The following is a 72,089-nucleotide window of genomic DNA, read 5'->3' as shown; positions in this document are numbered from 1 at the left end:
TAATATTTCTGTTTTCCCCTAGAAAACTCAGAAGAGAACCTCTTTGTCATTCACAAGGCCATCAAAGATCTTTCTCTCCAAGAAGCAAGTGCTGAGGACATGGCATTCAGAGAAGGTAACAGGAATCCTAGTTTCCTAACACTGTTCAGTTGGATATGATGATAACATTGTGTGCAGTGTTTTGTGTGGGTGCTGTTGAGAAGCAGTTCCAAGCAATGACTTCAAAATCTTTCAACTGCTTTGGGCAAATACAACAGTCTTGATCTCTGTGGGTTCCACCTTACCCAGCTTTCCAGATGGCTCAAGCCCCAAATTGTATGAATTGGTCTGACTGGTTGGCATGGCAATGTGATAGCCATGTCTTGATAGATTAGCCCCCTAAATCAAGCTTTCTTTTCAATTTGGTGCTCCAGTGGGTATCAGGCAGCCTCTGGGATGATTCAGAAACAGGTTTAGCATAAAGTCTCTCTTTGACATTCCGTATAAAGTAACTTTATAAAATGAGTTAGTCTATGGGGAAATTTTGTCTGAAAGAATTGTTAACCATTTCTTGTCAAAGAACTGTGCCCCAGAGTGATGAAATTAATTTTGTGCTCTTTACTCAAAATCACAACTATGAGACAAAAGGTACATGGAAGAGGCTATGTTACCTGTCTAGTAAAGTCAGTAGACAAGGTTACAAAATCTTCTAAATATTTTCTCTAAGAAGATATTTCCGTTCAAATAGTTCCTGAGTGCAATGCAGAATGGAATCTGTTAATTTATCACTCTTTCCCTCTCTTGAAGCTACAAACAGCTTATCTCCAAATTGAAGTCAGCATGTAGCACCCAATCAATTTAATTTAGGACCGTGCCAGGGAAAACACAGGGCAACCACCAAAGGGACATTTTAGAACACCATGTAAATAGCAGATTCCAAGGAGAAGAGGGAGGTGCTTGGGGGTTTCTGAATTTCTCCCTCTGCCTAGATTACTCCCACAATATATAAACAGTCATAGGAAAGTGCTACCAGCAGTGGCTGTTATTACTGGGATACCACAGGAGACTATCTCACCGGATAGTAGTCTGTAAAAGTTAAGACTCTGCAAAATGAATTATGTAACTTTTTGCCCCAATCCTTCTGTTTTTAATGTGATGAGTCTATCAAGGCAGGGCTCACCATTGTCCACCTACAGCTTCTTTATCAGTCAGGGGACCCACTGCAAAAAACAGTTTACTAGGATCTTGGCTTTCAATCAAGTGGAGAGTGAGGGAACCACTGAATTTGCCTCTGCTTAAATCCTTCCTTTTTTCTTTTTTCTTTATTTATTTTACATCCTGGCTGCAGTTCCGCCCCCCCCTTCTCTCCTTCCTGTCTCTTCTCCCCTGCCCCGACTCTGTTCCCATCCCCCCAATGGGAAGAATTCTTTCCACTCCTTCTTTTCTGTTCAGGAAAAGGCAGTCCTCTCATGGATATCAACAAAACATGGCATATCAAGTTACAGTAAGACTAAGCACCTCACCTTGTATTAAGCCTGGGCAAGGTGACCCAGTATGAGGAGTAGTGTCCCAAAAGCCAGCAAAAAGAGTCAGAGACAGTCCCTGTTACCGCTGTTAGGAATCCCACAAGAGGACCATGCTACATAACTGTCACATATATGCAGAGGGCCTAGTTCAGTCCCATGCAGGTTCCCTGGTTTTCAGTTCAGTCTCTGTGAACCTCTATAGACCCAGGTTAGTTGATTATGTGAATTTTCTTGTGGTGCCCTTGACTCCTCTGGCTCCTACAGTCTTTTCTCTCCCTCTTCTGCAGGATTCCCTGAGCTCTGCCTAATATTTGGCTGTGGGTCTGCATCTGTTTCTATCACTGCTGGATGAAGCCTCTCTGATGACTATTGGGCTAGGCACCAATCTATGAATATAGCATAATATCATTAGGCATCATTACATTTACATTTCCCCCCCTCCAGTCATGGTTGGTTCTATCCTAGGTCTTTGGGTCATCCAGCCTGTGGGTCTTTTCACAGTGTGCTTCTACTCTGTGACAGAGGCGCTGGTTTTGGTGCCTTTTATTTTCAAGATGGCAAACAGCTGTAAGTCTCCTAAGAGAATATGCCTGGTAAGAGTATAAAGATGCTAAAAATATTGAGGAAAAACACTAATCAATTTAAATTGAAGGATGAATTTTATTCTTGACAGTCTTAGGCCTGAGTCATGTATATGAACAAAAGGATCATTTGTGTGTGTGTGTGTGTGTGTGTGTGTGTGTGTGTGTGTGTGTGTGATTTTATTTTATTTTTTGGTGTGTGGGGGGAGACACAACAAAACAAAGCCTACGATCATAGCAAATATCCAATGTCCACTTTTTTGCAATGTAACGAATATCGAGGGGAGGATTGACAGCAGTTGTTTAGGACTAGTGTGGGTGGTAATTCATGCCTACTTGTCTTTTTCACAGTACATGGAGACGTGGACTCTGAGAAAAAATAAAAGCCTTTGATGAAAACAGACTTACAGGGAGAACTGTGAAGGGAGAACAAAGTTAACAACTGCTTTTTACTTTGTTTATAGGCTGTTGTTGCTTAGAAAGAGAATGGGGAAGCCACACACGCTAGCCCTGTTCCCTGTGGATAGATGATCTTCCACAGAAGCGCACCACGTGTGCCTGTTCAGGAAACTTCTGTTCCCTTATAATTCTTATACATCAAGAAATACTAGGGAAGTGTGCTAAGATGTTCTAACTGTTTGGAAACCAATGATTTTCATGCTTTAAGCCTTCTAAAAGCCAGAACATGGCACCAAATAATCTGTTACTGTCATTTGGAACATCAGGAGAATCTAGCATTATGTACATACAAGACCAACATAATTATTATCCCTATAGGTCAGCAGAAGATCCTAAGCCATGGGTGTGACTCAGTTGCCAGCATATGAGTTCTGAACATCTAGAGACTTTTGATCATCTTTCTTAAAAAGCTTTATTCTACGTACATGAGTGTTTTGTCTGTCTGTATGTAAGTGTCTTTATCTCCTACCTGGTATCTGGAGGCCAGAAGAAAGCATTGACCCTTTAGAACTAGAGTGAGACAGAGTTATAGGCCGCCATGTGGGTGTTGGAACCAAACCTGTTGCTCTGCAAGAGCAAATACCTGTAACCACTAAGCCATCTCTCCAGCCTACCTTTGCTCTTTTTTATACTTTTTCATTTTTGTGTTATTTTATGTGTATGAATGTTTTGCTTGCATGTATGTCTGTGCACCATGTGCATGCCTAGTGCCTATAGAGGCCAGAAGAGGGTATTGGAACTGGAGTTAGGAATGGTTGTGAGCCACCATGTGGGTGCTTGGACTGGAACCTGGATTCTCTGGAAGAGCAGCTAGTGTGCTGTGGATATCGCTCTGTATGCTGTGAATATGTGTTGCTCTGATTGTTTAATAAATAAAATGCTGATTGGCCAGTAGCCAGACAGGAAGTATAGGCGGGACAAGCAGAGAAGAGAATTCTGGCAACAGGAAAGCTGAGTCATGAGACACCAGCCTGCTGTCCATGGAGCAGCATGTAACAGCACACAGGTAAAGCCATGTAACATGTAGCAACACATAGATTAACAGAAATGGGCTGAGTTTAAATGTAAGAGCTAGTCAGTGGTAAGCCTGAGCTAATGGCTGAACAGTTTTAATTAATATAAGCCTCTGTGTGTTTATTTGGGTCTCAGTGGCTGCGAGACTGTGAGACTTCAGGAGCCGGGACAAGGAAAACTTCAGCTACACTAGTGCTCTGAACAACTGAGCCATTTTTCCAGTCCAAGCCTTTGCTCTTCTTTACCATTCAAGGGGCAGTGTCAAATGTCAAAGCTATTACTCTGAGTGTGACTAGACACAAGTAGTCATCATTTTCACATTGTAGTAAAGCTTTCCCCTCTGTGGTATTTTTTGCATTGTCCTTGAAGGATGTGTTTGGGGATGTAAAATAATTCCAAACATGTACTGAGTGTGTACATATACATACATATAAATTACATACATGTACATGCATGATACAAATACATATATACATACATATACACACACTCAACATATATATGCATATCTAGTTTTGACAAGGGAAAAATTTTAAGTGTGCCTCAGAGAACAGTAATCTTACTAAATGCACCAGTCTATGACAATAGAATTCCAACTGAATGAGGTTGGGTTGTAGACATTACTGAAGACATACAATATCCATCAGCATTTAAAAAACATAAATTCTGAGATATTTCTTTAACTATATGAAATGCAGTGTTCTCCAAACTATTTTGACTGTGAAGCCTGTTTGATTGTCTAGACTTATCAGGCAACCCAGAGTCACAGTCCATAAGGCACAAGTTGAAATCTGACTGTCTGGAAGAATGAGTTAGAGGATTACAGGATAGCAGTGAGGTGCTCTGAAACCCCAGCACATCTGACCCACAAATCCATTTTGCTACAGGGCATCCGTGGAAGAAGATTCCTCTGAGCAGCAGTGACCTAGAGATGAATACACAGAAGGAAAGGATTGCCCACCAACCTCTAGAGCACCGAGAAGATGACAGTACAACCTACCGGGCAACAGAAATAGAGTGGTTGGGGTTCCAGAAATCTACTCCAGTTGACATATTGCATTCTAAGTGTGATGAGGAACCAGAAGTTTGGAATGAAGAAATTAATGAGGAAGACGTCGACGACTGCAATGATGATGAAGATGAAGTTCGAGTAATAGAATTTAAGAGAAATCACAGCGACGGTTCTCAATTAAAAGGAGAAAACCATGCAAGGGAAGACTCCCCGCTAAGCAGTCCCAGCTCCCAGCCAGGGACCCCCGACGAGCAGCCCGTGTTGGGAAAGAAGGGAGATATCTCCAGGAATGCTTATTCCAGATACAATACGATATCCTATCGGAAAATCAGGAAAGGGAACACCAAACAGAGAATCGATGAATTTGAGTCGATGATGCACTTATAAACTAAGAGGGACTGAGAAGCGGCATGAGAGCTAAAGAAAGGTTAACTCCGTTGTGCCTAGAGGTGCCATGTTGGAGAGATGTGCGAGCTTAATGTCTTTTTCACCCTAAAGCAACGTGGAAATAACCATAGACAAAATTCCTTCTGGCAACCTCAAATCAAAAGGCTTTAGACTAATTCCTGGGTGTTTGCTTTTTAAAAGTCAACTAATATAGCATTATGTGGCAAGCATTGCCCCAAAGGCAAGTCTGGCATGATTTGGCATTAAAAGTAGTAATAGTAAGAGAGTGAGTCAAAGGAAAGGAGAACTGTTTATGTGACTCCCATAATTCTTTTGGTGTCTTTCTTTCTTCAGGCCAATGGGAAGCCTGGGATTAAACCCCTCCTTCATTAAACATGGTTATTTTTTATAGATTCTGCCAGTAACTTTTTTTTCCCTTTCTGTTTATCTTCAAAAAATACCGTGTCTTAAGTGGTTTTCCTTGGCATCTACTGAGTGAAAATTCAACAGATCGCCTTGCTAGGTGTCACCATTCAGTGAATTTCCTCACTAAAATCCTGAGCAATTGTCAGTCAGAATTCTGTGTGCTAAAGTGCTAGCTTTATGCTTTCAAAATGAATGAAATCCATTGTGAAGTTGCTCCAGGGAGGGGCTAGATGACTGGTGAGCAATATACTAGAGAATTGTATTGGACAGCTTTATTTTTGTTACTGAAAACAAAATCTTGTCTAGCACAACGGAAATAATTAAAAATAAAAATGGCAATTTTAGCACAATTTTAAGAAAATGCCTTACTCCATTACCACCCGTTCTTGTATTAACAGTATTTCAAAACCATTTTCTTTGCTTAGAAATGAGAGACAATGGCAGTCATAACTGTACTAGATACTATGAAAATGCAAATAATTATCTTAGACTATTTTAGAAGTAGGGTGTGAGCATACATATTTTTAGTGAAAAAGCTGATAGTGGTGGGGAATATATACTTTATTGGACCAAAGCCCAAACCAAGAAGCTTAAAATTGTACTTGTGGAGCTTCACTCCAACCAACATGTCAAATAATGCATTGAATATTTATGAAAAGAGTATATTTATACTCTTGGAGAGTTTATTCCACAAATTTTCATTTTGTGCTTCTGTATGTATTGCTCTGAACTTTCTGTTACCACAGATAAAAATATCTTTTGGATCCAAATAAAAGACAATTCCTTATTGTCTGAATGTAATACAGTCTTCATTGTGCTATTCAACCCTTTGTTTGTTTCTTTCTCATTGGGTGCAAAAGGCTGGGTTAGTCCTACTTAGACGATTGCTTATTTATGTGTAACAAATCCCACGCATTCTCATAGCAGGTTTCTTAATTCTTCCTGGTCATATAATATATTTCCATAGTATCACATACTACTATGGAGTACTTAAAAGATTCAATTTTGAATTTGATTGAAGTACTTCTTTATTCTTCACCCTGCCTATGTAAGATTTGTTACCCTTAAAATGTTGAGCCTGCTAATTTTTTTGGAACAAATGTAAGCTTTCCAAATAAAATGGGAAAAATTCAGTCTTTTTTCGATAAAGTTGGGTGGGAGATTGATAGACTGGGACAACCTCCTGTTCTAATTTAGATCCTTTGATCATTCCAGAGACAACCTGTTTGCTTTCCTGGATTCCTGATGAGCCCTATCATTTTCTACTTAACTTCAAAGCACAGTTTTATGTAACGGGGCTACACTGTTAATCTACCCACATGACGGCTTGTTTGTTAGACGTAACTGACAAGTTCCCATGGAGTTTAAGTGGGAAGAGTAGTGTATGGCTAAGAAACATGATAAAGATATTAGCATATATGATACTCCATAAACTCGGACTTTTTAGCTGTGTTCTCTCACCACATAATTCAATTTTAAAACATTCTGTCCACAAAGACTCTTTTAAGGTATGTTCATCTGAGAAATCGTTCATGCTCGTGGACAAGGTAATGCAGTAACAGGAGCACATTTGGTAGCATTCTTTGGTATCATTGCACATCGCCATATTCTATCACATACAGCAGGGCCAGAGTTAACACCTGGGTAACATGGTAGTGGTAGGTGGATATTTAGGTCTTGGTAATCTGGAAATAGCAATGGTCTTGTTCCTATTGCATGAAGTATATATTAATATATTTTAAACTCATCTGGATAACTATTAATAGATAACCACTCATGAAGGTTTAGCTGAGATTTTATAATTCAAGTTCCAGGGTGGTAACAACTCTGGTACCTGATACCTGATGAGGATTATGTGAATGCTGGAATTTCTTGAATGATTTAATTCTCTTTTGTTGCCAGATGAATGGGAATTAAAGACAGCTTTACTTCTTTGTAAAAATTAGATTTACATGTCATTTAATACTATATTTAAAGACATGGAATTTGCCAGCTTCTGTCCCTATCAATCTATCTGTCTATCTATCTATCTATCTATCTATCTATCTATCTATCTATCTATCTATCATCTACCTACCTTCCTGCTGTTAAATAAAGAACTAACTACCTGGTCTTATTTGTTTTCAATAAAAGTTTATGTTCTTTGTTTCAGGTTTCCAAGCTTCTTTCTTAAGAATTTAATGAGAGTTTTTTCCATGTAAGCAGCTATTTAGTTGATCAAGAATGCCACTTCACAAAAAATAAGAGAACACCTAATTACAATTAATGTGCATTATTTATTTTTAAAAGATTTTAAATGATTATATACGAAACTGTGAGAACTTCTGGTGGTTAGATATATAATGTAAATGAAAAACTTCTATTACTTTAGAAGAAAGTGAGATTTTGTTTTAGATGCACATTGGCATCAACAATATGAAAAACACGTTTCTCTTTGTAGTCATTGAGGTTATGCACTTACGCTCTTCTGACACACTGGTAGTATTATTTCTGAATTTTTACATGACATACTACTTATGGCATATTTTTGATTGAAGAACAGACATTAAGCTTTTCAAAGTTACCAAGGAAAACATTTAAAATAAGTAATTCTAGAAAAGGATAAAATTCTAGAGTATAATAAATAAGAGATGTGTTTAATGATTTGAGAAAAGCATCCACTTCTCTTGAAGGCCAAACTTTCATTGTTTTATAATAACAAGAGGGTTATAAAATCCAAAATGTCAAACACACAAACACACACACACACAGAGAGAGAGAGAGAGAGAGAGAGAGAGAGAGAGAGAGAGAGAGAGAGAGAGAGAGAGAGAGACATGTGTAATGGGCACCAGAAGTCAATCACCCAGGTAACTGGGAAAACACAATACAAACAGGTGACACTGGTAACTAGCTTCTAGCTCAGGAGAATATTGAAAGTGAAGCTTGAAAGTATTTTTAATATTTTCCTAGAATTTTAAAGTTATTCATTTGATTCCTTCTGTATAAATTACCTCAGCTGATCAGAACAAAAGAGGTGACTATTTGGAAGTATTTAATTAACTCAAATATTTCTTCTATGAGTTTGTTCTCCCATTAACAAACTAGTTAAGGAAATCAGTAACAAAATCACTCCTTTGATCTTTGCCTTAACTGTCTGTCTGTCTGTCTCTCTTTAATGACCACTTCCTATAGTTAATTTGTATAAAACTAGATAAATCTTGTCATTTTTTTTAACAATTAAGGTGTGTATAGAATCCTACAGCCTTCCACAAATGTAATTTAATTTCGCTTTCATGTTAGAGAAACTGTGGACAGGGCGAGTCCACTTGAAACACTCTATAAGGTTCAGAGTAGAAAATGCTGTTGAACTCAGAGCTCCAACGGTCCCTTGCCATTGCTGTATTCCTTTATGTTGTCACAGGATACCTAGGGTTTTTATCCCCTCCCAGTTTAAAGAAACACATGCATACACACAATATATGTCGACACACAAGGGGTATATTTTCACAACTGATGTTTTTGAACAGTCAAGTAAATTTAAAATATATTTTATTATGTTATCAAAAGTTTTAATTGCAACATATAAAAAAAGGCTTTATCTATGTACTCATTTATAACCACTGTCTTTGAACTGGCAGGTAGAGGTCAATATAAACAAATTTGTTTTCACTCATTTTATGGTGGTTGTCATTATTAGGAATTCCACATATTTGGAATTGGTCTTCATGTTGGAAAATGCAAGTTTTCACATTGGTTTGTGTTTGTACAAGGGAGAACTCACATAAACTTGCAAAGGGACCAGATGGAGACAGTAACTGTCAGTTATCACCTTAGGTTAAAACAGACATTGAATCTGCACTATGGATTGTTTTTACTTTCTTTCATACATGGGCACACCAACATATGAAACACCATCCACCAAGCCTCACAGAGGAACACACACAGACATCCCAACATCTGAAACACCATCCACCAAGTCTCACAGAGGAACGTATGCAGACACCCCAATATCTGAAACACCATCCACCAATCTCACAGAGCAACATAACACTTTATATGGCTTAAGCAAAATGTCCATGGAGTGAGTATTTGTCAAAAATAAACATTCTGTACAATAGCTTTGCTTAGCAGTTCTCTTTTCCTAGGTAGTTGACTTGCAGCAATCATTGGATACCCCATGTGGCAGTTGTAAAATCTCTATGATACAATCTGTAAAGTGAGTTGAAGTTAAAGCCTGTGGCTTGTGTTTTAAATTGAAGGGGTTTCCAAAATTTTATTTCTTATCTCTGTTAAAAATGAATTATTTGTCAGTTTTGCTTGAAGGTTGGAAGGGAGAAAGGGTAGAAGGGAGTTGGGTACTGTGATTCATAGTGAAGCAGCTCTCTAGATCTCTGTTTCTCAGGTTGGTCCAGCAGGTTGGAGAAGTCTTCCATCACATCAAGGCTGTGAATCACCACAAGAGCTACGAGGGTTGTCACAGACATCTATACTTCAGCTGCTCAATAGAGAGGCCCAATCTTGATTTCCTGCTTATGAAACATTCAAGAGAGACCAAAAAGCTTTTACTCAACCTCATTTCCTTATCTTGAAACTAGTAATGTACAATCTGGGAGCCTTACCTGAGCTTGCCTACATTGATAACCCTATTGCTTTAAAAAAGAATGACCATGGCATGTGGTAGTGGACATACTTTTGGGAGCACCAGATAGAATGAATCTATTCTGGGTTTTATCTGTTGTTGATGGGATGATCACATCCTTCCTCAGTATAAGGAAGAGACAGACACCTCCCTTATTGTATGGAGGAAAGAAAGTTGTATACGTGCCAATAAGATGAGCACACACAAAATCTAGGAGGGTGTATGCACTCAATGATAATTAGTTTCTCTTTTCCCTTCATTTCTTGTAGTTTTGTGGTTTTTATATGAGCTATTGGGGTCTTTGCATAAGATCTGACAATTTGGCTGTGTTCTACACAAAAGTGAAAGTGTCTGAGCAAGAAGCAAGCTGGTGCTACCTAGTAGCCCTCAACCCCATTATCTTGCCCAAAAGTCCCTTGAAAATCATTGTAAGCCCATTCATGAAATTAGGACACGCTAGGAATGTTGAAGTCTTATCCATTCTAAGTGATGTCCATGACCCTTTGCAATCTTTAAGCCAACACTAGAAAGAAGGTTTTCTAATATCTAGAAGAATGCTTCCGAAGTAGTGCGGGGGAAGCTGATGATGCATTGCGATCATGGCACGGCTGGTTTTGCAGTCCTGTGAATGACAGATAATTGAATGTCAGCAAGCAGAACTGAGCAAATTTGATGCTCGTGATAAAACAGCACCGTAGCAACAACAGCTGTGTCATCCCACGGGAGGGGAGGGGGTGGGGTCTGCATAACTGTTGAAAAGAGAAAGCCAGTGTACACGCTGAAGGGTGAGGAAGCACTCCCAGCATTCAGGAAGTTAGTATTTTGATCCAATTAGTTCTATAACTTATTAGCAAGGCTATTCCATGTTCAAGCTGATAAGAGGCATAGGCATATTTCTAAGAAAAGGCAATAAGCTAAGCCAAGTCAAAGAAATGGGAAGCTCCTGATAACCCATCCTCCTGTCGAAGAATTCTCTTGGACCACAAAATGTTCCCTCAAAGGTTTGTCATTACATGTAAAAGATGCCGTAGTAGGATTTATACACTCATTCTTGTCTTCTAAAAACAAATTTGGGAGATAATGCTTCAAGAAACGTTGGCAGTAGATTTGAGAATCAGTCAGTACTTTCAAGGCAAGGCCCACACAGATTCCTAACTCATGACTAATTCCTTGCATCTTAGGGTAAGTGGAAAAATGTATGGTAGAGAGTTTGTTGAAATTTTACCACTAAATAAATACATGATGTTTCAAACAAAGCCTTTGTTCTACTGACAGTACTCAGAGGTAACTTTATATAATGAGTATTCAAGGTAAAGTTTGGTAGTACATTGAGCAGACTACACAGAAGGTTTTCTTGGGAAAAAAAAAACACAACAAAACATTTACTTTCTTCACTTACAAAGGTGGGTCTATCCAAAGCATGACTCATCTGTTGCTAAAAGGACTTGATTTTTCTTTGAAGAAACTGTCCTTGGATAAAAGAAACTCTATATACCAGTGGGCAGGGGGATGTTCAAGGTGTCTCAGTCACATGAAAATGACATGGATCACTCAGTGTACTGTTTAGTCACTGACTCAATTAGTTCATTAGCAAAGACTTGTGTGTTTTGTTTGTTTGTTTTTGTTTTTTTCTTCCCATATGGCTATTTTGGAAAGAATTATCTCATTTTCAAAATATTCTCTTATCTCATCTCTAATCATCAGTTACTGGAATGAAACATCTTAAATATACTTACTGTATATGCTGTAAATGTGTAAAGAAAAAATGTTTCCTTTCCCATTATTCATTGATAGTCACGCTTTTTTGTAACTAATTGGTAGACAAAATTAAGTGTCAAATAGGAAACCAGAACTAAAATGCTCAGTTTTACCATAATATCATGTGAACAAAGATTTAAATTCACCAGTAAGAATAAGCATGGCCAGTCTGAAGGGGTGAAGCTTCAGTAAGGAAGTTGGCTTCTCTCCTTTTGAAGGAGCAAACACCAGTGGGCAAACTCAGACCAAACTGGGGGTTGAAAGAATAGCATGAGTCACACCTAGAGATCTGAATTCTTACCCCGTTCACCCCAGTTGGTCTGTAGGAGTTTTCAGATGGGCAATTTTTCTCCTAACATCAACTTTCTTACCAAAAGGATTATAGTAGACCCTGGTCCCTAAGATTTCTTCTGCAGTGCTTAAGGACTGGAATATCTAATGTGAGAGCTCACTTTGGAGAAGGAAACGTTTAGCTTTCCATGGCTGGCCTGTGTTAGCCTCAGGTCCACGTGAGGGTTTTGCTCTGTCTTTCCCCCTCAGAAGCACCACATTCCATTCTTTATTCTGTCAAGTCTGGGACAAGACTTTACTCAACTCTCTCCTCAAATTGCTCATCTCCTTTTCTTCCTTTTAAATCCATGCCTGCTTTGGCATGTTGTATCATTTCTGCCTTAATTTTATCAACTCCTCTCACTCTGTGTTGAGATGTTCCATGATCAAGTGCAAGTTTAGTTAACACAGTGTGTTGTCACCCAAACTCCTGTCTTTCTTTAAATTAAAGAAACACAAAAACCTAAAAAATTACTGCTATGACCAGATTTTGTTTTTAAATGTAGCATTATTAAAAAGCACAGAATGAACCGAAAGAACACACAGAATTAATTACATGAAGGCTTCTTCCTTTTCACTTAATTTTTTCCCTTACTGCTTCAGATTTGGAAGAAAACTTTCTGGTCATCCAGATCAACACCCCCATTAGGAGGGGTCATGGAGAGTTATCAGTACTGCTATACACTGTCAGGTAAACATGGAAAGTGTCTCTGTGAAGCTGGCTGAGTCTTCCCAGTGTGAGAATCCATGTAGATGAATTTGATGAAAGCAGAATCCGGATGGTTTTACCTCCACTCATGGGCCAGAAGAACTGCTCAACAGCAGTCATGATCATGACATCATGATATGTCTTCAATTCTGGTTACCTGTGAAAGCACGTGAGGAAGACTTGCAGTATGCACCACAGCCCTGAGGATGGCATAGACACCTCCAAAGGCCACCCAGAGCTGAAGAATTCTAGTCCAGTGGTGGCCTGTTTCCCTGAGTTATCCTTCGGTGCTTAAAAAAAAAATCTTCCATTTAAATGCTATTAAAATGGAAAATTTAAACGACTAAGGAGAGAAATACAGTCACCAGCTTGGGTCTGATTTTCACAGAATCTGGTGGGTTAACCAGACAAAACATTCCTCTTCAGCCTTCATAGTATTTTTCAAATTTCCACTTTTGATATGGTTCCATTGGGTTACAAGTGGCCACTTTCAGGGTCTTCTGAGAAAAATTCCCTTCCATACATAACAACTGCTGATAGTTTTCAAAAACAATGTGATCCACCTGAAGAGAAAGAGGATATGGGAATGAACTACAAGACTAAACTTGACATACGAAGACAGAATAAGCAAATTGTATTTTTATTCTCCTAGGAACTCTCTTAAATTAAATTAGCGACATAAGCACAAGCTTTGGAAAACATCAAATTTGTCTCTGTCTCAAACTAATTGATCCAGCTTCTCTAGCTGAAAAAATTTAATTCTGCAGGAAGCAAACAGTCATTTTTTTTCCCTAGTGATATGGCTGATAACTGTATCATTTAAAGGAAGAAGTCTGGTTGGCACTTAATATACTGGATGACTACTTCATTGATGGTGGCAAAGCAAAAATCATATAGTATGACAGGAAGCAAGTTTATTAATTTATTAATCCAGCTCACATCTTAGAATGTTTATGTGTATTAGCAAACGCTAGACGCATTTTATTTGTGATCTCCCTGCCTAAGCTCTGACAATATAGAATGCCAAATATTCAGATTTAGTTAGAACAAGATGAGGGTATTTCAGATGACCTTAATGTTGTTCAATATTTATTAAAAGTGAGAGATAATTTACTTTATAATTTTTAACTCATAAATCTCAATTTTCCATAAATATGACCATGATTAGTTATTATGAGCTATTTTAATATACTTTTTTTTTAACCCAAACAGGGGAGACTTTCATGCTAAAGCAAATATTATGACTCTTACAGAACCTTGGAAATACGATGTTTGCATCTATTTAAGTTATGCAAAGTAGGTGGCCTTGAAGCAAATCATTCAGCATTGTCTGTGTTCTGTGGCGAAGACAGAGGTAACTAAATCACTTCCTCCCCATCTATAGACTCATAGGGACCAGCAATAGGGAAGCCTTACATGCTGTGCTCCAAATGTGACACTTTCAGTGGGTGGCAAAGTCCAGAGTATGGGGTAGGGGTATGGACCAACTTAGGGAGCACTTTACAATGCAAATTTAGCAGTCTATAATTTTAACAAGTCATTGTTATCTAGAATCAAACTCTAAAAAGAAAGAGGTTCCTGTTATTCACAGTCTCTCTCCATTTCTCTTGTTCTTTAAGACTTAAATATCTCAGGGACTGCTCCAGTTGTATCTTGAATGCCACCCCTCCCCCAAAGATGTGTTAAGAATTGGTCCCCAGGGTACAACTGTTGGGGGATAGTGAAATCTTTGAGAGATGTTTGAGGCTTAGATTCATAGGTCACCGGGCAGTGTCTGTGATAAGTACTGTGTGGTCTTTATACTCTGCTTTACTTTCCGGTCATGAATGGAGCCATGTTCTAACCTAGTCTTTTCCTGTGATGTATTGCCTTACCACAGGCCCCAAACAACAAGGCCAATCTAGGGTGGACTCAGACCTCTAAAATGGAGCTGACTCAATCTTTTCCTTTTTAATTGTCTAAGGCAGTGGTTCTCAAGCTTCCTAAAGCTCCGACCCTTTAATATAGTTCCCCATGTTATGGTGACCCCAAGCATAAAATGATGTTTGTTGCTACTTCATAACTCTAATTTTGCTACTGTTATGAATTATAATGTAAATACCTATGTTTTCTGATCGTCTTAGGTGATCCCTTTGAAAGGGTCATTTAAATCCTGGGGGTCATGACCCATAGATTGAGAACTGCTGATTTAAGGTCCTTTTTCTAAAGTGATAGTCAGTAAACCCAGGGACTTCAGCAGGTTTGTATGAGAACTGTTCATAGAAAAAAGAAAAAGGGGGAGATGGGGAGAGAGAGAGAGGGAGAGAGAGAGAGAGAGAGAGAGAGAGAGAGAGAGAGAGAGAGAGAAAGAGAGAAGGCTATCCACCTCTGTGACTATCTAGACACATCACAAGGGGACCAAATGGCAGAGGGCAGCTATGTGGTGCATCACAGACAGATTTCTAGTTTCTGCTATCTTAGTTAATTATCTCTTCCAAGTCAGCTTACTGGGGAAGAGCTACTCTTAAGTACTTGCTCACTGTGTATCCTTGCCAAGAGTCACTTCTTCAGAGAAGAAATGCTTTGGTTTTCATTGTCTTTCTTTCCCCCTCAGTGTAGTGTTAAAGAAGTAGGAGGTGTGATATAATTTAGTCGATAGATAATTGTGAAATTTCCCCCAAAGCGTAAGAAATGAAAAGAAAATTTTATACACTAATAATTCTCTATTTGGCAGTATCAACTGACAATAATAACCCTTATCAGTAAGAAGAGAGTGTCCCCCCATTAAAATATACAGCTGGGGGGTGATGGCGCATGCTTTTAATCCCAGCCAGCACTCAGAGGCAGAGGCAGGTGGATCTCTGTGAGTTCGAGGCCAACCTTATCTACAAGAGTGAGTTCTAGGGCAGCCAGGGCTACACAAAGAAACCCTGTCTCAAAACCCCTCCCCCCCAAAAAAAAATTTAAATATACTACTGGAGAATGAGTGTCTTGCTTTGATTTTGGCTCCGAGTAGGAAGAGAATGACTGAATGAGACAGCAAAAGAAGGACAACTTAACAGATAGGGACACCCCCAAAATAAAGTGGGTTTCCTTTGGAGCCATCTCTGGGCAGAATCATGATCTCTGTATTGCCTTGGGTCTTGTTTTTTTTCTGTTGCTGTGATAAAATCCTGAGGAGAACAACCTAAGGGATAGCAGTGGACTTTAGTCACAGTTCAAGGTTACACCCCACAACTGTGGGGGAACTCACACTGGCGGGAGCTGGGGAAATAGTCACATCTCCTACACAGTAAAGAAGCAGAGACTGAGGGACAAATGTTACATAGCTCTCACATTCTCTGCTTCACACAGCCCAGGATCCCCTTCTGAGGGAACAGTCCCCTTCAAAATTAAGATGGGGCTTCCCACAGTAATTAACGTAGTCAAGACAATCTCTGTTAGGCATGCTCAGAGGATACCTCTAACCACAACACCAATGCCCGCAAGGCATTTGATGACTGCATGCTAGTGAGATGGCAGAAACTTGAGAAGACAGTCGTGACCTGAGATTAGGCCTAGTACCTCAAGATTCTATGACAAAGCTGATGACCTTGAATCCTAAGCAAACACAACCAAGAGAAACTGGATGGACTTTGAGAATAAATACAGTCACACTGGGGTGTTTTGTTAGGATAACAGCTGTGTTGGAAACAGTCACCTCCGGCCTGTTTTCAACAGGTGGTGTGTTATCACCAAATGCAAAGTTGGCAACACACACACACACACACACACACACACACACACACACACACACACAGAGTCAGCCTCCTGTAATCAGTTGTCTTTTCTGTGGAGCCACACAGGGATGAGGAAAAGACCTTTCTCTTGGAGGAAGGGCACCAGGGGGGCTGGAACCATTCTAAGCAACAGCAGTTGCAGGAAGCAGGTAGCTTCTTGCTTTTTCCATGGCTTCCATCTCTAGGCTCTTCTGTTAACCAATTAGAATAGGTTTCAGTAATACACATGGCATTACTGATTGATTTAAATGAATTTTAGAATCTAAGATGGTGGTAGCAATATAATGGCAAGAAAAGAGTGCCTTCGATTTAAATCACTCATTTGAAATCCATTTTGAAAAAAAAAAGCAAACAAAACCAAAACTAAAAACAAAACATTAAAAATTTACAGAAATGCTCTCTGTGTCCTTGAGTGAACCTTTTACTGCCTCTATTATAATAAACAGCACTTAAGGCTTCTAGCTGAGGAGGCTGATATTCAGAGTTTTCTGTCCCCTTGGATTGCAAGTTGGCTTGGTGGGAAAGGGATGGCACAGGCATTCTGCTTACCAGCTCTGGACGAAAGCCCGAGGTTGACTTGTGCAGCCACTTGAGCTTGTTGTCTCTGTTATCACATGGCTGGAGTCTCAGGGATCCTTTATCAGTGACGGGCGCCATGCACCACTCTCCATGCTTAATAAGTCTTACCCAGCTATAGTTAAATTGTTGAAGCTGTAGAGAATGGGCACAGGAAAGGCCATTCAGATAGCAAGCAGGGGCAGGGGATGTTGCCAAAGACTTTCATCAGCAATAGGTGAGACCATGGGTAGATGCCCTGATCTGATGAGTATGTGTGTTATTTAACCTGCCCACTGTCATATTTCTCATTGTTATGTTGGGTAGCAAGACTATCTACCTCTTTTGGCTTCTGTAGTGATTTTCAGGTGTCTAGGTCTGTAGCCCAGGCAAGTGCTAAAATTGTGATTCTCTAACCTCAGCCTCCCTGACAGAATCACAGGTCTGTGTCACCATGACTGGCTTAAGTTGGGATTTAATTTAGACTGAAAGGTTATCTTAAAGACATGGTGGCAAATCCTGCCACTCAAAGTGTAGTCCCCGAACCAACATCGTGCTACCCAGAAATGTTGACTCTTGGCCCCATCATGGGCCCTGTGAGTCAGAGTCTACCCTACCAAACTCTCAAGGTGATTTGTGGGAGTATCCGTGTCTGAGAACAAAGGACAGACAACTGAATAGGAGGCCAGGTAGTGACTAAGGTAAGCTGGACATCACCTTAGAAAGGGTTTAAAGTAAAACCCTAAGAAAACTTCTAGTTAAGTAAGGGACAGAGATTGAGGGTGGAGCTGAGTATTTCATTTCTTCTGAGTGTTCTAGATGAATATAAGTCAGGTATTAAACCTCATCAGTTCTGCCTCAACCAAATTAACTTCCTCTACATCTTGTCCTTTTTGTTATTCAAACAAACCACTAGTAAGAGAAACTCAAAAGGAGCAACAGAGCTAAACTGTGATGGAACTTTCTGGAATGTAGTGGCTCTACTATGCATACTTTGGTCTTACCTTCCCAAGTCATTGGTATTCAAGAGCAAAAGCTGAATTTCTGGTGAAATATTGATTTTACAGGTATGCTAAGTTCCTATGGTGATAGTTTTAAAAGATTAGAGAACTGACTATTTTCATATATTTTCAACTAACTCTACAGTTGGTTTTTCTATAATTTATGACCATCTCCATTGTGAATTGTTAATAAGTGAAATTCATTTTTTCAGTTGATTCTTTAAACTTATCATTTTATCTCTTTCCTAATTATGAAAATGTTTCCTTGGCTTCAGGTTTACAATCCACAGCAGAATTATACTGACAGATATGTCTTCTATTCTCGGGGCAGCTTGGGACTAAGATGTAGAAATGGGGTGTGCTTCAAGGTACAAACCACAATGCTTATATCAGGACAAATAAGTAAGACAGTAAGATGAGGCCATCATCACAAAATGATCTGTCTATCAAAGCACGATCCACAATCTGGAGGCTGAATTGTACACATGAATCAGTGTTCCTGTGAATCCTATTTAGCATCCAAAGCAGATAGCATTCCCATGTGGGGTACAGATGCTGGAGGGGGAGGCATAATCATTTGGAGCTCACCTCCAGCATGGCAGGAGTAGTCCTTCTCTGTTTTTCCTGGCCCCACTCCACTCCCTCTTACTCACGTGCTCTGATTTTGTGATTACTTTGCTAAAAGGCTTCCCATCAAGGTTCATAGTTTAGGGCATGTCCATCACTCCCTTAAGATACTGGAGGAGAGGAATGTAATCAGAGAATAAAATGGGCTCCTTAAGATGGATGCTTAGAAACATGGTCTCTACCCATTGATAAACATTAAATTTTATTATTATTGTTGTGTGCATGTGCGTGTGTGATACTTATATGTAGGCATGTATGCCACAGACGGTCTGTGGAGGTCAGAGGAGTAGTGTAGAACTGCTTCTCTCTGTACACTTTCATGTGGGTTTCTGGGATTGAACTCACATTGGCAGGCTTGTTTAGCAAGCACCTTTACCCACTGAGCCATCCTGCCAGCCATGTCTTAGGCACTTTGTCTGTATCATGACAACCAATATTTATAGAGTCCCAAGCATTAGGTAGTCTTTACCAGCCCCCAGTGTGTTGCCAGTCCATTTCAGCTTTAAAGCTAGGCACTGTCTTCACGGCTACTTACAAAAGTTTAAGACTATGTACGCTAAGCCAGTTTCGCAAGAAAAAAAAGTCAAGACTAAATCCATCATGGAGCAATGTCTTCATTGCCAACAGTCCTCCCTCCCCCTTTACATTGCTTCTCTGTCGAGTGGCACTTCCTTATACCAGACGATTGATTACATTGACATTTAGACATCTATGGATTCCTCCTGGACAGAGGTCAATCGTCAAGTGAGCAACAAGCATGTCAGTCATGATTCCTGTCCACGACCGAGGGACAGAGAACCCAGGCTGAGCCTACCTGACTGCTCCCATCACAGTCTTCCAGTGTGGCTGTGGCATTTTCGATGGACACACACTTGCCCAGGGCCACATTCACCAGCTAAGAAGCAGAATACAAAATGCTCATTAAGAACAAACATATCTTAATGTATAACAAAGCATCCAGACACATATAGAAGGTAGAGGGTAGACTGCCATAAGGTTAATAGACAGTCAATAGATTAGCAAAAGTTTGCAGTAGATGACTGACTATCTTGGTCACAGCTCTAGTAGAGACACAACGGTGATCCTGTCAGAGCACAGCTTCCATCTGTCAGTGTCAGCCTGTGATTCAGCCAGAGTGGCAACAAACATCAGCTTCTCATTAACTCCTTCCTGGAATGCTGAATGAAAGTGAGCAAATATTGCTACAGGAATGAAGGAGACTTTTTTTTTGGGGGGGGGGGGGGCTTGAATGAATCCCAATGCCTATTTTAAAAGTCAGTGCACACACCTCTAATTTCATCAAGCCAAGAGTTAGGGGCTGTGGTTTCTTGGATGACCCCTCTAAGTGATCTGATTTCTTGGGCACTGAACCCTAGATAAATTGAGTCCTTCAGAGAACAGCAGATTCCGGTTGATTCCCTGTCAGACTCTTTCTAATGACTCAGTCAAGCTACGACTCATTACAGGGAAGTCATGGAAAGCAAAAGCAGAGCCAAACATACAGGCCCTTTCTGGCAGACTCAGGGTTTTAACGAATTTACAGGGCCAAATATGGAGGAAGCTTTCCATCAATCACCATCTAATGCAGAGAATGTTGATTCCCATGCCTTCTCTGACATTCCGGGCAGGACTAACAAGAAGGTAGGTTAATAATGCAGTTTAGGTTTTTCAGTTTGCTGGAGGTGCTCTGTAGAGGAGAAATTATGCATGTTCCAGGAAAGCCTGCTAAGCTTGGGAGGTTGTAACCATGTTTGTGTTTCTTCAGCTTTTATGGGCCCCAATACAGAGCTCTAATTCTGAGGTGCTGTAACAATGGAGGCCATGTTGGCCACAGGATCACCAGATTTTGTAGCAGGGTGTCTAGCAGGCTGGTGTCTACTTGTGAAAGCGAGGCTTAGCTTGAAGATAAGTAGGGAGTCCTTTGTGGGGTCAAAAAAATGCAAATGAAGCAATGAGAAGGATTACTGGAATCTGTAAGTAGGAAGAAATGTCCTCACAGAAACATGTGGGGAGTGTGAGATGTCGGCATGTACCAGTCAGAGAACTGGAACTGAGCTCGTCCTCAGAAAGACAAAACCTGAACTGACCTTTGGCCCATGGGTAGTAGGAAAAAGAGATCATCTACTAGAACAGAGAGGAAACAAAGATGCTAGATTCTCTCTGAGAATGTGAAGTCACACGCTGACCTTTATTTGGGTTTGAAATAAAAGTATGTCCTACCTGCTTGAGCTAGGAACCCTTGCTGGCCTTCAAGGAATATAAGGAAATATCAGCAGTTTTACTGATTCATAATTTCTAAGGTGTCCGACACAGGAGGACACAAAGCAATTCTAGAGGGACAGATCTCCATTAAAAGAAAATCTTCAAAATGTTCCATTCACAGCTTCAAATGGCAAATACAGGCACATCCGCCATCAGTAGGTCTGAGCAGTAGCAGCATGCAGAAAAGATGCAATGGTACTCTAAGTTCAGGGAGCATGAACAGATGTGCATGGGGTAGAGAACAGATGTGCATGGGGTAGAGAACAGATGTGCATGGGGTAGAGCAATTCTGGACTGCAAAGAAGGAAATGGAAACCCTCATTGTTCTTTGGGTCCTATCAGAGAAATGAGTCCCATGTCCTCATGGATCATTCAGAAATTATCCTACCATAAAATAAGTTTGGAAAACTCTGGCTCCAACACAGCTGAACAAGTTGCCTTCCCTCAGAACTTCTCAGAGCCTTCCAAGTGAGAACACACAGCGGGTGCTCAGGACACACAGTGTGTTCTTTCCCAGGTCTATTTGACTGTGGACTCCTGGTGGAACAACTAACATTGCCCAGAAAGTGTTTGGGAAGGTTTAGTTTAGATGGTTTTGTTGTTGTTGTTTTATTTTGTTTACATTGTTTTTTTGTTTGTTTGTTTGTTTCATTTCTAACAGTTCCATCCTGCAGGCCTTGGAAGGCACTGGAGCATAAACAAGAATTTCTCCTCGTGGGTCCTTCATGTAAACTATTTCAATGTAATAATAATAATAATAATAATAACAACAACAACAAGTATTGTGTAGATTTTATATTTTCTATGTTGAATTATTTAATTTTCCCAATGTCAAATGTAGAGAACTCCCATATTTAATTACATAATTGTTAAATCTTAGGCATAGGCTGTTTGTTAATAATGTTCTTCAAAGGACAAATACTGCTGTTGAGGCTGTTTATTGATTTCAATATTATTGACTATGAAAAATTACAATAAAAAATTTTCAATGGACTTAAATTTCTAGATGTGTAGGTTGAATGAGAAAATGTTAAGCAAGAAACAAAAAGTTAGATATTATTTTCTTGCCACTTTTCCTGATTGTCATGGTCTACCGAATTATATTTGATATTAATCGGGTGCAGGAGGGAATCTCAAATTTTTAAAATGGTAATGACACTCTTATCAGAAGAGAGCAGATGATGTCTTCATTTAATATTTATCTACATGTGACAGCAAAGAACAGAAATGGAAGAAAAGGGTCTGTTGAGGTTGCTTTGAAATGTATGTGCAGTCTTTGCCGGCGTGGTTTTTTGTTTTTTGTTTTTTTGTGAGGCGAGCTTTTCAAAGACAGTGGTAATTTACAGGGGACTCAAAAGGTAGTTTTATTTCGCCCTCTGGTGGCCAAAGTTCAGTAATGCTGTTGAGATTCTTCAGAGAAATTCATTGAGCCTTCTGTGGTCACCCTTGTTAGGAGGATGGAATTTAAACATCTAAGTGCTATGTCTGATGTGTCTAAGGCCAAGCTGTTCTTCCTATTTAGTTATCTAAAGTAGGTGATAGCTACTTTGACCCACCCCAATTCCTGCTATACTCTTGTGAACTGTGCACAACATTTTGTTAGAAATAAACCAGATCACGTGCATTATATTGGTTAAAATTTGTAAAATCAAAACAAATATTCAGACTACTTTTCTGTTTTTGATACCCTCCCTGGGTTTCCCTGGTGAGAACAACAACAGAGTTTTTCCTGAGTCTTTGTTATCCGGGGACTTGACAGGCTGGGAGAAAGGCTGGTTTATACATCTGTTTCCTAGGAAGAGCCAGAGATGGGTGTTCTGAGAAAGCAGACATACTGACAGGCAAGTTAGGGATCTTCCTGAACACAAGGGGGCAGGGCTATGACCGAAAACAACAACAACCACTGGGAATATTTGTAAATAAATATGAAAAGCAATATGAGACTAAACACAAATGTAAGTGTGAGCTCCAATCACAGGCCATCATAGGAAGCTGCACGCCCGAGTGGACTCAGGGCTTCACCCCAGGGTCTCAACTTCTTGAAGTTTTGTTTGCACTGGGCCCCGTTCAAACTATTTGCTTCACTTCACCCTTTGTGAAACCTCCCTTAGTGCCTTGATTTTTTTTTTATTTTATTTTTAACCTCTCAACAAAACTTTTCAAAAAAACCCAAATTAAAGCTTGTATTTCCATTGGGCCCTATTGATAAAGGGAGTACAGGAAGGAAATTACCCACAAGGACCCGCGTGAACCAATTCTCAATTCTCTACGCTACATTTCTCCATTCACACCCTGACAATCCCATTCACCCCTCTGTATCTGTTCTGCCTCCAGCCTGTCCTGAGTTGTGTAGGAGCTGAGCCTCCACCTCTCAGGGCTGGGTCAGCACCGTGTCTCAGGCCTGGCTTCAAACCTTCTGAAAGGATTTCTTGACAACATGCCTTTAAAAGGAGTCAGCCTCCCTGGCCTGTTCCTTTACAAGAGCCGTCATATTCTATATTCATACTTCACTTCTTATTTTCTGTGCCCTCCATTCAACATCAACTTCCAAAGGAAAAGATGAAGGCTATATCCTGAAGTGATATTTAGTGATCAGTTAGCATGACCACGTGACAGACTTCCTCAGTTCACCTCTAACAACTCCCATTTATACTTTGTCTCAGTGGCTTTTGTGCCTGTTGCTTAAAGTATATTACTTTGTTCTTTTCTAAGCATGTTTGAACGAGTTTCTGTGTTGTTTTTGCAAAGAAAGATTTTAAGTGGCCATAACTTACCACACCACTAGCTCTCACAACAGGAGCCTTCAAGTCAGGAAAGACATTGTCCAAGTACCACTTGAAACTTTTGCATTTCAACTTCTTGCGCAGCTCCCTTTGCTGGGTGAGGTTGCCCACATCCAACCCTTGGTCTATGAGGTGATCCCCATGGCCATAGAAGAGTTCCTTGTACTCATCAAGCCAGACCTCAGCCACCCGCACCAGATTCCGCTCCACTGTCTTCATGCGGTCTTTGGGGAAGGAATAGGGATTGTCATTTCGGAATATGTGGCCCACTCTGGAACAGGGAATGATCTCGATTTCACCACCGCACATCCAGACCTGGGAAGGAGCGAGTGAGAAGCACTGATTATCAAATGGTAGTTCAGAAATCATAGACAAGTAACAATGCCATGATACTACCTGGAGATACTCCTCTTCCTGCTAAAAGTGGAACTTCCAACTCAGAAACACTTTCACCATAGAAGAGGAAACTCAGTAGGTTTATGTAGCTCTGTGTAAGCTGGACCCCTTTCACTTCCCCTTCCTAACCATCTATGTAAAACTTCTCTTTATCTCTTTTCTAAAGAACTCTTTACAGAATGACAATATATAAAATATATAACACATGTTCCTGTTTGGGTTGAATCAGGGAGAGGTTATGGATGTCCATTTCATCACCTCCTTTGGGAGACCTGTAGGCTTGTGGTGCCCAACTCAAAACTATTCATTGCTAGGACCTCCAAACTTACACCCATGTGAACATAGAACAGCCAGCCGCATAGGGAAGCTGGTATTGGTGTTCTATTGTTCTTGTTAAGGCTTTCTTGGCCATGAGTCAATGCTGATCTAAGTCACTGCGTTGCAGGCTCCAAAGATGCTGCAGTGTGCCACACACCTGGCTTGCTGGTGGCCTTCACTGGAGGGACTCTTTGTCATTTGTGTTCTCAAGATCACCCCACTGCAGATATTTCGACTGCTCCCAGTGTATCAGAGAATGGTTCCAAGAAAGTCACTGTATGTCACAGATGAAGCCCAAAGTAATTTTTATTAAGTATGAATCCCATAGCTTTTGTGCAGAAAAAAAGAAAGTAACCACCCCATAATTAGACATAGAAACACTGTTGTGAAATATTAGTTCCAACAGTTTTATAACAGTGGTTGATTCTTCCAAATTAAGCCTGGGAAATGAAGCAGTCAATCCATAGAACCTGGGTCATGGTGAAATGTCTTCTCAGTCACAGTCACATATGTGGCTGTATTGGTAAAGTGAAGCCACTTGGGAATCATAAACACTCATGTGTGTGTTTGTGTCCATATGTTGTTGTGCTTGTTGTGAATGTTTACATGTATATGGAGGTCAGAGGTCAACAGAAAGGGTCTTCCTCAATTCCTCTCCACCTTAACTTTTGAGACAGTTTCTCTCACTGAAGGTGGAACTCATTGATTCAACAAGAGTACCTGAACTCACAGATACATGTCACTGTTCATGGCTTTCTACATGAGATCCGAACTCAGGTCCTCATGCTTGTGTGCCAATCTCTTTAGCAACTGAGCCATCTATCCTGCCCCCAGAATGATGAACATTTAACTGTAAGAAAGAAAGAAAGAAAGAAAGAAAGAAAGAAAGAAAGAAAGAAAGAAAGAAAGAAAGAAAGAAAGGCAGAAAGAAAGACAGACAGCAGACAGAAAGACAGACAGACAGGAAGGAAGAAAGGAAGGAAGGAAGGAAGGAACGAAGGAACAAAGGAACAAAGGAACGAAGGAACGAAGGAAGTCAGACTTAGTAGTGAATACCTTGAATGACAGTTCCATGTTTTCTCCTCCCCAAACATCAAGACCAGGGTCATAAGTTCCAAGTTCATAAAAGTAACTTTTATCAATGGAGAATAATCCACCTGCCATGACTGGGCACCTACAAAAAGAAAGGATTGTGTTACACTTTTGCCCCATGGCAGCTTAACTCCTAGAGTGGGTCCTCTGTGTCTGTGTGGGAGATTGGAGGCATTTCTGGGTAGGTAGGGGGAGGTCTTGGGATGGAGCCCACAGCTTCGCTTTAGTGAAAAGTTTCTGGTTCGCAGGGGCTGAGCTTAATCAGGGCGCACAAAGATGTGGGTGGGGCTGGGATTCTTCTCTGTCAGTGTGTTCTACACAAATCCCAGGGTTATTCTGGATTCTTCTGTGTCAGGGCTAAATCAGGTGCATTTAAAATTGAATTTGGAGGTAAGGGGGTAGCAAACTAACTTCTCACAAAGCTTTGCTAAGGATATACATATATATATATGTATATATATATGTATATATATATATATATATATATATATATATATAGAGAGAGAGAGAGAGAGAGAGAGAGAGAGAGAGAGAGAGAGAGAGAGGGAGACAGGCTTACTACTGTAGCCCAGGCTACCCTTAAACATGCTACCCTCCTGCTTCTGCCCCCTAAGTACTGAGATTACAGGTATGTACCATCATGTCTAGTTGATACCTATAATTCTTGCCAGTTTTCAGAAGATAGAGTATAACTGTTTTTTTTTTATCCTATTTTCTGTCTTTACAAAAGGACTTGGGACTACTGTCTAGTCTTCAGTTTTACACACTTACCTTATTACGTCAGTTTCTTTAATTCCATTTCTTGCAACAACATCTGGAGGAATTGTCCTCCAGCCAAAGTTCATGGGCCATGTGAAGACACCTCTTTGGAAGTTGTCCACTGTCATGTAACTAAGTCAGGACAAACAAAACAAATGAAATCTCAGATGCTAAGGTTATCTGTGTCTCTATGGACTTCACTAACACAGCTCCATGACTGGATGAGGTGTGGGATGGATGCTTACACACATGATTCTGCACCATCACCTCTTAATGTTCTCTCAGAAGATCTTATGGATCTGATTTGCTCCGGGGGTTAGCTGGCTTGATCACTTGTTTTCAACTTACACTCATCTTTCTGTCAATAGCGGCCATTTTAGAGGAAGAAATGACAACTTAGAAGAATGTATAGAGCTTCCAAAAAGGGTATGACTAGAAACCTGAGAAAAATAAATATTTGGGAGTTCAACTGACTATCAAAGGGGAAGAATTTGATAATGAGCAGCTAGATTGATTAACAGATAAAAAAATTGGTGTACTGGCCAAATAGAGATAGGTTCTGATCCCAAGATATCACTCATGTGTTCCCCCCATTTGTGTAAGTAGGTTTTAACACAGCACATGTGAGGCCCAGCACTCTCTGCTGCTTTCCAACGTCAGGATGTGGTAGTGTTACCTCATGTCCTTGTCGTTGATGACTTCGATTACTGGACAGGCCACTTTCTTTCTATTTAAATAAACTCTTTCCAGAAGTGGCTCCAACCAGCCCACATTGCATTCCACGTGAGAGTCTAGGAATGTCAGCACATCACCTGCAGAGAAAAAATAAAACCAAACCAAACCAAAACTCACAAACACTGGACAATACAGTATGATACACCAAATACATGTGCTTCATCCTCGAAAGTGTTGGGGACTGTTTGAGAAGCATGACTTTGAATTCGAGTGTCTTCTCTTCTCACTGAATTCCTGGTTCCTAGAACTTCATTTTGTAACAGTATGGAGAAATTTTAGGAATAGAGATTCTGTGGAGTAAGCACCGCTTACGTTTAGAAATAACTGATAAGCTACTGGAATTATTCTGCTTTGCTGCTGTGATAAAATCATGATTGAAGCGTCCTGGGGAGGAAAGGGTTGATTTGGCTTGAAAGATACAATCGTGGCCCGCCATTAATGAAAGCCAAGGCATGAACTCAATGGCAGAAGCTTGAAGCAGAAACCACAGAGGAACACCCTTACTGACATGCTCAGCTTGCTTCCCTGTACAACTCAGGACCTATGCCCTGGGGTGGTACCATTCACAGTGAGATGTATCCTCCCACACTGTGCTGGCTGGTCTTATGTCAACTTGATACACAAACTAGAGTTATCTGAAAGGAGGGAACTTTAATTGAGAAAATGTCTCCATAAGATCTGACTGTAAGGCATTTTCTTAATTAGTTACTGGTGAGGGATGGCCCAACCCATTGTGTGTTGGGGTGCTTCTCTGGGCTGGTGGTCCTGGGTTCTATAAGAAAGCAGGCTGAGGAAGTCCTGGGAAGTAGGCCAATAAATGGCTCCCCTCTGTGGCCTTTACATTAGCTCCTGCCTCCAAGTTCTAGCTCTGCTTGAATTCCTATTCTGACTTCCTCCAATGATGGACTGTGATCTGGGAGCATAAGCTAAATAAATCCTTTTCTTTCTAACGTGCTTTTTGTGTGATGGTGTTTCCTTGCTGTAAGAGAAACCCTAACTAAGACACACATTAATCATTAATCAAAAAAAAAAAAATGCTGTACAGATATGCCCCAAGGCCAGTCTTCTGATGAGGTCCCTTTATTCTGATTAGTGTTTTCCCTGACCATTCCAGTATAGGCCTGCACAGTTAGCATCAAGTCTTACCATGAAGTGCCTGTATTCTACCTGGTTGTCTTATCTGTTCTTTGTTATGAACCAGAAGCGTAGACTTATTCTCATTTCTACTTAAGAGAAAAAGATCAGAGGAACAAATAACTCAGGTAACTTCCCAAGGTAATTCACCTAGGGTGCCATGTAATAGTATAAAACAACTCATTCCATAGCTCATGACGGGAATCCAAATCTGCATTCACTCCCCACCTGGCCCAGATCTTACCTCATTAATATTCTCATTCATTTGTTGCCAGAACCTGAGGGAAGATGCACCTGCCGAAAACGTATTTTTGGAATTTTGTACTGCTTTATTTGGGGCATGAGGAGACTCTCCTACACCCGGATGCCATTGCTGCACTTTCAGATACTTTGTTTTAAAATAAAGTCTCAGGATTGTGTTAGATAAGGAATCAAGGAGTTCCCTACATAGCTGGCTCCTGGTAGTGTTTCTAATTGTGGTGGGATCATCGGTGCAAAGTGCGCAGCCATGCTGCTGCAGAGAGGCTGAGAGGCACGAGGAAACGGGGAGCGCCCTGAAGTTAGTCACACACAAACAACTTGGGTCCTTTGAGCTTTTCCCTACGGCAGATTTCTAAGATCCACCTAAAACTCAATCTTTTCACAAATGGGCCTTTTATTTTTGTGAATTGCTCAAACTCAAATTCAGAGTAACTTAACCCAATCTTTGTTGTAACCTGGCATAATTTCCTGGTTTCTAGGGCTGAGTACTAGTTGCTAGATTGTTTGGAGATGGGCTTTATTAACAACAGCATCAATAAAATAATGTAAAATTAAAAAGGCTAACCTCAAACCACTCAGTGGGCCAAATACCTTTAACTCCTTCATGACCACGGCACCCTGTCCCATGAGTGGACAGTGCTGCTTCATCAAGTAGTTAGTGCTAGAGCACTGTGCTTAGAGTTTCTTGAGGAACATGACACTGGCTTGCCATTTGATTTTACTTCATGGCTTTTAAGTGATATGGCAGAAACCTGCTTTAAACCTGCAGCAGAAACAAGCTGGTGGCATTTATTGAATGATGCCCTCTGGTACTTTTCAGGAAACCTTGGAGTAGGCCCAGAGTTTGATGTTACTTGAAGTTCGTTAGCTGAGCCTATGAATGCTCATTCCAATGTTAATAATTTTGCTAAGTGACTTGTCATGGAGTGATTGAGAATCCAACCCTTGATTCTCATGGGGGAGTTGCCCTGCAGTATGGCCTACCTTTCTTTGGTGACTAATTCTTAGTAATAATTTAATTGTCCCTTGCCTGCCCATGAAATGTTGACATCCTACTTGGGCCTTTCAAAGTCCTCATTTAGTGAGCAACTAATTGACTTAACCTTTTCATGTGAATTAAACTGTGGTGGTATTGTGTTCCCCAAAATATTGTGCACCCTAATAAACTTATCTGGGGTCAGAGAACAGAACAGCCACTAGATACAGAGGCTAGAAAATGGTGGCACTCACGCCTTTAATCCTAGCATTCCAGAGGCAGAAATCCGTCTGTATCTCTGTGAGTTCAAGGCCACATTGGAAACAGCCAGGCATGGTGACATACGCCTTTAATCCCAAGAAGTGAGCCTTTAATCCCAGGGAGTGGTGGTAGAAAGCAGAAAGGTATATAAGGCGTGAAGACCAGAAACTAGAAGCTTTTAGCTGGTTAAGCTTTCAGGCTTTCGAGAAGCAGTTCAGCTGAGATCCATTTGGATGAGGACTCAGAGGCTTCCAGTCTAAGGAAACAGGATCAGACGAGGAATTGGCGAGGTGAGGAAGCTGTGGCTTGTTCTGTTTCTCTGATCTTCCAGTATTCACCCAATAACTGGCCTTGGGTTTATTTTTATTAATAAGAACTTTTAAGATTCATGCTACATTAAACTCAGAGGTCCTGAGCTCTGAAGGCACCATGGGTATTGTTTTTTTGTTTTTGTTTTTGTTTTTGTTTGTTTGTTTGTTTTACAGTCCATGTCTTTTATTTCTTTTTGTACATTAGGCCATGAATTCATATGGAATGGGCTCCAGCAGCTCAGGCTCCTTCCCATTAGTCTTCACAAAGTGTGCTTCTCTGTGTGGGGCGGGCTGGTGCCTCAGCTGAACCCAGGTGCAAGTTAAGGGCAAGATTCTTGTCAAGAGAATTAACATGCAAATTGAGCACATCAAGCTCTCTAAGAGCTGAGACAGCTTCCTGAAATGGGTGAAGGAGAATGACCAGAAGAAAAAGAAAGCCAAAGAGAAGGGCACCATGGGCATTGTTAATGGCAAGAGGACTGTTAGCTACTGGTTATTTTGTAGATAATCCTTTCAGATTTCAAAAGCAGCTAATTAAACCTCCGGCGGGGGTGGGGGGTGGGGGGGGAGAGTCTGTGTCTTAGTTGAGGTTTCTATTGCTACAACAAAACACCATGACCAAAAAGTGAGTTGGGGAGGAAAGGGTTTATCTGGCTTACACTTCAGCATTGCTGTTCATCACTGAAGGAAGTCAGGACAGGAACCCAAACAAGACAGGATCCTGGGGGCAGGAGCTGAAGCAGAGGCTATGGTAGAGTGCTGCTTACTGGCTTGCTCCTCATAGCTTGCTCAGCCTGCTTTCTTTCTCTTTTTACATGTTTTTATTTTATAATTAATTTCATTTTACATATCAGCCATGGATTCCCTGCTTTCTTATAGAACCCAGGACCACCAGCACAGAGATGGTATAATCCACATGGGTGGGGGCGGGGCCCTCCCTCATTGATGACTAGTTGAGAAAATGCCTTACAGCTGGATCTCATGGGGGCATTTCCTCACCTGATGCTCCTTCCTGTCTGAAGACTCTAGCTGTGTCAAGCTGACACACACAAGCAGCCAGTGCAGTCTGTTATAATTTTATTACATTGTGTCTTTGACTGTCTAGCCTGATCCTTGTCAGCTGCATGATTTTCCTTGGAATCCCATTGGGCAAATAATTTGTGGACAGAGATGGTGTGGCCGGTCAGAAACTGAACTCATTTTCTCAATTCTTAGCTTTTTGGCTGAAGCATCTCTGGTTTTCGAGGAGTCTTCAGAACATGTGCAGTTTCTAACCTCTGACTGTTCACGGGGTTGGAAAATGCACAGGGGAATGAGAAGGATAAGCACAGTAGGCCAGAAAGCCCCGTCCAAAGGCACTCGCTGAAGTATATTCTTGGTAGAACTCAGGGCAGGTATCAGGCTCACTTCCAGAAGCCAGGGTTAATCCTTAGGATGCTACCAATCCTATCGTGGTGGCAAAACTTTCTGCTTTTCAAGCTCACAGACACAGGCCTCCCACATGCTGCCCAAAGTGTTGTTCTCACACCATGTCATCCACAAGGCATGAGAACATGGAGTGAAAATAAATGTCCTGAATCTTTGAAGCAATTTGATAAAGAATTTATTAGCTTATTACTTACTGTTTTATATATGCAGTCATCGTTAATATTCAGGCATTTACACTGGCCTGCCTTCATGGAAGGACCAGGGGACAGCAGGACACTTCATCACCAGCCTCCAAGATGCTATACTGTGGCCACAGTGGCCACTGGTCAGGCACTCTCCCTATGCGCATGCGCTATATTTCCTTGAGAAAAGCAAGTACCTTCTCTCCCAGTTTGTTTTCTCTTCTGGTCCTTTCACCCCTGCTTGGAGGCTTCCTTGGCACCCCCTCCCCCAATAAACCCTTCTTGTGAACTCTTGCATGGTGTGACTTTGTGCCACTCCTTGGCTTCAAACTGCCAAGGTCCCTTCCATTGTTAAATCATTACAGCCATCCCTTAGTATCCACGAGGCGTTGGTTCCAGGCGTCCTCATGATACTGTTCTCATGTGCTTATTTATATATAACAGTGTAGTATTTTCTGTATACTTTAAACCATCCTTGGATTACTTGTGATACCTAATCTTATGTAAATAGTTATGAGACTAAACTATTTGGGGAATAATGACAAGAAAAACCAGTCTGTATATGTTTAGTACAAATGAATTTTTTCACATATTTTTAATCCACAGTTGGTTGAATCCATGGATGCAACACTATACGTAAGGAGGGCTGGTTGTATATACATACACAACTATTTTAAGTGTTAAAATGGACCTGTGATTTTATATACCATTTACAAAATTGTATCTTAAATGTGTTTGTATTATGATTTACAATGGGGTAGTCCTTCAAAAGTTAGAGATGGCAAACTTGTCCTTTTTAGGTTCCTTGAGCAGAATTTCTTACTAGTAAGTAGTGAGCAATTAAAATGCACCTAGCTGGGGTTTCCCAGGTCGAGATCTATGACCCTTAGGGAAGCAGTCAGTCAGTTTCATGGTACTGTTCAGTAATGTAGGGAGGAAGACAGACCTCATTGCCCATGCTGTTTGATGAAATTTCTTCTGTGATTATATATGAATTTACATATGTAACTGGGTTGTGATATAAAGTTTATTTCTTAACAGAACCCATTGTCAAAAGAGTTCGACATTTACTATGTTAACACTGAGTCAATGTTCTCAGGGGTTCTGATGAATGTGAGACACAAGTTTAAATTTTTACATTTGGATTCACTAAACTCAAAGACAGAATTTTATGGAAAGAACTGTAACCAATTGCCATTGTTTTTAACCAAATTCTGCTGAAGAGAGCCCGACCTCCCACAGAACTGTCTAATAGTTGGGCTATTTGGGAGGCCATTGCCAGCATACTTTGTTCTCTGTGCAGGCTGGGAGAAATCTCATTGATAAGCAGCATGCTTTTCATGATATGTTCATTAGTTTTCTCCACATGAATGTCTAATTTTCATTTTAAAGTCAATGTGTGCTGTGTAAGAACTTACTGTAGTCCCTTTAGTTCTGGCCCCAATATCCACCTGATTGCAGTTCAAGGGTGTTTTATTTTTTTAATATTAATTTTTGATTCCTCTGATTCCCCCTCTCATTATGTCTTATTTGATGGTGTATCCTGTATCGTCCATGCCCAGTGTAAATTATGAGTCTGATTGTTCCTCCAACTGGCCTTGTTCCTCCCTGGTCCAGGACAACTGTAATAGCCTCCTAACTGAATCCTCCACTTCTCTTCTTTCATCTCTCTGACACGCGTTTTCTATATGGAGGTCATCCTGGGCTTTTAAAATGCAAATCAGACAATTTAGCTCTCTAGTCACTGACCTTCACTGATTTTCTAACATTTCTTACCTGGCACACAGAACTGTACAGAAGTTCCATTTTTGCTTTTCTTCCAAATGAACCTCTTAGCACTCTCTTTTCTGGTCAGATCTCATCAGCACCTACCTAGGAACTCCTCTTCTGCTTTGAAAGTGCCAAGCTCACATCTGCACTCAACGCTTGTACATGTGAATGTTCTTTAGCCACATACCAGCTGATAACTTCGTTTCCTAAACTACTTCTTAACTGTCATATTTTTGCATTATTCACAGATTTACTTTACTAAGGAAATTAAGCTTGGAAAGACATTTAATTTTTCAAATATAGTCTGCCAGGTGAGGATGATGGGGGACAAGCACAATCAATGTAAATGATATAGATGCATAAAGATTTCATAGTGAATGTGCGGCAAAAAGTAAAGTCACTGCTGGGCACACAGCTCAGTGGTAACACATGCACTTAGCATACACAAGGCCCTGGGTTTAATCCTTAATATTATAATTAGTATATAAGAATAAATACCAATTTTAAAAAACTTAGCAACCACCATAATGACAATTTTATCGTGATACATTTGTTGCTCACTTAAAATTTCTATTATAAAATGTGATGGTTAATCTTGGATGATGACTGGATCAGAAATCATCCAAATAGCCATCTGCTGGGTACCTTGTGAGGCAATTTCTTTGATAAGTTAATTGAAGTGGGAACACTGACCCTAATGTGGGCATCAGCTTCTAGTAGCAGTCCAGACAAAAGTAGTAAGAAGGGAGCTTTGCTTTTTGCCCGATCACTCCAATCTTGCTAGTAAGTTTATCGACTCTGCTGCAGCTGCTGCATTTCTTTGCTAGTATCAGAACCCAGTTTCTTTGGATTTCTAATGTGGACTGTCAGCCAGTCTTGTATAGTAGTTTCCTCTGAGATTAAAACCATCTATCTTGAAGGGAGATGTCTTAAGAGAGGATGTTTCCAGGGAGGTAAAATAACAGGGGTGTTCTAAGGGGAGGTGAAATACTGCAGGAAAGTTCCTTAAAACAGGAATTAAACAGTACAAATAGCTTCAGGAAGTTCCTGAAACTGATCAGATTCACTGCCCCCCCCCCATTACTAAAAGTATACAAATAGTGAAAATTGCTGAGAGGAGACTGACTGAGACATATCCAGTTGCCTGGAAGAAGCAGAGGCCAGGAGAACTGTCTAGAGACAAAGACCAACTGAACTGCCTTGAAGAGACTCAGACCAGTTGAGCTACCTTGAAAGGACACTCTAAACCTCTTAAGATGCCTGTAGGCTGTGCTGGGTAATACAAGCTCCTACCTTTTGTGATCTGTCACCCATGCTGGAGTGGGCTTTGGTGATGCAGCTGTCTTGGAGTCATTTCTGCTCCTTTAAGTAACCCTTCACCCCTAAACCTGTAAGTAAAACTGGTAAAACTCATTGGTTCACTAAATTGGATTTTGATGGTATGTTTCATGAGCTTCTTATCTGAGGTGAGTAGATTCTGTGTTTTATCTCCTCAGGAAAAGTCAGCAATACAACAAGTTATTCTCCAGGAATTCTCTAGGCCTTCAGTGACAGACTGGGACCACTGAAATGCTCAGCCTTATTGACTGAGCATCTACTGTGTCCTCAGCCTCTTCTGTGTGCATCAGCCATTGTTGGACTACCCAGACTGTGTTGTGTAAGGCCATCTAATAAATCTCCCTTTACCATATGTTCAGTACCAGATCTGTTCTTGTAAAGAATCCTGACTAATGCACAAAGAGGTCAAGTTTTATTTTAGCAAACCGTTGGGATGATAAGAACGTTTGGGATGTCTAGTAACAAGAAAATAAGACTGCAGTGAGCACCATCATGAGAATTTATTAAGTCTAAGCTGGTGGGCACTGGCACTGCCAGGGCTTTCAGAGGTTGAGTGGCACCTATAGGCAACAAAGAATAGTGGTAGATGAAAATACTGACTCTGGACTCAGGTGTCTGGGTACAGATGCATATATTACCCTCATCAGCTTGAGAGAATGACCGGACCTGTTTCACAGAGGCACTATAAGGATTAAGTCAGTGGGTATGGGAGGCTATAGAGTGACATCTGATTTACAAAATCTGTTATTACTGTGGGGCACAGATCCTTCCATAGAAAGATGTAAAATTGAAGCTGAATGTTTTATCATTTCTAGAACACTGGCTGACAGAAAGGATTCACCTTCCAGTCACCCCACAACAGTAAAAAGAGACAAGGAAATTAGTGTAGTGCTCTTTGGAACCACAGAAATAACTGTGGGAAAAAGAGAGGCAGCTTCAGGAAAGAGAGATGTGGGGACCTGAGAATTAAATGATTCTGAAGTCTTTGAATATTTAGGGATTCGGTTACAAAATCTCAGGTTTACATTTGCTTAGAGTAGTCAAATTCTGGACAGTTTGAGCACTTAAGAAGAATGGTGGTCAGATATTCACATGGAATTTCCAAAGAAACAGAGTCTCAAGGGAATTTGATGGAAGAGAAGGTTAGAAAGAGGGTAGAAGAAGAGAGGGGAGAAGAGAAGAAAGGAGAGGGAAAGACATGGGGTCTTGGAGGGATCTCTACTACATAAAGATGGTGGCTTAAAAAAGGAAGAAATATAGAAAAGTTGTTTTGTGAGCTCTCATTCTAATAACTGATTCTAGCAAGGGTCAGCAGTATATGCTCAATCACTGTGTAAAATTAGGTTAATCTTTGGAAGCAGAGGGTAAACCACAAGTTACTTTCAACCCTCAAAGTGGATATTTAGTTGTCAATATCTTAGTATAATGAAGAGTGAGACAGTCTGACAATATAGGAAGAAACAAGAAATAAGCAAATTCTGTGACCTGTAGTCACATTGCATGTATTGATGACACTTACATCATTTATCCTACAGGTAACATGGGGACTGAAAATTCATAACATGGTCAGTTGTGCAGGGAACCATGGAGTTGGCTTGGCCTAGTTGCCTCGAAAGGTTTTTCAGTCCATGGCTCCTGGGACACAATGTGCCTTCCAGTTCCTGAGAGACTGATGCACTCCCTCAGACAGTGATGTGTTCAGGCCACTTTGGTTTCTCCATATGCTTCCTTAGTAGTCAAGGAAGCATGAAGGCTTGACAGGACCATTGGTCTTAGACATTAGTTTTTGTGTACCCTGAATGACTTGCAAACTTCCTTGTATCCTGGCAACTACAACTGTATTGACCCTGGCAATTGCCATTATGCTCTGTTTCTGATAAAGGTATAAAAATTCTGATTGCTCTCAATAAAATTGTCGTAGTCTCAGTTGTACTGTGGCCCCTTCAACCAGTCTGATTTAACTCCTCAGGGCTATATCAGGTGACCTTGGCCTGGTAGTAAGTGCAGGCACTTATACAATTGTACAAATATATTGCCTGGAAGTTTAAAATAACACATTATGTCAACACAATGTGTGAGGTTGGCTAGACTGGGAGACTAAAAGGACAAAATAAAAAAGTCTATAAAATTTTAAAAAGATATTTGAATTGAAAAAATATTGGGAATAATGGGAAAAGCTGAAAGAATATTTATAGGTATTTGCTGTTTTTCAATATGAAAGTATGCTTATTTAAGAGAATGTCCCTATTTTTTTAGTAATGCCCAGTGAAAACTCAGGTGTTTAGTGTTATGGTGTCATAGTGTCTGTGAATTCCTTTTCAAAGGCCCAGATAATATGACTAGTGTATCCAGCATGTGCATGCATGTGTGTGTGTGTGTGTGTGTGTGTGTGTGTGTGTGTGTGTGTGTGTGTGTATGACCAAACAGGCATTTCACTAGGCTAAAAATCAATAGCCTTAAGAGATGTACATGTGGGTATCCCTGGTTCTATTCTTTCAAACTGCATTTTTTTTTTTTGCAAACATCATAAATTAAAGCAAACTTTTGCTGAAACAGAAGGGGAGCAGTTTCTTACCTGTTGCATTCTGTGCCCCCGCCAGCCTCGCTCTGATCAAGCCATGTCTCTCTTTGAGGCGAAGAATCCGAACTTTTGGAAACTGAGACATGTATTTATCCAAATTACCTTTTAGGTAGTCTATATCAGGGTCAGAATGAACAAGGAATACTTTAATTAACTAGGTTTATGAGCAGTGTCTTTGCAATGTCAAATCTAAAACTATGATGTCATTCCAGTTACCAAAGTTTATCTCATGGACCACAATTTTATTTGATGTCATCTTATTGAAAATATTTTATGTGGGTTCAATATTCTAAAATGACTGATTTTTTAAATCCAAGATGGGCACCTAAATCACGTGTACAAGTTTGAGAATTTGTAAGAAGCCAGCACTATTGTTGTTGGTTAAGAGCTATCATTCCCTCCCTTTTCTCTGATGAATGATTCATTGAGGATATTAAAGGGTCAGTGGGCAGAGCAACAAGTAGACTACCGTGTTTACATAAGACAACAGGCTGCTGAGGTCTCCACTTTTGGAGAAGGACTTGCTTGTTTGGAGTAAGTATATTTGTGGGCAGTTTCTTGGCATGTAATTCTCACCAAGGAAGGAATGCTGTGCTGATTGGTAGGTGTACAGCTTGAGGAATTCAGCCTGAGATGTTGTGTATGTGACTTCCAGTTACATAATCTCTGCCATGCAAACAAGGGCAGTCCTGGTTATTTCCAGTGTGGTTCTGGTAGACAGCTCTGGTACCAGGGCTCAGGGCTTCAGCTCCATGGTATCAGCTTAGAGCACCTTTGCTTTTTAGTTGGCTGTAGGGGGATCTAGCTAAGAGATCTTCAAGGATGTATTGACAGCCACTTTGGTAGCTATTGATAGCTTGACAGCTATCCTTGGTAGGAATGGCTTCCAGATTTATTTATTTATTTATTTATTTGTTTATTTATTTATTTATTTATTTATTTATTTAGAGACTGGCTTTCTCTATATAGCTCAGGCTGAGTTTGAACTCTTGATTCTCCTCCCCCTGCCCCCGGGTACTAGGATTACAGATATATGCCACTACATCTGATTTCCCCAGAGTATAGTTACAGCTCATTTCCTACTAATTTTGTGTAGGGGGGTTTCTCTTGTTTGTTTTGAGACAAGTTTTCTCTGTGTAGCCCTGGTTGTCATGGAACTCACTTTATAGGCCAGGCTGGCCTTGAACTCAGAGATTTGCCTGCCTTTGCCTCCCGAGTGCTGGGTTTAAAGGTATGTGTGCCACCACTAACCGGCTGTGTGTGTATGGGGTTCTTAAAGAGACTCTGAAACTGTACAAGATTCAGGGTCCACAAAAAAAACTCATCAAAAAAAGACCTCACAAAGGTCTCTTTTTGCTTGGTAGCTGGCTGCTATTTCTGTGCATGCTATCAAGATCACTTATTAGCGTTTTTGATTCTCTTCTGGCATCTTATTGCTGCTTGAGTTCACTGTAGTTATGGTAGCTGCGTGAGCTCACTGTAGTTATGGTAGCAAAAACAGACGCAAAGAAAGCACGCACATCACTCTGTTTACAGATCAAGGTTTGGCTGGTTTTGTTTGTTTGTTTGTTTGGGGTTTTTTGTTTTTGTTTTTTTAAATACCACCATCTATTTGCTGTTTATTCTAGTTTAAAAAAATGGGTGAAAATTTGGGAATTCACATTGTGGTATCACGGGGCCTGTGAGACTTTCTATATACAGAGATACTTTGGTAATGTGAAGAGCAAAATTCTTCAATGTAACTAATGAAAACAATGGCATTGTGGAGGCTTCTGCTTCCAGACTGCACTAGAACCATTGTCTTTCTGATCCTTTAAAAATGTGTCTTCTCCATGCTTAACTGCACATGGGATCTTCCTTGCTCTTTAGAAGAAGCCAGGAGACTTCCATTTCTTTGTTTTCCACAGATTTTCACTTTGGGTACTGACAGTAGAAAAATAATTCTATGAACAGGGTGGACTTTGCTCATTACAGTCCACGAAAAATGACCTGTTCATCATCTTCTGGACTCAAGTGACCATCTCAGGGAGTGGCAGCATTAAAATCACCCCTAGAAGGCAGAGGACATTCAGCACAGTAGACCTCTGGATGACCAATGATCGTCTTAAAGATGTGTTTGTGGTGTGTATGGGTGTTTTGCCTGCATGTGTGTCTGAGTACCACATGCACACAGTTCCTGTTAAGGCCAGAAGAGGGTGTTGGGTCCCCCTGAAACTGCATTTACAGATAGTTTTGTGCTGCCTAGTCAGTGCTGGGAATTGAACCCAGATCCTCTGGAAGAACAGCTGGTGCTCTTACCTGCTGAGCCATGTCTCTAGCATCAAATAGTAATACACGCTTAATGCTTAGATTTATGTTTTTATGGCTCCATATGAAACAATAATTTGGTATTTACAAATACTTAAGCTTCATTAAATTGTCCTCTAAACTCAAAACTACTGCTGCCTTCTATTAAACTTGAACTTTTCAGGAGGAGTCCAAGGCAGTTTTCTTACCTTTGGTGCTGAAGTCATCCACCAGAAGAATCTCCTTGATGAGGTGTGGAGGAGAGCGGTTGAGGACGCTGTGCACAGACCTCAGGAGAGCAGACCACACCTCATCTACGAAGCACATGATGATGCTGGTGGTTGGGAGGTCATTGTGAACTAGCTGCTCTGCACACCTGGGCCAGGATATAAGAGTAGCTAAGAGATATGCCACTGAGATCACAAAGGGCCCTAAATAATGCTCACACACACACCCCTATCTGCCATCAGCTTATATGTGTACCATAATCATCTTGTTGTATGCCTCAGCAACAGCATTTGTTGAAATGACTAACAATGGCAGACATGCTGCCTCCTCTGGAGGTATAAGACTGTAGTGACAAGGACAGGACTTTGTAGGTGCTTAGACCCCAATCCTACCACCAAGATACTAACCTCAATAATAACTTACTTATTCTTTCTGAGCCTCAGTTTTCACATCTGCCAAACAAGGTGATGATCTTCTAAGAGGTTTAGAGCCTAATGAACTGCATGGAAACCATGAAGCATACCTCCTGGCACAGGCATTCACTGAACAGTAGCTATTGCTACCATTATTAAATTATATACCAGAAGAGAGCATTCGGAGTTATTTAGTGTTACTAAGTAGTTTATGATCGCCTGTATAAATAGCCATCTGCCAAATGCCAAAAGAGATATCCTTCACTCCACTCAGCATATGAATGTATTTATGGTACAGTGTACATGTGCCAAATAATTGCACTCTTTCCCACTTCTCTATTTGGAAGTTCCTTGCTGTGACTACTGCAGAGTAGCCATACTTGAAGTCATTTTGCTGGCATAGAAACGAGAGCCAGGCTAAAAGGGAGCAGGTGCTCGGTGGGCTGCACCTGGTCATGGTTTCCTGCAGGTTCTGCAGCTCATGCTGCCTCACTGGCATTTTCTGTGTCTGGCCTGTGTTACCATTACAGGGCAGCTCGAAGTGGGACCTTCCAAATTATATTTGCCATTAAGTACTCCGCCTTATTTCAATGTAAGACTCAGACCTCTTTCCCCTCATCTTTAACAGATGAATGTATGGACAGACTGGCTATTGATTATGTTGTTAGTAAGTTCCAGATCTGAGACTGAAACTGTGGTTCACCCTAGCCCTAGAAGTAACCATGGAAGTTTAAATCCTCAGAGTAAAAATAGCTGGCAGTCGCTGCAGCATTTGTGAGAACCGGAGCTTCTGTTAAGTACTGTGGCTCACTTTTATTTACTTAATGAAGAAGACAAAGATAAAAGCAAATGCTATGGTTAAACAAACAACATTTGCTTGTTTTTTTTTTTTGTTTATAGTTGTCAAAGTACTGCTGTGAACACAATTTAATTCAATACCATGGCAATTGCTTGAGATGCAATTGTGTAATGTATTATCACATACTTCTTTAAATGGTTCAAAATGAAGCATGAGATGATCAATGACCCACCCAGCACCATTTACCTAGTTATAATATACAAGGGAATGTAAAATGATATAGTTTTCATTTCATTGGTCTACAATGATTTTATGCACTAACAGTGTGCATTGGGAATTGAATACACATATGGTCACATATCACTTATCCCTAATTACTGGCTTGGAGAAATTGCATAACTTCTTTGAAATTTAATTTGCCAGCTACGAAGCAAAGATTAAAAACCTTCCTTGCTTAAATATATATCTGATACATAGCCTTTTTGGAAGAAATACAAGCAAACCCATCATGATCTATAATTTCAGTCTTTTCCAGCACAATAACCAAAAGGCCTTGGAAAAACATCCATCCATCTTTCAGCATAGAAATTGAGAATCTCTGTCATACACAAGACAAGAGACAGAAGAATGACTCACACGTCAGTGGGGGAATATAAGTTCTTACATAAAGCTAATTCAGTATCCTCATACTATGTGATTAAACTTATGAAAACATTAGAGGGTAGAAATGAACATGGACTACATTTTCAGGTGCTGTAAAGTCAAAAATATCACATTTCAATCAGATGTCTTAATCTGATTCCAATGTTAATGTAAAATTACAGGCTGCCTAAATTAATCTTATTCTGTAGAAAGAACACCTGCATTGGAATTTCTCTAAACTATGAGCGTTTCTGACTATATTTAAGGATTATATTAATTACCCATGGCTGCTATAACACCTAAGATTTCTGCTCCACAGCTTCTCCTAATTCACCTAACCTCTCTTACATTTTGCTATGAGCAGAAAGAAGTTACCAGGTCACACCTTCATAGCTGTGCTTGCAACTCTCCTTAACAAAATGTCCAAGTTCATCACCTCCAACTTCTGCTCATCTTTATGTGACAGCGGACACAAATGAGGCAAGCTCCCTGTCACTCTGTAACACACTTTACCTCTTCTCCAGATTCCCATCACCCGCTGCTTAGTCCCTGCAAGCCACCAGGAGAAATACTGCCAGTGCCCGTATTTTGACCAGTATTTTCTCATGATGACATCATGTTCACAGAGGTGATAGAAATGTCCTCTGCAGAGTACCTCTCTTTCTTCTGACCTTCACTGGCATCCTTAGCATCCATGTTGCTTCTATTAACATCTTCAGGAGAAACATTCCAGATGTTTCCTATCACGGTTGCCAAAATTCTGCCAGCCTCTGCCTTCTATTTACTAATTACCAATTCTGGCACACAACATTCACCTTTTCATTATGTAAGGAATTGTTGCAGACTGTGGGAATTAGGAAGTAAATGCACCTTTGAAGAGCCATTTTCATCAATCCACCCCAAGGACTTAAGATGTTAAGGTAGGAAATAGCTTTGATTTGGGAGGGGCAACATGCCTACATATCTTTAAATGTGGGACTCCCCCTCCCCCTAATGCAAAAATAGTTTTACTTATAACTTAGAGAAATGTTAAATTAGCCATTTACTCTCTCATTTTTTTTTAAAAAAAAACCATGGCTTCTTTAAAGTTTATAAGTTTGTAGAAATCTAATGAAATATTAATTGTAATACTTTGCCATGAATTAAATATTGATACTCAAGTTTAGGAAAGAATTAGGAAAAAGACAGACATCAAATGCAGGCTTGCCATGTATTAATAAAAAATTTGTATTTAACTGTATAATCACCAACAGTTGGAGGACAATTTTGGAAACAAAATTAAAGTCTGCAATTGATTTTATAAGGTAGCTTATATCTCTAAGGTAGGGTTCCAGTTCTCAGAAGCTGTGGTGGTGAGTAGGAAAGCTTGGAGGGATGAGAGGGTGGTTCACTGAGAAGGGATAGCTGGGCCCAGAGTACAATGATAAGTCCAAGCCAGATGCAGGAGCAGTGTTGTGTAGACTATTTTGTAAGAAATCTTTTAAAAGGAGGCAGAGAGCTGCTAGGTGGGAGGAGGGTAAACGTGTTAGCCTCTTTCTCTCCCTTTCCTGAGTGATGAAGCCATATTCAGGGGTGTGAGGGATGGTACAGATAGAATTAAGAACTGACAAAAAATTCTCAATGACTGTCAAAGTTAGTAATGGAGCAGGCTTTCCTTGCATTGGTCAACCTCACAATGGTGGCTGATGCAGCTGACACGTCTAGTCCCTTTAGGCCATTCTCAGTATTTTCCTGGTCTCCTGAGATTGTGTCCTCATCTGATTTTCACCCTTTTCCCAGCTCTTTTCCTTCAGTTTCTTTCTTAGCTCCCTCCCACCCCAGTTCTTCATAACCACTGTGTAGGTGGTTGTGAGAGCTGAGTGCATGGCTTTGTCTGACCAATGAGCACCCAGCTCCGTGCCATTGTGGACAGCTTCTTTGGCTCATTTGGGTATTAGCTTCAATATTTCCTTCACAGAGCTTTCTCTGGCCACCCTGTCCAAGTACAGCTGTTCTATTACTCTGTTATAGCTACCTGCATTTCTTTTACAGCTTCCATTTGTCAGTTTTATTTCCTTCTCTTCTACATCCCAGAATTTTTGAATGTTTGTCAAATCTGCTTTCTTCCTGTATTACCACAAGCTCCTTGGCCTGTTGCACATATATATATTTGATAAATCATATTGAATGGATGGATGAGAGGACAGAGATGGAGTAGAGCTTAAATTTAAAGCCTGAAGAGCAAGAGAGAAGATGTTTTCCTTTGAGACGGGAAAAAAGGTGATAATATATACAGGTAACTTCATGTGCAGGGATGAAAACCTAAATTTTTGTTGGGTAATTTTTAATCATCACACAGGACCCATAGATCCTAAACTTTTTAAATATTCATTTATTTATATGCATGGATATTTACTTGTAAGTATGTCTGTATACCACATGCATGGAGTTCTTTTGGAGGCCAGAAGAGGGTGATGGTTCCTCTGGGATCAGAGTTACAGGTGGTTGTTAGCTGCTATATGGGTGCTGAGAATAGAATTAAATCTTGGTTCTCTGTAAGATCAGTCATCTCTCCAGCCACTCATGTGGCTCTACCTATTCTAAATACCTAACTTGTGTAATAGTCATGTAGAATAAACTTGTAAGTTCTTTATCTGAAAAAAAAAAGTACACTCTTGGAAATACCTTCCATTTAAGCTAGACACTAGTTGGAATCTTTTCTCCTGTGATATGACAGAAGTCAGGGTTTCCAGTGGGAAAACAGGAACAGGTAGTTTGCCTTACTTGGTTGATGTAAGAAAATTTAGAATGTTTTGGAATTCAAAGGAGAAATCTCTCCTAGATACACATTCAGAAGACTTTCTGGTACTTAAAACTGGGCACGGCTAGAACCATATAATATAGTGCTGGTTTGGGTAACCCAACATTAGGTCACACACTTTTAGGAACGTGATCTTCTAGATCAATAGACAGGTTAAACATGTGCCAAGTGTCTAACAAACCAGGTTTCTTGTTGTTTATTCACAGGCATAGTTGGTCAGGGCAGACAGCGTTCAGCACGAGTAACGCTTGCTCTTGACACAAGTAGCGACAGCCATCCGGTTTCATCTAGATTCCACAGGCTGCAAAACCACTTCAAATTATTCTCCCCTGCCCCACGTACAGTGAATTATCTTTGTTTCTGATTTGTCTGAGTCTTAATTTCTGCTACTTTTGCAGACGAGAGAATAGCCACGGAAATCTGACCTGCATGATATTTGGGTTTGTGAATTTTTCTGAGATTAAGAATTGATTCTATTCTAAGTAATTTATTATACAAACTAGGTGTTTAAATCTACAGTTCCTGTTATCTGCTAAAAATTACTCAAACTCATTTGCTTACAGGAGTCTGGGATTCTAGGTTTGGATCAATGCAGCAATCCAAAGGCTACAGATTACGGGGAACCCAAATGTGAGGGCTTTCATCATCCTGAAAGCTGATGTAAGACTGTGGTTGGGCAAAGGCTCAGGATGTGGAAGGACAGTGAAGAGCTAAGTTCAGTCCTCTGTGGCACTGCCTGGCTTCATGAAGATTATCATGCCCCTTAATCTTCAGAACCTCGGATCACTCATTTTTTAGGATGAAGATTATGATGTTTGCATCACAAAACAGCTATGCAGGTTTGACGAGACAATGGATATAAAAATATGGGACAGGCATCACTCAGAAAAGCCTGTGTGAGAGCTTGGAATAGCTCTCTATCTAGACTCACAGGTTCTGACGTGAAGCACTGCCCTGTCCCAAGCAGTCCTTCATCTTAATCTAGCAAGTGCCTGTTCATTTATCAAGAGACTCCAAAGCTTATGGTTCACCTCCTCAGCTTCTGTGTGCTCAGTCCTTGGCCACTGACTTGATTTGAATGGAGCCTATCAAGTTCAGACCATTTCAAATCAGAACACTGAGGGAATGATAACATTCTCTCGTTTCTATGAATTTTTCATTTTATTCCAGCAGAGGCAAAACACATCATGTGGGTCAAATCTCAGTCTTTATGGGTTTGAACAGAAGGTCGGAAGAATATGTTTCAACTTCTATTTGCAATTCAACTACAGCCTCCATGGGAGCCTTGAGTGGCCTTCACTCTCCACACTCTGATATCTTTGGGAGCATCGGGAGAACCGAGTGGCCAGCCGAGGTGCTCTGTCTTGAATTATATTCTTTCCTAAGACCTTACAATTATTTGAGCCTCTTTGCCCCTCGCTGATAAGGAGGTATACTGATATGAGGATTTCACTTTTATGTTTTGTTCTTTTTAGGGTAAACGATCCTTGACATTTAGCTAAAATCACCTGACTGGGAGCTCTGAGAGCCGCTCCTCCCCTTCCCACTAAGACTTTTAGCCAGGGGATGCTGCAGTAGCTGAGGCAAGTAAGTGTCATCAGAGGGAATGGACTCAGGCTCGGAAATACATCCCACCAGCACCAACACTCGCCACTTTAACAATAGTCTATTTTGAGCAGGCAGCTGTCAGGGTGAAACTGGGATAGAGGCAGAAGCTAAGATGGAAGTTCTAGGATGGAAATAGTACTGGGGGAGGGCAGGGCACCTAGGGGGCCATTTTTCTTGCTTGCCCTACTGTGTATGACCATGCGTAAGTCACTCCTCTCCTCACACATACTCTGGGATATAGGTAGTCACCTTGGACTCTTCACCTACTCTCATCATCTTGTGAGATTTTCTGTGCAATGTCCCTTTGCCTTCTCACCTCTGACCCCTGTGTGAGGAAGAAAAGAGTCTTAATTTCTCCCAAAGTCATCTGAATATAAGGAATCAGAAGGAGGTTATGGAGCCTGTAGAAAGAGCACTCAAATTAGAAGTTGAGGAATCTTATGGATCTCAAGTCTATTAGTTGGTTTCCGCTTTTCTCACCAGTAAAGCATGCAAGGCACATTCTTATCCTTAATACTGCTGGGAGGTGCTTAGTATAAAACGCACATGCATATATAACATACATACACATACATGCACCCATCACTGTCTGGAATATAATATGAATGTTTTGTGAGCAAGAGATAGATTTCCCTTCACAAAGAACCTTGGCAAACCAAAGAGGCCTAGGCCTATCATTGTCAGGTAGACTAGCTGGGGTCAGAGAGAACTAGGCTGGTGAAGGGCAATGATTACCCAGTGAGGGCAAATCAGAAGACTAAGCGTTGGTATCCAACTTATCACTTTTGAGCTGTGAGCCTCTGTCTTTCTGTGTGTGTGTGTATGTGTGTTTCTTCATTTGTCAATAAGGAGATGTAATATTTTATCAGTCTGTCATGGCTGTTGTGGTGGTCAAATGGAATAACAGACATGAAAGATAAAGGGTATCAGCTGTCTGCCACTGGTGTGCTGACTCTTGCCCAACAATAAGAAAGTATGGTCTGCAATGAAGTCAATGCCATTGCCTGAATTACCTGCCACAATGTCAACCTTCAACACCGGGATGACGGTGACCCTATCAACCTTGAAAAATTGTTCTTAAGGTAAATAAGGATTCAAGTGGCAAGAACTTTGCAAATGTTCTTTTTTCTATCTGAAGTCTCACACATGGCACACAACACATTCAAAAGGCAAGCCCATTTAAAAGGCACTTGAGTTTCGCATAATAAAGATGTTTTCCAGGGAAGTCTAAATAGCTCCTTTTAGTTTTAAAAGAAAATTCCCCCTCTCTGTCAGTCTTTCTCTGTCTAGTTAGAGGTGAATGTGACAGAGAGGGGTACCTGAAGGCTTTGGAATTATCTCTCAGCCATATTTAAGCATTGTTATGTAATGTGGTTTAGCTTCTTCTAAACATTCCTATTTTTTTTCTAAGTTTTCTTACCCTTGGTTGGGGGAAGCAAAGAGACTTCTTCCCCTTTTTGGAAAGTTCTGTTGGAACAGGTCAGCCAGAGAGCACAACAGGAAATTGTGTTCTGGGATTGGAGGACCCAGGGAAATATTACATGAAGCATTTGATAAAATGAGGCTGATGATTGTATATGGCTCTGGATTAGATGTCTGAGAAAGCTGTGAAAAGGTTCAAAGTCCTGTACCCTTTTATGCTCTCTCAAGGGTATTTTTAGGTCATGGGCAGCATTTAGGAGGATGTGCCCTGATTGATGTTAACTTTCTCAGTTTTGTGTTAATTAGGACTCAAATAATTGCTGTGGGATGTTGTTCTGTATGCTATGAATATGTGTTGCTCTGATTGGTTGATAAATAAAATGCTGATTGGCCAGTAGCCAGGCAGGAAGTATAGGCAGGGTGAGCAGATAAGTAGAATTCTGGGAAGAGGAAGGGCTGAGTCAGGAGTCACCAGCCAGATACAGAGGAAGTAAGATGTGAAGGCAGAACTGAGAAAAGGTAATAAGCCATGTAGCTAAACACAGATAAGAATTGTGGGTTAATTTAAGTGTAAGAGCTAGTCAGTAATAAGCCTGAGCTAATGGCCAAGCAGTTATAATTAATATAAGCTTTCTGAGTGATTATTTTATAAGTGGGCCACAGGACTGCGGGGGCCTGGCAGGACCAGAAAAACCTTTCTACTACATATAATGGCTGTTTTGCTTTGAATTAATGGTTGCACTATGTTTATATTTCTCCTCTCTGATTGTCTTTCTCTTTCTAGTTAGAGGTGAATGTGACAGACAGGGGTACCTGAAGGCTTCGAAATTATTTCTCAGCCATATTTGACCATTGTTATGTTATATGGTCTAGCTTCTGCCTTTTAAACACATTTTTCCTCTTATTTTCTTTTACATATGACTTTTTTAAAATTATGAAACACAACCCTGAGCCCTCTCATATTGATACATGTCTGCTCATGAATGCACGTTTGCATGCACAGATATACACACTACTGAAGAAGCAGCATCAAGTCCTTTCTCCTGCAGCTGTGAAATCAGGAAAGAGGCCTTTTAGGTGGTGACTTTCCTTGTCACGGATGGGTTCTTCACTGGCTGAGAAACCTCACAGCTGCTCCAGGCTATTGCAGGTCATGCTCTCCAATCACTATTAACCGCAAAATCACCCCCACTATACCAATTCCAATGTTCATCCCATATAAAAATAAAATCTCGAATTTTAACTAATTTTTTTAACTTTAACTTTTTCTTTTTCTCTCAGCCTGGTAAACTTCAAGCAGCTTGAGATTTGGGAGTAGATATGGTCAGCTATTGCCTGCCTCCCAGCCTGTCTTCCTTCTCCACTAACATGTGGCTTTCTTAACCTTCTTAGAGTCAACGTTAAGATTCCAGAAACTGTTCCCTCAGTAATTTTGGCAGGTTTATAGGAAATGCCCACTGCTATCTTTTGATTTTCATGAGTGCCAGGAGAAAAACCCTTCTTTTCCAGGTAGGAAGAAATCAAAGTACTGGTTGACAGTCCTGGTTGCGAACTAAGACAGCAAAGATGGAGTTTAATGGCTTCATGGGAAAGTTTGGCAGAGTTCTATAGGAATAGCCAGCATTAAGTTAGGCTGTTACAATACAGCAGACATAGATGAGGGCATTATGACTAAGAGTTTTCAAGTTTTGTTTAATGAGTATGAGTATTTTTCTGCATATATGTATATGCACCATGTGTACCCTGTAGGTCAGAAGAGGACATCAGTTCCCCAGGACTTGAGTTACAGATGGTTGTTAGTCACCATGTGGGTGTAACAACCTGGGTCTTCCACAAGAGTAACAAGTGCTCTTAACTGCTGAGCCATCTCTCCAGTCCCAACTCTTATTCACTGGCAGCGAAAATTTCTGTAATTATTTTTATTTTCTCTAAGTCCAAATTCAGGAAGTGCACTCTTAAATAAGTTCATTTTTGAAGATCCATCCTAAACATAGCTAAAGAAAGACTTTCTCAAGTAGAACTGGCCTATTTAGATGGCGAGGACTTTGGCTCAGCAACACATAAGTGTGTGTGTGTGTGTGTGTGTGTGTGTGTGTGTGTGTGTGTGTGTGTGTTTGGGGGGTGAGCTATGTGTGCTATGTATGTATATGAAGTGTATGAATGTTGATTAGTGCTGATGCAAACACACTTTAAGACCTAAGAAGAAGGACTTCAATGATTCGGGGTTATTTTGTTTGTTTTTTACTTTTAAAAGGTTGAATATGGCAGTTTAAAGTGATTGTCAAAAGAATATTTGATTTTTAGGTATATTTTGTAAGTCAATATACTAGATGAAAATGAAATTCTATTTCATTTCTTGAATGAAAAAAATCTAAACAAAAGCAATTTCCTCACTTGAAAATCAAAACATTAAAATTAAAACTAAAAGAACAAAAAATGAGCTAATGAATAAACACAAATTAGTTAATAGCTCAATGTAAAACAGGACATAGTTATCTTAAGCCAAATGATGATGTACTCCACATATTCAACATGAAAAATCAGGAAGCAACTATTAATTTATGAGCTTCATATGAATTAATACCCTCTCATTCATCTATCGTTTAATAATAGCATTAGTTTTCAAAACCCATTCCAGAGAAACATACTTTTAAAGTCAGTATGTGCAAACTTGTGTCTTTGGAATGCTCAGCTCTGTGCTGTACCCTAGGGGAGAATGAAGTAAAGTTGAAAGCAGTTTCCACAAAAGCTTAGAACTTCAGTGTGAAGGCAAAAAGATGCTCTTGTTAGTGAGGAACCAAAGTGCAAAGGGAAGGCTGCATCCACTTAGCACTTTTGGAGTTTAGTGGTCACATCTATGTCATGGCCCAGGCTACACTAGGATTTTGAGTAATATTGGATCAGCATGTGAGGGAGAAAATGGCAAGACCATGTAAGCAGAGTGCAGAGGGAGACTGTGAAGAGATTAGCTAATAAAATCAACAGGCGATAGTCAGGAGCATATTGTATGAAAAACATAGTCATGTGAGCTGGGGAGCTGGCTCAGTGGGCAGGTAAAGCTCATGCTCTGTAAGCATGAGGATGAGAGATAAGAACCCCAGAATCCACCTATAATCTCAGCACTGGGGAAGCAGAAATGGGGTCCCCACAGTAAGCTGTGGGTTCTGCAAGAGAACCTGACTCAATAAATGAAGCAGAGAACGAGTAAAGACACCCTCCCCCACCACACGCATTCACACTCATGTGAATATGCGCATACATACACACACATCACCTACAATTTTTTTAAGTGTCATGAGACTGGTTTCCTATGCTGAGGGCCCGCCTTGGGAGACACAGCATGTACATCAGACTAGTTATCTACTGCCAGGGAAGAGAAACACAGACAGCCCTGAGAAGACAGTATGAACAATGCTGGTGACAGAGAGGAGTCCTTTGTTTTCAGATAAGACCTTGAGATTGGATAGCACCTTAGAAATGTCTCCCTGGGGTTTGGAAAGAAAAGGCTGGAAGAGTTGGTTTGGAAAAGAGACTCTGATTTTAAAGCTAAAGTAGGAGAAGTTGTCCTGGCAACCCTGCCTGTCTCTTCTACTTAACGTCAACCTCGTCCTAACCTATCAGTTAATTTAGCCCTAAATTATTAACTAGAATCTAGTCATTATCTGTACTGAGAGAAATGAAATCAAAATGAACATCGCAAACCCATCCTTTTAATCCCTTTTCAATCTATAGTCAACAGAAGTTTTGATATAGTACTTACAGTGTTAATGAATCTATAACAGCACTTTTGTTTTCAAATGTAAACATCAGGAAGCTATTCCTAAAGTTTTGAAATCCAAAGGTTACAGTGGTCTGCACTTCAGCTAATTACAAGGCCTAGTTCTTTGACCACACTCCCTCCCCACGCATATATGCATATGTTTTCTTACTATGATTTATAATAATTTTCCAAAGATGACTAGAATTATTACCTTAAATATTATATTCACGAGTAAGACATTTCAGGTACGTCATGATCAAAGCTGAAGAAAAATAATATCAAATTTTTTTTGAGGGAAAAAAACCCAAAACCTTGTTCCAAATCTTGCCTACTCAAAAAATCCCACGTGTTTTTCATTTATGTTTTCTTCCAGACTTTCATGTGAACGCATGATTTGCAAATATTTATACTCAAAGTCTGAATAAAAGAAAGGAAACTTTATATATCCTCCTTTAAGGGAGAGTAGCATAAAACGGCCAGAAATCCTTTGGGGGGTTCTCAATAGGCTTCCTGATGGCTAGCTTTTCTCCATCGGATGGGAGTAGAGGGGGCAGAGCATCAGCCAGGCAGCTTTCCCAAAGACACACCTATATTTAGCCAAGGTGGTTTGTGTGGCAAGAGGGAGGGGACTTGGCCATGTGCTCTCTGACTCATCATCTCAAGCACACGTGTCAGTTTCAGGCACAGCTGGACAACTTCCTGCAGAAGGCGGAGTCTGATTGTAGCTTTCCTGGGCTCAGGACTCCACTTCCCAAACTAAACTATAAATTAACAAGCTCTGGGAGCCGTGGAGCCTTCAATAAATCAGCTGAGTGATAACATTGGTGCTTGCTGTTGGCCTCACACACTGTTCCTTTTTCCTTCTTACAGCTGGAGCCTGTGCTGCTGTGCCCTGATTCTCCCCCCAGCTGGTAGCAATCTGCTGGGCACACTTCAACAATGCTGCCTTCAAAGAGACTTCATTTTTCTGCTCTCCTTGTGCAAAGCTGTAGTTAGTGTGCAATACCGTGACATGAGGATTCCAGGTTGTAGCTGGTCTAACATAACTTTTAGAATCTCTTTTTGCAAGATAATGCACAAGAGACAGGAAAGAGAAGGAGAATTTTGAATGTGAATTTTAATCATTTCTCTTCAAAGAACTAGGTCAATGATCAGAGACAATTTAAGTTCCTAGGACCTCAGTTTCCTCCTCTGGGAATGTCACTGTGTTCTTTAGGATGTATCACCAATTTGAGGAATGTGTGTAGCACAGTGCCTACTCTAAACAGGCCAGTGGTGCACGGCCAATTGCTCTGTGTCAGTGGCTAAGTGACTGAACTGTTCTCTTTGTGGCTGACGTCACAATGAAGATGCTACTTTTGATACCATGAGAGAAGGTTCATCTGTACTTGCCTTCTTTCTGATAACCCTGTCCAAAAGCTTGCCCCAGCTTCCTGTGTTCAAAAGAAGCATTTTCTAAAGAAGCCAAAGAAAACCATTGTTTATGTACCACACACATTCAAAGTCTCAATCTTGCCATTTGCAGATTCCAGCTTCCAGGCTGGCTTGCTTAGGGAACTGAGTTGTAAACAGAGCTATGTTATTAATGAATGGGTAATAAACACATGGCTACAAGTACCCTCACTTATAAACGCACCGAAGAAAGTCACAGCCTGCATTTGAATCATTTGAGTCATGTCTGTGACTGGATACACCTTCTGGTGATGAAGTAAAGGAGTTTAATTGTTGGAATTACTGGATCATGAGGGTCATTGGGAAGCTTTAGAAGTGCAGTACTAGGAGCAAGTGATACTCCTCTAATAGGAAGTATTAGAAAGATACTAATTATGTGAGCACCTTCACCTATTGTCAGGTCATAATGCCTGCCCTCTCTTTTCTCAGGCTCATGAAGTTCACCTACATACTTGTAGACTCCTGTAAATGCAGAGACTTTGAGTGGGATTATTGTTAGCAAGCTGTTGAAGCTCCTATAGATGTTTGCTTGCTGATAGACTTTTTCTAGCATTACTGTTCCCAATGACTGAGTGCACAAATGTCTGCTGTTCTCACCAACAAAAGGACTTTTAAGTTTAGAGATTAAATCATGTCCTTTCTTGTCCTAGTTATCATTACTCATGGTTATTCATATTTTAAGATTTAAGTTCAGGGAGACTTAGGCGACCCAGTATCAGTGAATATACCAACTTTTCCCAGATACACTCCTTCCAAGCTTGTAAGCAATGAAAACTTCCAACATGATAATTTACTCCATTTTCACTGTTATAATGGAATTATGCTTTGCGTTTTACTACTTAGATATAGATTATCACGAAATGAATTGAATGCCTCTACTCATTTAAACAGATTTTTGACAAAGGGAAGAAAACAAAACCTAAGGAGGGGACCTGAGATGCAAAGATAGAAAGAGAGCACAGTGCGTTTCTGATATCACAATTTTTCTCTGTGTGCGTGGTAGACTATTTGGCTAGCATCGAATAATTCTTGTCAAATTAATTCTCTAGGTGGCCAAAATTCATTGAAACTTAAACTGCAGTGAAACATTTCTATAGAGCAGAGCCCAATACTGGGCTCAAGGAAAGAGAAGAGAAATGGTTCTTACCCAGCAGGCCTTGTGTCTTCAATGGCTCTGTCCACTGGAATCAAGTCACTAAGGTAGACGTTGAAGTTCCCTTCTTTCCATCGTCGGTCTGCCTCCTCCTTCTGTCCAGGGGGAACAACTACAGGGCGCCCAAACTGACCTGGAGCATTGGGATCCCTTGGAGAAAGAGTCACATCGACTCTCAGCACACGGTGCCTTCCAGGGGTTTCAGGGGCATTTGTGTGGCTTTGCTGGTGTCCCGTAGTCTGGGCCTTGGCAGTTAAGTTTCTTCTTGCTGAGTGGAGTTCCTCTGCTAAGGCCAGATTGGCTTGAGACATCGCTCTCTGTGGAGCTAGTAGAGAGGAAGATGTCTTGCTTTGATTCCTGGGCATGTGTTTTCCTTGGCTTCCACCCAGTAATTCAGGAATGGCAGTTTGGGTTTTAGGATCAGGCATCTCTTTGGTATCTGTCCTCAGGTCCTCCTCTTTGGTTATAATCACAACCTGGCTTTCAGAGAAATTCAGTTTCTTCCCTGGCACCACTTTGGCCCCATCATCTTCTGGCAAGCCTCCCAGCTGTGTCTCATTCATAGATTGCTTCTTTAAACGACCCGTGTCAGCGATGAACTTAAAAAGAGGTAGCACTTTATGGCCTTTGTGTTTTAGTCCTTTACTCTGAGCCTCAGTGTTCTTTGTGGCTATGCCTTCCCCAGATTTCAGGATTGGAGGGCTGGCAAAGCGTGTCTTCGCTTTTGTTACCGTCTGTGATTGCTGCTTTGATCTGTCAGTCATGACACCAATGGTCACGTTCAGGGTCCGTTCAGATGCTTGCTTCGATGCATTACTGCTGAGAGTATGATTCTTCGGGGCCTCTTGTGTTTTAGCGAAGGTTTCTGTATGTACTAATATTTTGGTCAGTAGAGTTCCTCTTGATGCTGTGGATAGGGTCCTCTGCGATAAAACTGTTGTTCGCTTGGGTGCCATGTGCTGGGAGGAGGCTTCAGGCTTGCGGGCTCTCATCTCTGTCTTCTGCATGGTAAGAGACACTGGGAGGGTTTGTAGATGGGCGGGATGCCACAGAGGCACAGCTCTTTCCCTTCCCAGGGGGATCTGCATTTTCCCTCTCCTCTGGACTTGGTCCATATTCTCTTCAACTTTGTGTACGTGGTCCTCTCCCTTCCTAAAGTTCTCCTCGGCCCACACCCCATGCCGGGGCAGCCCCATCCCTGTGATGCTGGTGTAGAGGATCTTCATTTGGTCTGGCTGGACTCTGAATCCTGTCTGCTCCCTCCTTCTGATGTCTTCATTGAGTATCCCAGTGCTGATCTCGCTGAATGAGAGGCGGAGAGCTGCCATGTCAAAGAGCAGGCAGATGACAGAAGCTACAAATATAAATGCCAAGACTCGCCCACTTCCTCGGAACAACTTTCGGATCTTGTTCATGGTACAAAGACGTGCCTTGCAGCTTGCCCTCCCTCTGAGTCTGCTTACCTGGAGTGGAGAGAGAGTTGAGACAGCAGCAGCAGAAGCAGGAGCCAGGCCCCCCCCCCCCCCCCCCCCCCCCCGCCTCTCCTGAACCTAGCAGGAAACAGCCGTCCAAGAGGGAAAAGCTCAGCTCCTACTGACTGCCTGTCACTCTCTGCCTGCGTGGCATTTCACTGAAAAGTATCTATGCCTGCTCACTGGCCCTGGCTAAGCCCTAGTAAACACTGGCCCCAGGTGACTCCCAGAGCAGTCAGCTGCAGCCACGGGACAGTTCACTGCATCTTGTCTGGGAGGGTCCATGTCCACCTTCTTTCAAGCCTAAGAAAAGGTGGGGCTAGGATGGTGCTGCCTGCTGCCGCTTCTCTCCTCCCAGTTCCCTGCATGCTGTAACTCAACACCACTTCTCAGAAGGAAAACATTTCAAGCCATTACCCAGAAAACTTCATTCAGCTCTCACCTTCTGTGCTCTATGAGAGAGCGTGTGTTTTAAGGGCAATTAAACAGAAAGCAAACTAACTTAGAGGGCATGTGTTCCTGGTTTGTAACCCCACCTACCCCACTCCTTACTCATTAACCCTGTGGTACCCAGATGCTGGAGCGCTCTGCTGGATCAATTAATTCTTGACCTTAGTGTTTCAGCTCCAAGAGGTTAATGGCTTAAAGAAGGGGTATCTTATGGCCTCATTGCCAAGGAGGACTCTTTAGCTATCCAAAAGGCTTCCACAAACACATGAACAGGTACAGAAACATTTCTTTGTACATACTCATTTTACACTAGTCCATCTTTTTTTTTTCATTCTTAGACTTAATAGACTGACACAATTTGTCACATTCCTATAGAAGATTCAAGACACTTTGCTATGATCTGAATGTCTGTGTCCCCACCAAATACAAGTGGAAACCCTAATCATTAATTGGGTGAATTATCGTGTAAAGTCTTTGGAAGGTGGTGAGATAAGGAAGAAGGAGCCATCATGCATTAGACTAGTGTCCTTAGAAAAGAGCCCAGTGATCTGCCTTGCCCCTTCTGCTGTGTGAGGGCACAAGAAGAAGAAATATTGAAGGAACCAAGCGACAAAACGTTACTAGACACCACCTCTGCTGTTCTGGACGTCTCAGCCTCCAGAACTGTGAACACTTAACTGATATTGATTATAGACTGATATTGATTATAGACCACTTAGTCTATGGTATTTTTTATGGAAACTTAAATGGATTAGGACACTCATATATCAGTATTTACTCAGTCATGGACCGGTAATAGCTTGACAATTATGCCAAGACTTTGACTAGACTCTGTGTGACCCTGGGAAACCGAAATGCCAGTAGTTTTCACATGGCTTTGACCTTAAAACCACTGGGAAGTCCCTTTCTACCAGTTGTTTATCTTGTTGCTGTCACTTGATAAAAGTTACTTAAGGAAAGAAGGGCTTATTTTGTCTCACAGTTGGAGGGTGCAGTCAGTCGATTGTGGTGGGGAAGCCAGGTACAAGAGACCGAGTTACAGTGCATTATCTGTAGTCAAGAAACATAGAGAAAGACCAGTGGTGGCCTTAGCTTCCTTTGTTGTTTTGACAATCCAGTATACCAAATTGTAGAATGATACCACCAATGTCTGGGGTGGGTCTTCCCACTTTAATTATCCCAGTCTAGAAAATTCCTCAGAGATGTGACTTGACTCCTAGATATTCTAGACCCTATCAAGTTGCCAATATTGACTGTCGCCACCCCAAATTCTGGATAACTGATAAGCAGGAAGTAGAAATGATTTACTTTCTGGTATTATATTTTTAGAAAAATTCCCAGGTCTTTCCAATGTGCAGTCAAACTTGTGACACCCTAGTCCTCGTAGAAAATCTACCCCTCTCTGGCTTTGAGAACTGTTCACATGATGGTAATTTCAGATGTCGGCTTGACTGGCTTAAGACACAGATAGCTGATGAATTATCGCTTCCGTGTATTTTTGTGAAGATACTTCTGGAATGGCCTGGTGTGTGAAGCAGTGAGCTGAATAAGAAAGATATAAGCAGGCACTACAAGTTCAGAGAAGGCAAATTTACTCTTCCTGTTCCAGAGACAGGAGGCTCAATTCTGCCCAGAACTCAGTTATCAGAACTTCAAAATTCTCTGGCCTTTGGTCTTCAGGACTTGCTCCAGCAGCCTTCTCAGTTCTCAGGCCTTTAACTTTAGACTGCCAACTACACCATTGGCTTCCTCTGCTCTTGGGGCTTTCTGACTTGGATGGTATCACATTGTCAACCTCCTAGTTTTCTAGCTATGGCCGACATATTGTGGAATTGAGTCTCACCATCCATAATTGTGAGCCAATTCTCCTACTGCATCCTTTGTTGTCTATCTGTCATCTACCTCTCCTGTCTGTCCATCCTATTGTTTCTGTTTCTCTGAGTAACACTGACTATAGACCATGATGGTTAGTGCTAATTGTTAACTTAGAAAAGCCTAGAATTACCAGGAGGTGGGCCTCTGATTGAGCTTGTGGGGGATTTTCTTAATCTGATTAACTGAGGTAGGAAGACCCACAGTGTTTGTGGGCAGCACCATTTCACCGGCTAGAACCTGACTGAATGAAATGGAGAGAGTGAGCTGAGTACTAGCATGTGTGCAGTAATTTATTACTCTTCAGTCTTCAGAGTAGACAGCTAGTAATGTCACTAGCTGTCTTACATTTCTGCCACCTTGACTTCTAGACAATGATGAGATTTGCTGGAATTGTGAGCCAAACAAACCCATTCTCCATTAAGCTGCTTTTGTTGGGGGTGGTTTATTACAGCAACAGGAAATGAAGCTATGTTACAACCCCATCATTTTTGTGAATTGCTTGTCAGAGTAATACCTAATAATAACTATGCTCCACAAGACAACTGAACAAGGATGTGCACTTTGTCATTGCTAATTATAAAGATTGTGCAGCAGGTCTGAAATTACTGCTCAGGATCTATTTTCTGAGAAACTCTGAGATGATATGATGCCATTTACTCCAGAGAACCAATCATCCATCCTTTGAAGTAAACATGGGGTGGGGGAGTCTCTATTCTTTATTCTTAGGCATTGCCTTCTACAGTGGCTGAACAAGGCTCGTACTTTGCCCCTAAGGAGATAACCCAGATGTAACATGACATTTTAGCCCCTGATTTTCCTTACTATTCAGTACCTGCCTTACTACTCTGTATTAGAATATCCATACAAGTGGTAGGATTAGAGCTCAGCTATTTCTTCCATACATATCTGCCTTTATTCATCCATCCTTCTTGTATAGCTTAGGTCCTATGTAAGATAAAAGCACATAATTACTAACATTAAGGACATCATAGGTTGTAATGGGCATGGAAAGATAAGTACATTCTGGATGTTAATATACAATATCTAGGATGAGAAAAACAAGCCCTGGATTCTGTGGTGACATAGTTCAGTAAGCATGGATAGTTTTTAAAGAGTCTACTTATGGACTTGAAGGATAAAATAAGAATATAATTATCGCCTCTTGTTATATTGTAGCCCAGAGAAGAAATACCAGTTGAACTGTACAAAATTGATGAATTAGCAAAAGTGTATAAATGAAGACAGACTGCTGCGGGAATGGAAGCTCAGCTTTTGAGAACCGCAGACAGGCTCCGGTTTTAGCATGCTTGTGTTTCCCTGCTAGCGTCCCAAGCACTTTGCTGAGCTCTTTCCTCTGAGCGTCACACTCAGTACTTATAATAGCGCAGCAGAAAGATAAAATCTTGTTCTGTAGACAGGAAATGAAAACGGAGAGAAGGAAAATGCCTTACAGTAGACATTGGAAGAGCAGGCTCTTGAATACAGCACTGTGTGATGCTCTGGTCCATGTAGTTAAATGTTGTAGAGAGCTGTTCCTCAGACTCAGGGCTTCTTAAGTTCTTCACCAAAGAAAATTTTATGTGAGTCTGGGCCTATAAATTAAAGCAATCTATTTGAAATGAATTCTTTGCTATGCATATCATTTAACCACGTACTAAAGACAAAAGCAAATTTGTATACTAGTGAGGTAGGCATATTTAGTTTAACTTAAAGAATCAAATATTTGATACTGTTAAATATAGAGCATCTTCAGCATTTTCAGCATTAATATATAGCATAAAGTGGCAGAAATGAGTGTGTGTGTGTGTGTGTGTGTGTGTGTGTGTGTTACTTATTTTTATCAAGTTGGCATAAACTAGAGTCACTTTGGGAAGAGATAACCTCAGTTAAGGTGACTAAAATGATTCCAGCAATGACAAAAGAAGTTTATCTGAGTATTTTGTCTTATTCTTAACATTATTATTGCATTTTATTTTTCTAAATATTTTAATTTATTTTATGTATATAAGTGTGTGCTTGAATTTATATATGGGCACCAAGTATACATTAGTTACTTTTATGTTGGGGAAATAAAACACCCTGACCAAGGCAACTTACTGAAGAAAGGATTGATTTGGAGCTTACAGTTCTAGGTGAGTGGAGCAACGCTTGGTAACAAGCAGCAGGTTTGGTGTAGAAAGAGGAAACTGGGGGATCACATTTTTAACAAGCATTGAGCAGTGATGAATTGAAAGCAGGCAAGGCTTTTTACTCTCAAAGACCACCCTCGGGGACATACTTCCTCCATTGTGTAAATCTTCCCAAACAGCGTTATCACCTCTGGACCAAGTATTCAAATGACTGAGACTATGTGGGACATTTCTCATTCAAACCATCACAAAGTGTGTGCAGTGTCTGTGGAGGTCACAAGAGGGCATCAGATCCTCTGGAACTGGAGTTACAGGTGGTTGTGAGCCACCTCATAGAGGTACTGGGAACTGAACCTGGGTCCTTTGAAGAAACAGTAAGTACTCTTAACCACTGAGCCATCTCCCTATTCTCTGTTATTACATTATATTATGGATTCAGTCATGATAGCTTTTCACTGAGAGTACACTATACACTCAAAACATAAAATAGATGACACTGTTTCTGCCCCTAGTGGCCTAAGAGCTTCACTTAGAACTTTATCAATCGAATCACAATAATTGACTGTCAGTACTTCAAAATAAAATATATATGTTTAGCATCATGGTTAGTTTGCATCAAAATACCATGTTAAGCCCCAAACCAAAATGCTTTGTAGATTGTCTACAAAGTTGAAATTGAATCTAGATATACCTCCACTTAAAGTGGCATCATAGAGTCATTCAAAGTCTAGTAAGAAAAATAAAAAATATATGACAAAGTTAATTATGCTGAGCAGCCTTAAAACACTATACTAGATATATTCTTTTCCCTCTATATCCATTTTTCTAAGATCAATAATTTATTTCTCTATGATTTGAAGGAAAATGCAGAGAGAGTTAAAGACTTATATATTTACCAGAAGTAAAGCAATTAATGCTAGATTCCTTTTCAGGCTGCTACCATATGATTCAGGAACAGCCATGAAGTTTCTATCAGAGAGAAAAGAAACATGGACTAAACCCCAAGATAACAAAATGTGGCCTTGGACCATTTCTGAAGCATTGACTTGGCTGGGGACAGTCACAAAAGCATGGCTATGTCACACACTCAAGTGCTTGCATGGGATAGCAGAAGCTGGTCAAATGCAATGCTGCAGTCTCAACATTGCAGGTACTCAGGGATATGGTGTTAGTTTCTGACAATCCTATGAGCTGTGCATCTCCTAGTCATTTCTTTTCTGGACATATTTGATGTTTTTGTACTTCAGATCAATGACTATGATGGATCAAATGGAAGAAAAAAAAAGAAAATTTGAACACTCTATCTTTAGAAGGAGTCAGACATTGCTCCACAGATAACCTTCATGTGGGTTATTGGTGCTGGTTTTACTTTAGTTGAGTTGCTGTCCACATTATGAGCAGAAAGCCGATTATTTAAAGGTTGTTTACTGAGGGGGCTGCAACCAGAAAGCAAATCTGTTTTGCCTTGGAGGTTTAATGACCTGATTTCTCAAGATTATGTGCATATTTATTTGGAGTAGATATTAGTGCAAATATATGTAATTATAACAATGATCCTTGGGAAGCTTCTGGAGATGTTCCAATTTTTCATGTGGCTCCAACTGTGTAGTTTGAAGTAAAAAAACAAAACAAAACAAAACAAAACAAAAAACATACATTTTAACTTACTCTGTCCTATGTGCTGTGGGATGGTCTGTATGTCAAGTGTGTTGCTGATTGGTCAGTAAATAAATCACTGATTGGCCATTGGCTAGGCAGGAAGTATAGGCGGGACAAGGAAAAGAATTCTGGGAAATGGAAGGCGGAGAGAGAGACATTGCGAGCCGCCATCAGGACAAGGAAGATGTAAGGTACCAGTAAGCCATGAGCCATGTGGCAAAGTAAAGATTAATAGAAATGGGCTAAATATAAGAGTAAGAGCTAGACAATAACAGGCCTGAGCTAATGGCCAAGCAGTTTAAATAATGTAAGAGTCTGTGTGTTTATTTTATAAGTGGGCTCTGAGACTGGCGGGACTTGGTGGCGGGAGCTGGAGAGAAATTCTCCAGCAACAAATGGCGTCCAACGTGGTGGCAAGAGTTTCCACCTAAAAACTGAGAAAAAAGATTCTAAAACGGAGCTAAAAACAGCTTTTTAATTGTGTCTCTCAAATGAGCAGCAGCTGCCGGTTTGAGCTACTGGCGGGTTCCTGGCGTGTGCGCTCAACCTGCAGTATGGCGGGAATCAGGCCTCTGCAAGTGGCACATTAAGCTGCGTGGTGGATTTAGCCTTTGCAGGTACAAAACAAAAAAAGAGGTTTCTGGGCTACACGCTGCTTGGATAAAAGCATTGACCCACGATAGCTCCCAGAGCTGGCGGTAAATGTAGCCATGTTGGGAAGCTGAGGTGGGCGGAGCCAGCAGCCACAGCTGCTGCAGTTTAAGGCAAGAGATTCACAATAAGACAGATTCAGATGTAATAGTTTACAATGTGTGTAAAAGATACGTAGGCTTGAAAGAGACAAAAAAGGTGATATATAGAGTTATAGAAACAAATACATAGTTTTAAAAAATAAAGTCATTAAAGAGACAGTAAAGGTAGTATAAAAAATAAGCCACGTAAAAATGGATATTACACAGAGAATCTGGATTGTGTTGTCTTTGGGATTTTTAACTGCAGAAAAACATTTGATTGTAAAAGCTATAGAGTTATGCCAAAATGTATATTTTAAAGATACCTTGACTTCAAAATTTGGATATAAGGATATGTTGCTTTGGAAAAGAGTCTCTTTTGTTTCCACAGAAAGCCAGAGGCTATGGATTTGTTCCAGATTAAGATACATCAGGTTTGACCAGCCAAGACCACCTGAAAGGTCTCCAATGACACCATGGCCCTGATGATCCAACATCCAGAATGGTTTCAAGGCAACTGGCTCAGACGACATACCCTCATGGACTATTCCATAATTCTAAAATTTTCTTTGTATCCCCATAAGATACAGCGCCCCCCTCCAGCAGGAAGTAGTAAGAGAAACTACGCCCAAATTCCCAAATATACCAAGCTGGCTTTAGAGATGGAATTGGCTCACTCCCCCTCTAAACCCAGACATACTGCTCAAAAAAAAAAAAAATGGTTAAGAGATTCTTGTGTCCCAAATCAGAAGAGCCCTCTGGTGTGGGACAGAGAAAAACCAATATTTTTATTTAAATCAGGTTGATTATAAATACAATCTCTTTCTAAAACAAAAAGGGGGATAGTTTAGATATGATAGGATGAAAGGGTAGATTAATGAACCTACTTTTAAAGAGTAACAACTTGTTTAAAATGTTTTACATTGCTATAGATTTTAGTTTATTGATACAAGTTTAAACTTAATTTTTTTATACTGTATATATATTTCTATTCTTGTTTGAGGTATTATGTTTATGTAACTCATTTAAAATTATAATGGATAATTAAAAAATAGATTAATAATTAGTCATCTATGATAATCATATTTGTAGCCATGTTAGTTAAGTCTTCTAGGTATACATAGTTATATTTCAGATAGATAGGTAGTCTTCAAACACTTCAAAGACCTACAGAATATGGCATTTAAAATGTTTTAAAAATTTAGACTTTCTGGACAGTAAGACATGTCTGCTCCTGACAGCACCGATTTACTTCAGAGAGGAGGATGGGCATCGAAGACACTCCATATGGAGCTTATCTTCACCTTGACAAAAATAGCCATTTGGGCAAGAAACTGTTCTTGCCTGGACTGCCTGATCAACTGGACATGCAGGACCCATACAAAGGTGACCACTAAACTTTGCTTGACAAAATGGTCCTTCAGGTTCCTGCTTTGCAGAGAAAACTGCCAGACATTCTACAGGACACAGAGAAAAGTGAATAAGAGACTCTAGGCCTGTGGGCTGAAGACAGATGCCCCAACTTTACAAGAGAACTTTGAATGACTGTCCAGGCTGCCAGCTGTCTCTGTCTACCCTACAAGACTCCTAAAAGTTGCTTATATCCTTCTCCATTTCTCAGGTAGTAGTATATCCTTCTGAGGTCTTTGATGTGGTTAAAGACTAGATACTTACAATTTTCCTTAGTGATAATAAAAGATAAGTTAGATATAAAACCTTAAACTTACAAATATAAGATAGATAGGATCTCTTCTTTAATATTGTAACTGTAATTCTTGCTTGATAATTGTTTTGTTATATGTAATTTTACTATGTTAAAGTTAAAACCTTCCTTTTTAAGAAAAGAAAAGGGGAAGTGCTGTGGGATGGTCTGTATGTCAAGTGTGTTGCTGATTGGTCAGTAAATAAATCACTGATTGGCCATTGGCTAGGCAGGAAGTATAGGCGGGACAAGGAAAAGAATTCTGGGAAATGGAAGGCGGAGAGAGAGACATTGCGAGCCGCCATCAGGACAAGGAAGATGTAAGGTACCAGTAAGCCATGAGCCATGTGGCAAAGTAAAGATTAATAGAAATGGGCTAAATATAAGAGTAAGAGCTAGACAATAACAGGCCTGAGCTAATGGCCAAGCAGTTTAAATAATGTAAGAGTCTGTGTGTTTATTTTATAAGTGGGCTCTGAGACTGGCGGGACTTGGTGGCGGGAGCTGGAGAGAAATTCTCCAGCAACACCTATGGGTGTAATGGGCATTGTCTTAGTATTTGTATTGCTGTGAAGAGACACTATGAGAATAATAACTCTTAATAAGAAAAGCTGGGGCTGGCTTACAGTTCAGCAGTTTAGTCCATTATTGTCATGGGAGCATGGGAGCATAGTGCTGGAATGTTAGCCAGGAGTTCTAGATCTAGGTCGGAAGGCGTCAGGAAGAGAGAGTGACACTGGGCCTGGCTTGAGCATCTGAAACCTCAAAGCCCACCCCCAGTGACATACTTCCTCCAACAAGACTACACCTACTCCAACAAGGCCACATGTTCTCATAGTGCCACTTCCTGTGGGCTTATGGGGGCCATTTTCTTTCAAACCACCACGTGCATAGAGCAGGATCACTTCCCCCATTCTGTGTTGTTTGGATATACAACCTTACTAATAACAACTATATACTGAGAATGCAACCCTAGGCAGGTCTCTTAGCATTGGTACCAACAGCATTAGATTTTTCCAGGCCAGAGCACAAGCTCTTCTCCAGGGTGACTTCCCATAATTAGAATAGAATGTGGGTCCTTATTCTATGCCCTTGGCAAGTGTCACAGAATCCTCCTTATTGTTAGTGTGAAGTTGGCAAATCTAGCTTGATCTCTAGCCTCAAACCTTTAATGAAAATGCAGCATCTTATTAATATGAGTACCAGTTTTCTGGCTTCCTGTCAGTGGACGTTTAAATGATCATGCTCATATGTTTGAATGCTTGGTAACTTTGGTGGTAAAACCATTTGGGAAGAATTAGGAGGTGTGGCCTTGCTAGAGAAGGTGTGTCACTGAGGGTAAGATTTTCAGTTTCCAAAACCTACACCATCCCAATTAGTGCTCTTTGCCTTGTGTGTGTGGATCAGCTACTTCTCCAGCATCATGCCTATGTGCCTGCCTGTTGTCAGGCTCCCTGCCATGATGATCATGGACTCTCATCATCAGGAACGGTGATCCCCAGATTAAGTGCCATTGTTAATAAGGTTCCTTGGTCATGGTGTTTCTTCTTAGTAATAGAAAAGTAACTAAGACACATTCCAAGTCAGTCTTTCAGGTTATTTATTGTTTCCTGATCATGTGAGCATATTCTTGGCAACTTATTTCTGATTTTGGCTCATCATATTTATTCTACTGCTCAACTCCTATTATAAAGCCATAAGTGGGAATATATTCACATATTTTACAGAGAATGTAAAATGTATCGATGTATCACTTAAATTATTTTTCTAATTTTATAAGAAAATTGCATGCATTTATGGTGATGCTTTAACATAGATTGTGAAATGATCTCACTGGTGTTACCTGCTATACACATATCAACCCACTTACTTTTTTTGTGTGTGTTGAGAACTTTGAAGATCTCTCAGAATGATCTAATGTATATTAGTACTCCATAATTATTCATGCTATAATGCTACATGTGCAAGTCATGCTACAAAAGTGAGACTTTTTAGTCTTCAAACCTGTTCCTATCTTTCTCTGAGCCTCTAGAAATCCCCATTCAACTCTCCCTTTCTGAGTTTGTCTGTTAGATTCCAGATGTGAGATCATGTGGCATTAATCTCATTGTTTCTGCCTTGTTGCATTCAGCATAATGTCTTTCAAATTTATTCACTTTGCTATGAATGGTAGGATTTCTTTATTTTTAAAATAAGAATGATATTCCATTTCTGCATTTTCTTTATTCATTCACACATGATGGATTCTTAGGTTGATTACAGGTAGAGCCGTGAAGAACCTGAGAATGCAGGTATTTCTTTGAAAGATTGATTTATATTTCCTTTAAAGATATATACCCAGAAATGCAATTGTTTTATAAAAAAAGACTAGGTGCTTTTAATTTTGAAATGGGATCTATTTGGAGACAAGTAAGGATGAACAGAGGTGGAAGAAAGTGATGTTAAAGATTTGTATCTGATGACTTCTGATCTTTCTCCCTCTCCCCTCTCTCACTCTTTCTTTCTTTCTTTCTTCTAAGAAGAAGGTAGATCCTTTACAAACAATGAAGAGTTAGGGATGGGTGATAACAAAAGGCAAGATTACAACAAACATAAAGACTGAATCAGCTTCTAGTAATGATTCCTGAATTGGTGTAGCATTTCTTCTGAAAATTTAGAAAAGTTCCTGTGATGGCTATTCTTGGTTGACAACTTGACTACACCTGGGATTACCTAAAATCCAAATGACTAGATATGCCCGTAAGAGATTTTTTTCTTAATTAAATAATTTGAAATGGGAAGACTCTCTTCTAATCCAGATCTTTGAGATGGGAAGGTACACCTTTAACCATGATTTTTTGAGGGAGGAAGATCCACCTCTATTCTGGGCCACATTTCTGCTGGCTGACTGTCTAAAGGACATAGAAGATGGAAGGTTCCTTTCTTTGCCTGCTGGCTCTCACTCTCCCTGGCAATAGAGCTCACGTCTTCAGATTCCCATGTAAACTGAAGACTAACTGAGACATCCAGCCTTGTGGACTGAAGCACTACTGAGTTCTTGGACCTTCTTTTGGTACACAGCCATTGCTGGAGTAGCTGGACCACAGCCAATCTATTACCTCCACTCCCTTTCTATAAGTTATTTTTCCTGAATAATATAGTTCCCTGAATAATAATAATACAGTTATTCTCTGAATAATAATTCAGTCGGCATGACAGAATACTCTATTTTATAAAATAGTTTGAGCAGGTACAAAGAAATATTTTAATGCCAATGGCATGCAGATTAACAGAGGGGTGATTCTTACACTATCTTTTCAGGGTTCTTGATTGCTCAGGCTGAATCTGGCCCATTGGGGATTTGTCTGTTCCAATTCTCTCTCCTGCTTTCTGAGAGGGTTAGACAAACAATTTAGCTCTGGCATGGTGGCACAGAACTTCATAATGAATGATTCCATTTAGGTCTGCTGGGACCCAGTACAGGGCTCAGTTCAAACCAACAGCCTCCTGCACATTTTACTTAACAGTGGCTGGTATGCCAATGCACATGATAAAGTTTTCAACCAGTAGTTAGAAGAAAGAAATGCTCAGATACTTTTTCACTTTGTTTTCTACAATACTGAATATAATTTATGTGATAAAGTACTTGAGAAAAATAACATCTATCCCACAAATTCCATAAAAACAATATGTACAATATTTATAAGGAAGAAATAATATTATTAAGCATGTTTAGAAATACAGTATGTAATTTGAGCTTTCTATACATTTAATGTTTATAATATACTTAATTTATATATGCATATGGACTAAAAATTGTCAATAGCATAAATATGTAATTTTTAAAATACACAGAATACATTTGTTTTATAGCATTACTTTTCTGGTAAAATTACAATAGAACTTTTAATCTGTCAGGATTTTTTCTGTAATGTTTTGTTACTTCTTTTTTTAAGAATGTAGTATAATTACAGCATTTCCCTTCTCTTATCACACTCCTTGCTCTCATCAAATTCATGCCTTCTTTATTCATTGATTGTTGTCACACGCATCTATGTGTATATATACATATATATTCCCAAATATAAGTTGTTCAATCTGCATAATGTTATTTGCATGTATGTTTTCAGGGCTGACCATTTGGCACTCAGTAACCAATTTGGTGTGTTCTTCCCTGGGGTCTCAGTATTTTTTAGATGCCTGTAATTATATGTGTAGTGTTGTGGCCTTATGGTCTTTTCCCCATTCATTCTATCATGTCTATTGTTGTCTTTATTCAGCTCATGTTTGGGCAGTCCTGCTGGTGAGACTTATTGCTGTAGTTTCTGATATCACTTGCAAACAATTTCACAGCCAACTCCCTGAGTTTATAAGGCTCCTACACTCTTTTCTCTACCCAACTTCTGCAATGTTTCCTGAGCGGGAGTTGTTCTGTAGATGTATCCGTTGGGACTATGCTCCACAACTCTGAATTTTGATTGGTAATAGTTTTTTGTAATGTTTTCCATCTGTTGCATAGAGAAGTTTCTTTGATAAGGGTTGAGGATTATACTTATTTTTGCATATAAGGACAACTGTTTAGAATGTAGTTAGGGATTACGATAGTAAAATGACAGTTGTAGATTCTCCTCCAAAGCCCATGACTTCACTAACCCTGGGTAATTAGGTAGGTAATCTGTAGCACCAGACATGATTTCCTTCTTGCTAAGTGGGTCTGCCCAAGAATTAAGGCCAACAATTGGCAAGTGGGACTTCGTAAAATTTAAAAACTTCTGCACAGCTGAAGAAACAATCAACTGGTTAAAAAAAGAAGTTCACAGAATGGGAGAGAATCTTTCCCAGATATACATCTGACCTTTGTCATATTAATATCCAGAGTACATAACAAGCTTAAAAGAACACAAAGAATCAAAAGAACACAAAGAATCAAAAGAACACAAAGAATCAAAAGAAGAAGAAGAAGAAGAAGAAGAAGAAGAAGAAGAAGAAGAAGAAGAAGAAGAAGAAGAAGAAGAAGGACCTGAACAGAATTCTCTAAAGAAAAAGAATGACTAAGAAACATCTGAAAAAAAAATCTCACTATCCCTGGCAATTAGGGAAATGCAAATCAAAACAACTTTGAGGTTTTATGTTACCCCAGTCACCATGGCAAAGATCAACAAAACAACAGACAACAAATGCTGGGGGATTTGAGGAAACAAATGGAGGGGGTGTGAGGAAAGGGGAACTTTCATTCACTGTTGGTGGGATTGAAAACTGCTGTAACCACTATGGAAATCAGGGTGGTGAATCCTCAAAAAAGATAAAAATAAATAAATCTACTATCCCATACCTCAGCATAGGCCCAAAGGATTCAGCATACTAGTTCACAGATACTTGGTCAGCCATATTTGTTGCTGTTCTATTCACAAAAGCTAAGAAATGGAAATAACCTAAATGTCCTTCCACCAATGCATAGATAATGAAACTATGGCACATAGACACTATGGACTACTATTCAGTTGTAAAGAAAAATGAAATCATGACCTTTGTAGGTAGATGAATGGAACTAGAGAAGATCATATTGTATGAGGCAAAGTAGACTCAGAAAGACAAACATCACATGTTCTTTCTCTTCGGACATCAGCTACCTTTCTTATACCTCCTAGAACCATCTTTACAAGGACTGCACTGCCCACAGTGGTCTGGGCCCTCCCATTTTAATCATTAACCAATAAGGTGCTCCACAGGCTTGCCTACAGGCCAATCTGATGGGTACATTTTTGTAGCTGAAGTTTCTCTCTGGGTCCCGCCAAGCCCCCACAGTCCTGAAGCCCATTTATAAAATACTCACTCAGAAGCTTATATTAATTATGAACTGTATGGCCTAATGGCTCGGGCTTCTTGCTAGCTAGATCTTACATCTTAAATTAACTCATTTCTATAAATCTATACCTTGTCATGTGGCCCGTGGCTTACCAATATCTTTGCATCTTGCTTCTCATGGCAGCGTCTCCTGACTCAGCCTTCCTCTTCCCAGAATTCTCCTCTCTGTTTATCCTGCCCATACTATACTTCCTGCCTGACTACTGGCCAATCAGCATTTTATTTATCAACCAATCAGAACAACACACATTCACAACATACAGAGCAATATCCACAGCACATTTTCTCAATTAAAGTTCCCTCCTCTCAGATGACTTTACCTTAAGTTGGTTGACAAAAATGTAACCAACACAACCTAAAAGTAAAAAGAAACAGGGAGAAGTAGAAGTGGAGCTGAGAGTCAAAGACACGAGGTTGGTGTTAGGTTTTCAATTTTTTAAATTTACATTAGGACATATAGGTTTGTAGTTTTTTAATTTACATTATTATGCATGGACAGAGGTATTAGGCTCTTGTGTTGTGATGAGCCTGAGTGTTTACTTTCATCCTCGGAAGGTGAGGGAGATCTACTCAGGGCTGGGCACACACAACCAAGAGTGTGCACACATAACCAGAGCACACACACTGCTCTGACTAAGCCCAGCAATCTAAGTACAGCTCTAAAGCACTCCCCTTATTTCTGGAGGGATGAAGGAAGCCTATAGACAGGATGGGCTGAACTGGAGCTGGGCAAAGAGGGAGCACCTGGGGAGGAAGGAAGGGCTTTCAGCATGTAGCTTTCAGGCATATGCACATGACTATCATGTCTGCCTCTTCTTATATAAATATAAGCTCTATGTGGTCAGTGCTTGGCTGTATGACTTCATCTTTATACACTTGTGTGTTGTGAATTTCACAGAGATCACACACACACACACATGACCTACTGACCATATATATGTATAAATGTATACTTGACATATATATTATATATGTATATATGTGAGTGTGTGTGTGTGTGTGTGTGTGTGTGAGAGAGAGAGAGAGAGAGAGAGAGAGAGAGAGAGAGAGAGAGAGAGAGAGAGAGAGGGAGAGGGAGAGGGAGAGGGAGAGGGAGGAGAGATAGTACAACTAAGGTGGAAATGAAGCCAGGCTTCTAAAGACATTGACCCTGCAGCCAGGCATATTGCCTTTTGGAGGACAGATCATATGTTTAACATATGTTTATTTGGGGTAAGGGAGGACTCATGGACAGCACAACTGCTTTAGAATTTTGGAGGGATCTCATGTGGAAGGATTTAAGTCATTCCATATGGTTCCAGAGGGTGGGACAGAGACTGAGGCACAGCAGATGTCTGCTCTAAATGAGACGCCTTTCTGACAATTAGTACAAAACAAAAGAGATGTGAGTTCCTTCTAAAAGTAGATGATGATCGGCCTGCTCTTGAAGTGGCATGTGACAGAGGATGATAAACCATCTGTCACAAAAGTTGTAAGGGGGCATTCTGCAACAAATGGAAGACCACCCCATCACCATTGGGAAATGTATCGATTCTCTAAAATATAAAAATTAGTGTTGAGACAGGATGTGCCAGAGAGTGGCATTGCTTTATATACCCATTCCATTTATTCATAAATGGATGTAGCTGTCTGTGTATCCTGAGGTAAAAAGCAAAGCTGACATTGAATCTTAGGATAGTTTCATGGTACAGAACAGAGTGATGAAGCATGTGCATGATAATATCTGGCCTTTTGAACTTGTCTCTTTAAATTCATGGACTCAGGAGCAGCTCTCCAGGCCATGTGGCACCTGTTCTTTCTGTCTTCTATTTTGCTTCTGTTTCCTCTATGTCTTTCTCTCACACTTAATGCTCGGGTTTGATGTTCTCATTCCTTTTGCTTTTCTTTATCCTGCCTTTTTTTGCATCAGGACTGGAGCAAAAGAACATTTGTCAAGAACGTAAAGAAGAAGCAAAACAATACAATTATTCAATCCTTGGCTATATATGACTTACATAGACTTGCTGGTGTGTGTGTGTGTTTGCATGTATCGACCTTTGGTGGAATGGAATATTGCCTGTAAAATCTGTTTTTCAGTATTTCTAACATGGGCAATTGCATTCACAAACAGATGTTTGGAAATGATGGGGTTTGGGACCAGTTTTTGGTTCTCATTATGCCTGGATGCTACTACCAGCATTAAGTGGGAAAAAGGAAGCGATCCTCAATATCTTGCAAAGTGCTAGTTGGTCATAATCAAATATCATGCCAACCCAAATAACAACAAAATTCCAGTGTAGAGCCCAGAGTGACTCATGGAGACAGACTCTGTGTTTCTGAATGTACCCCATTTAAGAT

At 40.4% G+C, this 72,089-nt stretch overlaps 2 protein-coding genes across 4 annotated transcripts in view; one reads left to right on the top strand and one right to left on the bottom strand.

The window, feature by feature from the left end:
* The window catches only part of Ermn (ermin), a 5,863-nt gene extending 905 nt beyond the window's left edge, over positions 1-4,958 (top strand). For both annotated transcript variants that reach the window (XM_059259148.1, XM_059259147.1), the window contains exons 2-3: positions 23-115; positions 4,447-4,958. In XM_059259148.1, the coding sequence (XP_059115131.1) occupies positions 23-115; positions 4,447-4,958 (605 nt within the window). The remainder of the gene's footprint in view (positions 1-22; positions 116-4,446) is intronic.
* Positions 4,959-12,668: 7,710 nt separating this feature from the next.
* Positions 12,669-55,305, bottom strand: Galnt5 (polypeptide N-acetylgalactosaminyltransferase 5). 2 transcript variants are annotated; one of them, XM_059259145.1, is made up of 10 exons: positions 53,885-55,305; positions 39,823-39,989; positions 37,322-37,441; positions 27,027-27,162; positions 26,363-26,482; positions 25,556-25,673; positions 23,777-24,100; positions 19,555-19,635; positions 17,107-17,268; positions 12,669-13,362 (listed from the first exon to the last, which is right to left on the bottom strand). In XM_059259145.1, exons 1-10 carry the CDS (start codon positions 55,303-55,305, stop codon positions 13,222-13,224), a joined length of 2,790 nt encoding a protein of 929 aa, XP_059115128.1. In that variant the 3' UTR covers positions 12,669-13,221. The 2 variants fall into 2 exon arrangements, with proteins under 2 accessions (XP_059115128.1, XP_059115129.1); XM_059259146.1 differs by lacking the exon at positions 53,885-55,305 and adding an exon at positions 46,427-46,470.
* Positions 55,306-72,089: the final 16,784 nt, after the last annotated feature.

This window comes from Peromyscus eremicus, chromosome 4 (assembly GCF_949786415.1).
Source record: "Peromyscus eremicus chromosome 4, PerEre_H2_v1, whole genome shotgun sequence".
Classification (NCBI taxonomy): Eukaryota; Metazoa; Chordata; class Mammalia; order Rodentia; family Cricetidae; genus Peromyscus; species Peromyscus eremicus.
This window is presented reverse-complemented; position numbering and strand designations above follow the sequence as displayed.

Excerpts from the sequence above, each read along its gene's own strand:
- Galnt5 (XM_059259145.1), bottom strand. The coding sequence starts at position 55,305 with ATGAACAAGATCCGAAAGTTGTTCCGAGGAAGTGGGCGAGTCTTGGCA. Across the intron at positions 24,101-25,555 it reads ACATGGAACTGTCATTCAAG|GTCTGGATGTGCGGTGGTGA; the intron begins GTATTCACTACT and ends GCTCCTTCCCAG. Across the intron at positions 17,269-19,554 it reads ACTGTGATGGGAGCAGTCAG|CTTCAACAATTTAACTATAG; the intron begins GTAGGCTCAGCC and ends CATTCTCTACAG.